This window comes from Botryllus schlosseri, chromosome 7, assembly GCF_051294905.1.
Source record: "Botryllus schlosseri isolate E-star chromosome 7, Bs_hap1, whole genome shotgun sequence".
NCBI lineage: Eukaryota > Metazoa > Chordata > Ascidiacea > Stolidobranchia > Styelidae > Botryllus > Botryllus schlosseri.
Genome location: NC_137242.1, coordinates 8,583,703 through 8,655,791, shown reverse-complemented (window position 1 = coordinate 8,655,791; position 72,089 = coordinate 8,583,703). Strand labels below are relative to the sequence as shown.

The 72,089-nt window shown below is 40.1% G+C and overlaps 4 protein-coding genes and 1 long non-coding RNA gene across 12 annotated transcripts in view; 4 read left to right on the top strand and 1 right to left on the bottom strand.

The window, feature by feature from the left end:
* Positions 1–4,240, top strand: part of LOC145443142 (uncharacterized) — a 12,339-nt gene extending 8,099 nt beyond the window's left edge. For both annotated transcript variants that reach the window (XM_080321137.1, XM_080321136.1), the window contains 3 exons: positions 60–411; positions 3,723–3,799; positions 3,873–4,240. In XM_080321137.1, the coding sequence (XP_080177263.1) occupies positions 60–411; positions 3,723–3,799; positions 3,873–4,157 (714 nt within the window). In that variant the 3' untranslated portion in view covers positions 4,158–4,240. The remainder of the gene's footprint in view (positions 1–59; positions 412–3,722; positions 3,800–3,872) is intronic.
* A 13,387-nt stretch (positions 4,241–17,627) lies between these two features.
* On the top strand, positions 17,628–37,258 carry LOC145442332 (protocadherin beta-16-like). Of its 5 annotated transcripts, none has more exons than XM_080320226.1 (19): positions 17,635–21,847; positions 23,124–23,365; positions 23,686–23,863; positions 27,159–27,272; positions 27,716–27,849; positions 29,802–30,010; positions 30,628–30,773; positions 30,839–30,973; positions 31,084–31,213; positions 32,567–32,744; positions 32,817–32,963; positions 33,789–33,959; positions 34,024–34,185; positions 34,312–34,530; positions 35,241–35,320; positions 35,379–35,448; positions 35,506–35,614; positions 35,926–36,018; positions 36,338–37,258. In XM_080320226.1, the coding sequence occupies exons 1-19, from the start codon at positions 21,730–21,732 to the stop codon at positions 36,751–36,753; spliced, it is 3,051 nt and encodes a 1,016-aa protein (XP_080176352.1). In that variant the 5' UTR covers positions 17,635–21,729; the 3' UTR covers positions 36,754–37,258. The 5 variants fall into 5 exon arrangements, with proteins under 5 accessions (XP_080176355.1, XP_080176352.1, XP_080176351.1 ...); XM_080320225.1 differs by having other exon boundaries at positions 35,370–35,448; XM_080320227.1 differs by having other exon boundaries at positions 17,638–21,847; positions 35,370–35,448; positions 35,926–35,988.
* A 169-nt stretch (positions 37,259–37,427) lies between these two features.
* LOC145442350 (uncharacterized) lies at positions 37,428–44,127 on the bottom strand. Of its 2 annotated transcripts, none has more exons than XM_080320253.1 (4): positions 43,839–44,127; positions 43,629–43,779; positions 43,407–43,504; positions 37,428–37,843 (listed from the first exon to the last, which is right to left on the bottom strand). In XM_080320253.1, the coding sequence occupies exons 1-4, from the start codon at positions 43,964–43,966 to the stop codon at positions 37,687–37,689; spliced, it is 534 nt and encodes a 177-aa protein (XP_080176379.1). In that variant the 5' UTR covers positions 43,967–44,127; the 3' UTR covers positions 37,428–37,686. The 2 variants fall into 2 exon arrangements, with proteins under 2 accessions (XP_080176379.1, XP_080176380.1); XM_080320254.1 differs by having other exon boundaries at positions 43,407–43,501; positions 43,839–44,124.
* Positions 44,128–46,672: 2,545 nt separating this feature from the next.
* LOC145443170 (uncharacterized) lies at positions 46,673–58,283 on the top strand. 2 transcript variants are annotated; one of them, XM_080321162.1, is made up of 7 exons: positions 46,673–46,954; positions 50,697–50,834; positions 51,913–52,094; positions 52,367–52,484; positions 52,625–52,730; positions 52,795–53,251; positions 57,172–57,342. In XM_080321162.1, the coding sequence occupies exons 1-7, from the start codon at positions 46,881–46,883 to the stop codon at positions 57,192–57,194; spliced, it is 1,098 nt and encodes a 365-aa protein (XP_080177288.1). In that variant the 5' UTR covers positions 46,673–46,880; the 3' UTR covers positions 57,195–57,342. The 2 variants fall into 2 exon arrangements, with proteins under 2 accessions (XP_080177288.1, XP_080177287.1); XM_080321161.1 differs by having other exon boundaries at positions 46,674–46,954; positions 57,141–58,283.
* A 4,973-nt stretch (positions 58,284–63,256) lies between these two features.
* Positions 63,257–64,663, top strand: LOC145443337 (uncharacterized). The gene is made up of 5 exons (XR_013916401.1): positions 63,257–63,529; positions 63,592–63,661; positions 63,949–64,122; positions 64,216–64,321; positions 64,418–64,663. It is a non-coding gene; the product is annotated as an uncharacterized LOC145443337 (long non-coding RNA).
* Positions 64,664–72,089: the final 7,426 nt, after the last annotated feature.

Below are 72,089 nucleotides of genomic sequence, written 5' to 3'. Positions count from 1 at the left end.
TAAGCGCTTAATGTTGGTCCTCATGTTCACAGGAAATACAAAGATATTCCTATATTTAGACACTGATGACAACAACTGTAGAACCTCAAAGGACTGAAAAGCCAAATTTACTTCAAAGACTTCCCATCGCTTTTCGCAAAAATTTCCTTCCAAGCTTCTCGAACAGTACCGCGCCATCCGACGACGTCCTCACTGTGTCATCGAGCCAACCCCGTCCAAAAGCCAGTGACGAATCCAGCAACTCCGCATGGGCAAATAGAGTAGATAGAAAATCGACAGAAATAGCGTGCGAAAGCGGAGCAGCATCCGAGACAGTACCTGGAAGAAATCAGCGCGTGAAGAGGTTTTTCAAGAAGTACTCGCACAAAGTGGAACCTGGCAATTCCACACAAGATATTCCACGCAATTCGGGTTAGTAACCAATTTTGCGAATCAATTAGTCGCGTCATTTCCGACAAGCGTGGTATATTTAGCTATTATAACTCGTTCACTTATTCATAGTCTTTAATTCTTTGCTTGCAATCGCCGTTATCAAAGTCAGGGCCACTGACAGGGGTTCTCAAACTTGGATATGCATGTCCCAGGTGTACGCGAGTAACTCCATTTATTGTGGAACTGTGATCATTTTCCGTTACAACGATTTTACAAGTTATGTGTCACGCGAGAAACAAGTTACAGCTAACCTAATGTAGCATTTCGTTACGGATATACAGATTTTATTAGACTTAGCAATGGCTTCCAACCGTAAAATAGACTTCACAGACAATCGTACATTGACTTTGGAGTCACATTCATTTTATGGCGTACTCCACGGCGTGCGTGCATGCATGTAAATCGAAAGGCTACACAACTACAAATGTTTTAGAACCTCTGGATAAAATGCTCTTGATGGTTTAGTTATTATGACGTCGTTGCGCATTATGTAACATCCTCTGGCTGATTTCGACTCCACGCAAATGATTTGAAAGTTGACCCGACTTATTAGTAGATACGGAGCGAAGGTTTTCTTTACGTTCTAGTTTGGCGAGTTAACCTAGATATTTTACAGGTTCGTGTTTAAACGGTTCACAGCTTTGTGAAAAAGGTAAACTTTACATAAATCTTGACATCTTTGATCAAAATCCCATGAATTTCTATTTTGTTATTACTTCTAGATGAAACCACGAATGACATTTGGATCCCTGGGCTCGGCAAACTCTCTGAGCAGCCTTAGGCTTTTGAAGGTCCAAAATTAACTGTGGAATCAATGGAAGTTGACCAATAAGCTTTTATAGCATAATGATAGGAGATTATGCCCCAGTCGAACAGTCATAAGTGACACCTTTAGGCGGCATCAAAGGTTTACTCCGATTAATCAGTACCACTACTCCGGTAATATCTTATGCAGGCACGGGCGCAGACACGAAGCATGTCACATAGCGGCATATGTTTGTCTTCACATTTGTATTCAGATTCACACGAACCTGAACATATGAGGGGTTTTCAAACCGGGGTACGTGAGCAACTTCCTTTTTCGGTTACTGTGAAAATTTTCTTCAACAGAGTTTCCAACGTTTTCGTGACAAACGAAAAATATTTAAGCTTACAAAATGTATTGTTTTAAGGCATCCTCTAAAGCTCCGCATGTTTTTACATCGCTGTGTAACTTTATTGGCCTCCTATACATTAACTGTGGTGATTTTTTTTGTCGTGTTGATGAGAGTTTATTAGTAACTTATCGTAGATCTCGGATTAGCTCTACCATAATCAGAGACATTTTCTTATAATGAAGGCTAGTAGATCGTCGTCATTTCAATCGGCAGTGTGTTGCTTGTGTACAATGATAAATAGGATATAATTTATGGGACTGCCGATGATCATTGTGAAGCCGACTTTCTGACAGACTCATTCTGCATTTCGCGAATACAGGGTCACTTTACTTTCAAAATATTTGGTCTAATATGCCTAATTCGTATCCAATAGTGTCATAAATGTGTGGAGAGTCTTTTGCTCTTTCCTGCCACCTACCGTTGTGACTTGTGAGCAAGGGTTTTCAAGCAAGCGCATGACGAAGAACAAATTTCGTGCCGGACTTCCAGCTGAACATGATTTATGCGTGTGCCTTTCCAAATGAATTCCAAGAATATATTTACCCGGGAGAAGCGTCAATGTCATCCTTCAAATGTGTGAAATGATGTTTGAGAGCGTAAATGGAGAGTTTGTTGTGTTTTATTTTTATTTTCAATTGAGTACACGTAGATTGTACTGCCATATTATTTTTAAGGGTACGCCATACATGAAAATAATTCGAAAAGGATACACGGTTAAAATCAGTTGGAGAAGCCGTTCTGTAGGGGCATTGGGGGTTCGCACCATCCCTCATTAGCTGTGGTACATACAGGGCCGTAACAGCACTTCGTCAGCCCCCCAAAAAACTTTGGTCTTGGGCCCCCAATAGGGTTATAGGTCTAACTTCTGGGGGCTTCTCCCCCCAGACCCCCCTGCGGCGATACCCTGTTTACCGCTATTTATCATATTCATTGGGAGTTTGCTTAGTGAATCAGCTGTTGTCGCCTAAGCGCGCGAGGCGCGGAAAAGTTCTAGAATTCATGATTGAATCGGTCAGTATGATCGGGAATTGCATATATATTGTTATCAATTTTTATCTTCTCTCTGCTCACGTAATCAGATTTGCCGGTAGAGCTGAGTGAGGTGTGTTTGAAAAGATAGGACCACTCAATAATAATTAAACATCTTCGGGCGTATACCCGTAGGCAGGAACGAAACAGTACCTCGTCAGGCCCCCAAAAACGTGGGTCTTGGGCTCCCATAAGGTGTAAAACGACCCCCCATCACGTTGTTGGCATTTTCACGAAATCATCTGTACTGTATTGTGAGGCAGCGCGAAGCGCGAACATTTTCGATAATTTATGATAAAATCGGTCAATCAGATCGGCGATTGCATATATATTATGCTATCAATTTATTGTCCCCTCTACTCATGTAATTAGATTTACCGGCAGAGCTGAGTGAAGTGTCTTGAAAACGGGAGGGCACGTAAATAATAATTAAACAGCTTCGGGCGGGCGGACCCGTTGATATGACTTCTTTACATTATGTTATTTCGTGACTTCCAGTCTGCTATATCAAAAAATATAGAATCGCTCAAACGTAGGCTTCTACACTAAGACACGTACACGATTTCAAATTGGTATTTCTTCACTGGCATAAAATTTTTCCCAGCGGGATGGTATTTGTCTTGTGAGGTTCAGATTGCGAAGACAGGAACATTCAGCACCAGTCATTTAGGCGCCTATGGACAACTAAACCTATATGTATTTTGTATATATAACGAAGTCTTCGGTCAGCATACGGGCATAGACCTTTTCGGCCAAGGTTTTCTCGCTGCCGATCGTTCTGGCACACTTCTTGGAGTCGCATGTTATATGGCCTAAAACTTGATTGTATGTCTTGGTGGGTCGTGGCGCGGTAATGGCCCAATACCCAATAATAAAGACAAATGGCTACTTGAATTCGCGCGCAGCGCGAAAAAATTTTGATAATATTGCAAATATTTTCAAAAATTACTCTATGATTTATGCTAATTCACGAAATAATTTTGGGCCCCCTTCGAGCTCGGGCCCCCAATTGGGGGGTTTGGGGTGCGGCAGTTACGGTGCTTGGTACATATCTGTATCATGGTGTGTGATGATGTATATTTGATTTTAATGCTGTTGTTACAGGGGAAACTGTGACGGATTCAAACCCGTATACTTCGCAACGTTACTCAAGTATAAAAAGTAGTGACGCAATCATTAAGGTGACTTTTCGATCCTGCTCAAATCTTGCAATTCTGTCACCCTCTTGGATATCACGAACCGAATTTATTGCAGGTTCCCAAACACGAATTTCAAAACGTAGGCTTTTCCGCGCAACATCAAACCAGAGTAACACCGCAGACGATTCACAGAAACAACAAGACTGATAAGACGAATGATAACAACCTGTTGATTGCGCAAGTCGATCCGTTTTCGCATACCGTGAAGTCAGAACACTCCGAAGCCCGTCTACACGGACCGGATAAAGCTAAGGAATCGCGGAGACATCGTGCTGGATTATTCGAGAAAAACAATCAATCAGATTATGCCTTCATCGATCTGAAATCAACAACACTGTGACGAATACCTTCGATATGTGAGATTGCTTTTAAAGTGATCCTGTGAAGTAGGTCGATTTGGCGAAATACACACCCTGTGTTGTCGTTCATATGCTCGTTTTAGCCTCAGAAGCAGTTGGTAGACTAGATCTGAAAGGTGAGAATATACGCGGAAAGCAGTTTCCGTATTTATTTCCAGTGTCCATCTGCGACTGCGAAGGCTGATTACAGGAACCCTCATACACGATATATATTCCACGTTCTGAAATTCCATACGGATTACATCTTTAAGCACCCTGCTGTCAATCTTTCCTGGAATTACCACCTGTCCTTCATAATTTGAGACGGTATTCTACTATGGTAGTCAACCACAACTGCAGGACCTTCACATAAATTTGAGACTGTACGTACAAGTGTATTCGAAACCCAACCGTGAATTAGAATAAAAGATATACATCATTCGGTCAGACTTCACAAAATTCACATTGGTCCTGGCGTTAACGCTGTAGATTATGGATTTTTTTTGCATTCTGTCAGAAACTTTGGTGGTATCAGGTTACAAATTGCTTACCGACAATTGGTAATACTGGTATAAGTAGGCTATATGTGACGGTATGAATTGAATATTAAAATGAAATCAATAGTTCGCGCATTACGCGCTCTAATTCGATGGATAACACGAAGATGAAGAGATTCGCACGGGGATATTTAGTGTTATCGATATTGATATTTCTGAACGTAAGAGAATTCTTGAAGGGTATAGTAGATAGACAGCTCAAGTAATGGAGAGAACAGCAAAATCCAAGCATGTCGCATATTTACTGCTGATACATGCAAAATTTAAGTCGCCAGCAACAGTTTGAGGGATGATATAGACCGGGGGTCGGCAACCTTTTGTATGCAGCATGCTAAAATGTCAACAAATGTCAACTATTACTAACTGGGGTGCCAGACATTTTTAATTTTGTCATATTTAGCGTTCCAAGCAGAGAATTCCACCGACCGCTTATCTGCAGCTGTCGACGGCATCGGTTACGACAGGGATTCATCATCATAATTTATAAAAAATATTCATCAAATCCATACACCAGAAGATTGCGATATAATGAAAATATAGGAGAGTGCCAAAACGACTTGGGGTAGTATTTTAATCAGACACCCACCTTTGCCTACAGTACGTAAAGAAGAGGCAGGCACAGTTTGCACACCTGATTTAAGAAAGGGTAACGTAAAAGGAAGCGACAAAAATGAATGCTGCATTTGTCGGTAGGCGAGGTCAATTTGTTGATTCTTGAGCTATGGGTATCAATTTCGATCGCTATACCGCACTAGATCCATCGCTTAATAATGTATGCATCATTTATTTTCAGTCGTGCTATGATCGATCTTCTGTGGCTGCTTTGATGGTAGTTCCACTCTGTTCCGCACCATAGCCAACATGCTACGTGAGAGGCCCATCAATGTTGTTACGATGATATGGCCTGATGATGAGAAATGTTCAATAATCCCGGGACATCTATAGATATCCCTGAAAAATAAAACAGTATCATGGATGTCGGTGTGATGTCACATTAAGCTTGGCCTGACACTGTCTGCAAAGCTTCAAACGTCGTGGTAAATGTTGTCGTTGCTCTAGATCAGTGGTTCTTAACCTTGTCTCCAGCGCCCCCCAAGGGGCGCTGGCGATTTTGAAGGGGACGAAAATGGTAAGGGGGCGATATGGGGGGCGCTGGAGAAAAATGGCTTCGCAGTAGATGATGTGGTAGTAGGACATATCCTTAATGAGTATTCAGAGCAAATTAACACCGAAAACTTCGTTATATAAAGCCTACAAAAGACATATAGGTTTACTTGTCCACATGCGCCTAAATGACTGGCACCGAATGTTTCTGTCTAGGCAATCTGAACCTCAGAAGACGAATTCCATCTGGCAGGGAAAAAATTATATGCCAGTGAAGAAGTACCAATTTGAAATCGTGTGCTTCTTTTAGTTTAGTACGATTGGGCGATAGGGATATCTAGAACTAGATATCTCTGTTGGGCGATTCTATATTTTTTGATATAGCAGGCAGGAGGTCACGAAATAACATCATGCAACGAAGTCAAACCAACGGGTCCGCCCGCTCGAATATGTTTAATTAATGGTTACGGGCCCTACAGTTTCCAAGACACCTCACAATGTTCCCTCTACGTTTTGACGAGTCTGCGCACACTCACCAACTCACTGCGCAGACCCTTGGACAACAATGCGTAACGACTAAAAAAGGTCATAACTTCGGATTTGTTGTGCGCAACGTAGATTTTTCTGTGCGCAGAGACCGTGTCAACACTGCAATTCCCGATTTTATTGACCGATTTTATCATGAATTATCGAAAATTTTCGCGCTTCGCACTTGCTCGCTAAACAGTACAGCTGATTTCGTGGCAAAAGCGAACAACGTGATGGGATGAGGGGGGGGGGGCGGTCGGTTTATCACCCTATGGGAGCCCAAGACCCAAGTTTTTTCGGGAGGGGGGGCTGACGAAGTGCCGTTTCGTTCCTGCCAACGGGTATACGCCCGAAGATGTATAATTATTATTGAGGGGTCCTACCTTTTCAATCACACATCACTCAGCTCTACCGGTAAATCTCTTTATGTGAGCAGAGAGAGGATAAAAATTGATATCAGTATATATGCAATTCCCGATCATATTGAACAATTCAATCATTAATTGTTGACATTTTTCGCGCTCAGCGCGTCTAGGCGAGAATAGCTGGCTCAGTAAATGGACACCGAATGTAGATGACCAGTATCAGCAAATAGCGGATAGTTGAAGAGGGGTCTGGGGGCGAAGCCACTGGAAGTTTGGTTCATCACCCTAAGGGGGGCCCAAGACCAACGCTTTTGGAGGGGGGTGACGAAGTGCTGTTACGGCCCTGGTAACGAATTAATTGTACCTACGGGCATACCCGAATATGTTTAATTATTAATTGCGTGTTCTTTATTTTCCAATACAACAGCTCACTCAGCGCTACTGGTAAATCTGATTGCGTGGGCTGTGAGGATAAAACGTTTATAGCGACATATATATGTAATTACCGCCTATTGATTCATGCATTATAGAAAATTTTGGCAGCTAGGGCGATCAGGCCACACAAACTTTGCTGACCATCGAAATCATGCTACGGGGTTATTGGGGGCGAAGCCCTCAGAAGTTTGGTTTATCACGCTATGGGTGCGCAAAGTAATCGTTTTTATGGGGGTTGATGAAGTGCTGTTACTACATTCCTCACAATATGATGTTGGGGGACGCTGGAGCACGATAATTTTTGAAAGGCGGCGCTGGAGGAAAAAAGGTTAAGAACCACTGCTCTAGATGTATTAGAATCGCTTTCACTTAGCCTACCAGACGAAACTAAATAAATAGATCCCTTCGTGGGACGAACACGATTCGATATTGACGGGTCTCATTTGATACATGCGGTTCAAGCTGCGAGCACTGCGCGGGACTATTCGGGACTGGTCATTTCGGCGACTTGACAGTGGACATATCAATGCCAAACGTTTAGGTCAACATGCGGCCGTTATTTTATTTCAAGGTCTTATCGCCGACAGTCATTTTGCCAACGTACTCACCGCACATAGTCGCATGGGCGCATGTTGTCCGAAACGTTACGTCTGCGTCGCGTTTGCTAGCGTGAAAATGCCCAGCGCGAAAATGCCGGTTCATATGTATAGTAGTCGAACTTGCTCAGGCTGCACATAGCAAACTCCTAGCTAGACTAAAGCATCCAAACGGTTTCATATGATATTGCCGGTGGGACTCATTTCTGGCATATTTTTAAAAATATTTTCGATATGTATTGAGGTTTCCCACATTATAATCAATAAATCAGGCACGTAAAATGTTTTCAAGGTCAATGAAATCTGTCCCAAAAGACACTATTTTATGCTGATTTACGAAGCAAATTACGGTCGCATGGATATAATAGGTCGTGTGCGTCAAATCCTTCAGCGTGCCATGAAAAATCATCTCGCATGCCACAAATTGCACGCGTACCGGGGGTTGCCGATCCCTGATATAGACTCAAATAGAGAATAGATATGGTATGTTTATCTCATTATTGTAAGTAAATGATGTTCATTGCATTTAAATGAGGGGGATATCTCATGTGATCCGAGAGCCATATTCCGATTGATGCCGTTATACACACATATGGGCCAATAATGGATCGATGGGGTCGTTGATATGGTGAAAAGCATCAGATCCTCCATGCAAGAGTGACAAGGTGACAAGAGATTGGCGCTATCCTTCCAATGTCTTGCGTTCTTTGTGTACCATTGAATGCATCTAATTGCTTCTTTAACACGTTATTACCCAAATAATAAACCCTAATCGACTCCGCGATTATCTCGCCCACTGGTTCCGAACTTTTTGTCTGTCATTTTCACCCCCTCCACCCACGCTAAATATTATGGCTGAGTAAAAGAAATGGCTCAATGTGATATCTTGGTAGCAAGTAACACTTACCAAACCTTTGCGACGCGGAATCAGAGCAAATGAACAACGTAACTCTTCAACTTACTCATTTTACTGTGCTTCCTCAGTCTAAACATTAACGCGTTCAAAATAATACAACTTTATAAAATAATAGGTGAACGAAACAAGTAAGGTCCTGAGAGTCTGGCTTGAAACACGTTTGAAACAGTTAGCATTAAACTTGCAAGCTTCTCGCATTTCACCTACATCGGGTTCATTTGGATAAATCAGTCGCTCAACTAGCATCCAAATGCTCAACTGAACTGTAGAAGTTATTGAGCGGTATTTCGAGAGATAGTGCACCTATATCCTCCATTATTTAGATATGAACCTCGGTGATGCTCAAATACAATGGGCATTTCTAAATCACCATTTACAATTTTACATTATACTATAAATAAGCAGTCTCTGGTTATGTATTTAATGTTTTCACCGGCATGATGTCGTCATTCGAATCAACGACTAGAGAGCCGTGTTAGAATTAAAACACAAGAATTGCGCGTGTATGCAATTGCGAGTAAAGAAATGGTCGTAAGTCTGTATAGAGGTTGCGATTGCAAAAAAAGCGAGTGAAGGATATCTGTCAAGTTATTCAGTAATAACTCCACGACAACACCCTGCTTTAATCGCAATGCCATTATTTGCTATTGCTTACGCGTTGACATGTCGCGGGATCAAAACAGAACGGCGAGTTAATTTTTGAGCACGCATCAATATTAATCACATGACATCTGTCCGCATCGAAGGAGCTGCGATGCACGGAATTTAAAGTCCTTGGCAACATTGGCGCCATGCATGCATGTAGAGCCATCCCATATGTCATCAGCTCGATTTACTACGTACACTTCCAATGTCTTCAAACTAATATTCGTTTACCGCCTCCCGATTTAAATGCGTAGGTGTTTTCCCTCTACAGTCAAAGGTCCAGTATGTATGTATGTACGTATGTATGTATGTATGTATAATGTGTATTGTATATTGTGTATGCTATGTGTAGCATATGATGGTGTGCGCAAAACGGTGATCTAACGACATCCTATATATGTGCCGCAGCTCGCTATTCCCATCGAAGCAGTCTGGATGACAGAAATAAAAATACATTAGGGATTGCATGTTAATGCGTTACTCACTAATATGATTATTAATTAAGGCATAAGATAATCCAGGCCAATTTTATAATCTATATATGGGAGATTAAGTAGGGTCGGGAAATTCGAGTATACCTGGGCTATATTTTGTGGGTCACAAGGGAGTTATTGCCAGTCACACGTTATCCGAAATAAATTGGTATTTGCGGATCATGGCGAATTCGTAGCTTTTTGTGACCATTGAGAACGTATAGATAGACTTGACACAAATGTGGTTTCATAAATATTCGTAGCCTTGTGTGACAAGTTTTGCGGTGCTGTAATACGGTCAAATAGGGTCCCGACGCTTCAGCGGATGTAAAAAAGAGTTGAAATAATATTTTCGATGAATATTACTCTGTAGGTGGGAATGCGCGTATATTTGGTACTCTGCACGTCGACTCTCACTATCCGATTTGAATCAATACAGTTGATACTTTATACTCGGAGTAGAGTGCTCATCTCTGGCAATGTAACACTTACATGTAATGTAGTTACTTAGGAGTAACAGTCTTGCGAATTAGCATCGCGCATATGTCAAATAACTGTCTGTGCTGTAAACTATGAATCACGTAAAATGAAATAATATGAGTGGCATCTGAAAATCAGGCGACCCGTGCATTTGGACTCTGGATTAGGGCTGTTCAAAATTGACTTTTTTATAATTGTACTGGCTACTTGATAAAATTGTTAGGTTACCTAAAACAACGCTGCACACAAATTTTCGCTCTAGTCAAAACTATAGTGGGATTACTGTAAGAGAAAGGGTTTTGGATTTATTTAATAAACCCCACGAAAGCGTCAGATTGGTTGAAAAACGATGCACAACAAATTTGACTCAATTGAAACCCGTAGAAACGAAGTTATTGATGTTCAAAGTTTGAGATTTTAAATGATAGTATAGTTACGGTAGGCATACCTATTAAATTATTAATGAATTTGCCACCGTAAATACTATATTTTCCAAATCAAAAATTTTGTACTTCAACAACTTTGCTTGTACTAGTTGGAATTTCGTCAAATATATTGTGCATCGTTTTTTATATTTATTTTTAATAAATAAATCGAATACTTTTTCTCTTATAGCAAGGCCTCTATAGGTTGTAAGTGCCCAAAATTGGTGTGCAGCCGTTAGTTAGACCAGTGCTCTTCAACCTTTTTCGTCGTGGTACACCCTTTTAAGGTTTACTTGAAACTGGTACACCCCTGACCGGATAACTCATTGATTCCGTATAGTAAGCCTAGACCGGGGGTGTTCAACCTCTTTGTTATTCACGACCGTGCTTCGATTCCTTACATAGCATACTACCGCATTCCGGCGTAGAGTCGTAATAGCCCATCTAGACATCATATAATCAGGAATCTAACTGCCGCACCCCAAACCCGTCGATTGGGGGGGGGGCGAGCTCAAAGGAGTCCCAAAATTATTTCTTGAATAAACCTAAATTATCGGGTATGTTTTTAAAAAAAAATTCAACTTCATTCAATTTTTTTCGCCCTACGCTCGATTTAATGTCAAATTTCTTGCTTATTGGGTAGCCTTCCCCAAGAAAAAATATGCAAGATTAATAGCAATGGGCATTTCGCTGTCGGCCATTACCGCGCCACGACGCTCCAAGACATATGAAGTTTTAGGCCATGTAACAAAATGCGATCCTAGAAGTGTGCCAGAATGATCGGCAGCGAGAAAACATTGGTCAAAAAGGACCGCCCTTATGCTGACTGAAAACCATGAGGGGACCAAGGGGCCCGCCTGAAATATTTTTATTTACGGCCCTACATTTTCCTAAACATTTCATTTTGATTGTAAATCTTAAAGTAAATCTGATTACCTGGGCAGAGGAAGAGAATAAAAAAATATATAACAATATGTATGCAATTTCTGATGTTATTGACGGATTCAATCACAAATTATAGAAAATTTCACACCACTCGCGATCTTACGCTATAAACTAGCCCACTAACGTGTATAACAAATTTCGCTGACCAAGTAGCGGTTAAAACGTAGACCGTGATGAGGGGTCTACTGTTTGGTTCATGACGCTATGGGGGCCCAAGACCAACGTTTTTTTAGGGGGGCTGACGAAGTGCTGTTTCGGCCCTGCATATACTCATGTTAAATTGGCTACTGGCAACTTCACACCGCGGAGAGCGCTTGTAGTTTCCTGCACCATGACTGATTGCTTGAGGTATTACTTGCGTATTCTAACAGTAGTCGCGCGGACGCTAAAAACTTTTACATGTGTAAAATTTATTTCGTCTATATTATGGGTAGTTTGATCTATTACTGTTAACTATTTGTCCATTCTTGGCACACGTTAATGATTAAGCGATGGAGCTGATGGAGGGGGTGTAGGCATACACGCATGCGAATCCGTCTTGGTATTTCTTTCTGGTATTTCTTTACGGTTTGCATTTGTTTGGTGGGACTCAGATTACACTATATATAAAATACGTAAAATCCTGGTCCCCTGAATCGCGCAAGCGTGAATAAAATTTTAAAGTTTAAAATGTCTCAAAGATTTGAGAACCTATTCGTTAATTCAAATTTCATATTAACGGACGCCAAAACACGCTCTAATTTAATTAATATGTTTTCCGTAAATATTTTTAACGGCTGCATGCGACCGTATGTCTGCAAATAAGGATGAACAATGCTGCAACGTATTTGAAATGGTTTGTTTGTTTGTTTTGGGGTATTCATGGTGTTTGTCGACTATTCTGGTCATTTACACCAGGCCGATATTCTTCTTACTTCCCGTAACTGCCGACTTATAGCACGGCCCACCTCTAGGCTTTTGTAAGACACCGCTGACACGGATGAGGTGGCGAGGAGGAGCCTAGGTAAACCTCCAACACTTAGGGATCGGAATTCGGAAGTCGACCTCGGTCGGACTTGAACCCGCACCCATTGGTGTTGCAGCCGCGGATTATACCACTGCGCTATCTCGCCACAATTTGAAATGGTAAATACTAATCAGGGCTCCAGGATCCTGACCACCAGCTAGCACAGTGATTCTCAAACTTGACCCCCTCAAGGGCCTCAAGACACCCTGGCTACGCCCCTGTAACGATGTACTCTGCGCTATTTATAAGGTGCTCACAGAAAGTACAAATTCAATATTTCTGAACCGTCGCAGTGGTTTCCTCAAGCATTATTATAGACTGATATTGCAAGCGGAACACATGTCATCGCCATCCTTTTCTACTCCAAGAGGAATCAAAAAGTCCATACCAACATTTAAGTGATGTGCACACTGCACAAACATAAGCTGATGACACACCAAAAGGAATATAGCTTACAAGCTCGTTCAGCTGATATGAACATATTTTACGATAATGCACGCCCGGTCAACATAACGATGTTCTGAAGCATACAATTGCCGGTTTGTTGTGATAGCTATATAGTCATCGGTCTATTTTAATTCGGATCTGGTACACCCCTGTACACCCCATGTGAGTGGTACACCCTTTTAAAATTTTGGTACACCCTAGGGTGTACGAAAACCCCGGTTGAAGAGCACCGAGTTAGACAACCTAACAATTATATCAAGTACCAGTACAACTTGAGCAAAAATGTTGGTGGTTATAGCCTACCTTTTCTTTAACAATTAAGCCGGCATAGGAAAGTACATCAACCGTGACTTTGCTGGCTGTAACATTATTGTCGGTGGGAAAGAAATATCATCAAGCTCGTATTTATCTCTGCGCGCAATTATATCCAATTATTGTACCATATAGAGCAGTGGTTCCCACATTCATTGGCATCTGGGCGGAATTTTAAACTTCACGGTACGTATGGAGCTGCATGAAAATCATCATGTATATTTATGAAGATTTTAAATCATGAACATACATAACTTAGGTCACAGTGCTCTTCAACCTTTTTCGACGTGGTACACCCTTTTAACGTTTGCTCAAAACTCGTACACCCTTGTTCATTAGGGGTCTTCAAAAATGACTTTTTTCTCAAATTGTACTGGCTACTTGATAAAATTGTTAGGTTACCTAACTTAAGCCTACACACCAAATTTGGTTCAATTCCAACCAGTAGCCGCATTGCTACGGGAGAGGAAAGTTTCTTTTTAATATATAAAAATAAATACCGAAAGATTTGGAATTTTTCTGTTCACGCCATGAAAGCATTAGGTTGTCCATAAAAATGATGTTCTTCAAATTTGGTTCAATTCCAACCAGTAGAAGCGGAGTTATTGCCGTCAAATAATTTGGATTGGAAGAAAATAGTATTTGGTCACAGAGTCTATTTGCAGCCAGTTAGGCCGCCCACCACGCAAATTGGAATTTATTTCGTGTCAGCCAAAAAACAGCATGACATTACGAACGATAATCAACCTAAATGTAACAGTATTGGGGAGAGAGTAGGTAAAGCTACTGCTGCAGAAGCGGTAATTCAGATCAGCGATGATAGCAGGCGCACCAGCCTACTGCGTATCAGTCCTGCCCAACATCACACACAGTCGATAGTAGCACATGGGCTGCAAGAGATGTCAGTAACCTCAGATCGTATGCCGGTATACACAGTCTATTGTCGCTAATTTGCATCACTAATAACAAAATACTAAATTGCAAATGTATGGCGAAATATTGGACATAAAATCGGCATTTTAAAACAAAAGGGTTTCGATTTACAGGGAAGCTGTTTCGACCCTGGCTGGCTACGTCACTTCATTTATGTGCATTGCGGTATTTATTAACGTCGGGTAGGAAGTACCGATTTAAGAAGTCTGAGCTATCGCGGCGGTTTCCTCAAAAATCACTAAAAGACAAATGACTAGCTGAACACATGTTTGTTAACTGCATAATTTCCAACACCAAACGGAACCATTGGTCTATTGCCGACGGCTAAATGAATAGAAGAAATATTTGCTTATGATATCACAATCAAGCGGTGTACAGTATTACACTTGAGATAACACCGTACCATATTGCTCATTAACCTGTGCGTCAACCTGTACTGACCCATAAACCTGCCTTTGTGATAGTTAGCCATCGGCTCATTGTAATGCGGATCTGGTACACCCCTGTACACCCCATCCGAGTGGTACACCCTTTGCAAATTCCAGTACACCCTAGGGTGTACGACAACCCCGTTTGAAGAGCACTGCCTTAGGATACCTCCACTCTACTAATTCAATGGCATGTACATTGCAAATAGATTTCTATAGATCCTAAATCGGTTACTTTATCACTGATAAACGCATATTGACGAGCGCTTATCATTTAAGCAAACTGCAAACACATGTCATCACTGCAACGTACGGTATCTGTCGTTATGTGGCAGCTAGGGCAAGGTTTTGCAACTTTGTTTACAGCTTCCGGCAGCTTCCTAGATACTCAGAATCTATGTACCATGATGTTTCAAGCTTTTTGGAGGGATTTTATGGTGAAACTTTTTGCAACTTTTCTCTATTTTTCATGCCAATTTTTACTGCAATTTTTATAAAATATTGCCTAAAAATGTAGAAGGGTTATTAAAAAACATGTTATAAATAAACTATTTCTAGTTTGGTTCTATTCTCTTTGATTTGCATAACGAAGAGCTGTATGATGGGTTAGCTGCATCTCATTGTTGTATATGTGACACGATGGCAAGCAAGCAAGAAGTCCAACTACTCCTGCCAAGCATGACCGTGCCCGAACAATATGTAAATAGATCGTTTTATTAATTCTGTCGTATAAATTTGAGATAGATTCACGAACGCCCAGGCGAGACCGCCTAAAATAACATTTTCAGTGGGTCACCTTTTTCAGGCTATTGATTTTGTTAAAGTCGCCAAGAGTGATTTTTTCTGCAATGCATTGGGTCAAGTCTGCATACCTAGGGGGTTTGGGGTGTGGTATTTCACTTGTTTTATGTGGAGGGGAGGATGGGTTATCGCTATACATGCTGTTTGGCTTTTTTGGGGGGAAATTATTTCCCATTGCGTCATCTTCTTGCTGTGTACCGGGAAAAATGTAGTTTTTGGCGGTTTCGCCAGAACGTCCGTGAAATGGGAAAGTAACAAATTTGACAACTCTGCGGGAGCTAGGTTATGCAACGGAACCTTTAAAGTATCTCATACTCTCATAATTTAACAAAAATTATAAATGCAACTTTTTACTGCAACTTTTGTTAAAATTAAGAGCAACTTTCTCGCGATTTTAGTGCAACAAAACTTGCCCTAGTGATAGCTCTTCATACACATTTATGTACAAGTTTGCAAGGGGATATTACGCGGAGTAATATTGGACTAATTTCGTTTTATACTTCACAGAAACTATCTTTAAAGGTCGATGTCTACTGTAGTACTTATAAATATCCCGTTTTGTGAAGGGCTGGGTAGACTATTCGTCCATACCTTTGACCCTAGTACGGTAGCTTGCAGGAATTCTCTTCCTAGTTTTCAGAAGTGGCCTTTAGGGGCTAGGCTACCCCTCAAATCGAAAAATCAGTTAAACGCCTATAACTTGAATACTAATGGAGCAATCTTTTTGAAATTCAGACAAAAGGTGCTTTGGTGGACATTCTAAATTTGATAAAAATTTGGTGTGATATAATCAAGGATTTTTTGGTTTTTATCAAATTTTGTTACTTTTCAGACTAATTTCCAGGAAAAATTTTCACACCAAACTTTTTCACTGAATTTGTTTCTCGATGCTTTTTATGGATTAAAATAGATCTAATGCACACAATAAAAGATTTTTTTAGGCCCAACAAAGGGTAACATGCAAAAAAAAATCGTGTTTTTTGGAAAAATTCTGAAAAACGGTATTTTTTGACTTTCACAGGCAAATACGGATTGACCCCTTACCAATACCCCAAAATAAAATTTTTTATTGTGTTCAGCATCCCAATATATGTCAATCTTCAAATTTTCAAGTTGATTGGATGATTTTTTCTGCCTCAAAAATGGTTACTAGTACTCATACTTACGCAAAATCAAAATTTCGAGAAAAAGTCATTTTAATTTCGCAACACATAAATGCAACAGTTATACTATGAAAACTTCAATTCTAACATAGTTGGTACAATGAAACGCCCCAGGAGTATATGATTTCCTTCAGCATTTTAATGTTTTATGGTTTTTGATAGCGTTATTCATTGTTGCAGTGATCTGAGCGAGTTGATTTCCATTCTTTAAAATCGATTTTCCCTCATGATTCCACACGATTTGCTATAGTTGCTCCGGTAGTCGACAATGAAACGAGAGTGGCTAGTACCAAAACCCCAATGCCATACTTGCTTCTTGCTTGTATGTATTCCGTCATGTCATGCCCCATAGCATAGATTGAGACTGTGATATATGTAAAGGTCTAATCCAGAGTCTCACAGTCTTCAATCTTATCATTTTATCGTCGAAAACCAGCCACCAAACCCGGTTTCTAAGCACACACGAACCACAAACTACAAGCGCCGAGCTCCGCATATGGTTTGTTTACATCCGTGTAACGCATCATTGATCAAACCATAGATATCTCAAATAACACTAGAATATCGTAATGATCAAGCCTTGCGATCAGGGTCTCGGGATATTGGTTGTTGTTGCGCGGTGAGTTGATAATTAGGGGGTGCGGTCACTGGATAGGATCATAAAATGTTAAATTTGACACACTTAGGCTTATCCAATCATTACGAAACTTGCGTAGATGAAAGATAACATCTAATAGTACAAATATCACCAAAAATATTTTTTTTCATTTTTTTTCATTTTCAGGGGTAGCCTAGCCCCTTTAGCGGCTAATTGTTTTTGTTACAGCTGTCTCTGATATTGTCGTGGAATTTTCAGGGGTGTGCACAGTAGCCTACATGTGCACTGTGCAGTAATGAATGGTTGAAGTAAATCGTCGTGTTTATGCACATATACGTGACAGATCTCGTTGCGAGAGCTCAAACTATGTAATTATATTCGCTATTCTTGACCACAGCAAACTCGACAAAGAAAAAATGAAATCCCGAAGGAGTCATATATATATCCCAATAGCTGCCAAAGCGTTAATGGAAAACCCGGTGACAGGCTCATTATCTGTCGCGAGACGACAGGAAAAGTAAAAATGTCAATTCATTTACGTCTGTCATTCAAGTACAGACTTGGTATGAATAAGTAATGGTGAAATGCCGTGGCACTCTTATCCTATTTTGGGAAAGTGTTTAGTCACTACAGGTCAAGCAAGCCATCGAAGTCACATGAAGTGAAATTCGCACGGACGTCAGTGAATATGAGTGATAATGATTGTAGATATACCTAGAGACATCGTCATGAGTACTGACGGACAGCAGACAATTGGTTAGAAATGATAGAATGCAAGCCATGTCTTCAATACGTTGTTCGAGCTCAATAGCAATTTGCATAAATGTTTGCAGTAGCCTATCGTTTAATACAAGTGGCTAAGCTACATATTCCTATGGCTGAAAAATAAATTTAGCAAGTTTCATTTCGGATTACTCCCGCCAGAATACACCTACAGTGAATTAAACCATGGATCCCGAGCCATTATGGCGATTAAACCTCATCAGCAATGTCTTGGCCAAGTGAACAACTCATATAATGCATGCACCTGGCTGGTGGTATATCTTAAGTGCGAGTTTGGTAACTGCCAAGCGTTCCGGGCAGGTGGGTTATCCGCTTTTCTGCTGGTTCACAATTTGGAATTGAAACATTCACTGATATGCTGGGGCCTAAGTGTCGAGACGCGAGTAATTCGAAACAGTCTTTTCTCAGCATTGCGACGTACACCGTAACATGCTGGAAAACATTTATACTTCATGCGATATTTTAACCCTTTAACTGTACGATTTTGAAACTTAATTTTGAGTGATCCCAGGTCATCATATTCCGGGTCCAACATATATCTTGAAACTAGCAACATTTAATTTGATCTCAACTTTTCAGTTCCATTTTGATGTAGTACACATGAATGTCAACAGTAGGGTTACCATACGTCCTCTTTTAAGAGGATTTGCCCTCTTTTTTGACTTTTTTGAAAGTGTCCTCGGAGGACGCCCTTTTGTCCTCTTTTTTGTGATTTTGTCCTCTTTTTTGAAAATTTAGGTCATATTTAGAGCAAAATGCGAGTGATATGCCGTAAATTAGCACAGAAGTGACGCTCCAGCTGGGCGAAAAGTTGACCTTTTTTTAGTCAACCATCCGTCAATGTGGAGGAAGAACTTTAAGCACTTTAACCTCACATTCTTAATATTTAATATGCGCGGTCAAATCATCACGATTATCAATAGACACAAAGCATAATTTGCATGTATAGCCAATGCCACCGTTCCTGATATAGTACGCTGTGAGCGGTGGGCAAATGGGCATGGCTCAGCCCATAATACTAGGGCTGGGCAATATCTCAACTGATTCGATTCTGAATCACGCAAAATGCTTCGAGTCGAGCCGAGTAATCGAGCATCACTCATTATGACGTCATAACAGAATGTACTATACCAAAGTTCAAATACGTACTTTCGATGCGACCATAAAGAATAAAATGAATATTATCCATCACATTGAAAATACTTTTGTATTTTTTCGACCACACCGATTTCATTGCACTTTGTGACAATGTTGTGGGATGATCATGACTTCGGAAATGTGCTATTTCCTGTACCTTTCGTAGCTTTGTACTACATGTTTCGTATGCTACGATACGGCCAATAAAGGTTTCAAGGCCTCAACGGTGAAAATTAGTATCGAAACTATAATTCTCGTTGATAAATTAAGTTTCGGTGGCAAGGAGCGTAAAATTTCAGTACTCGAGAAAATCGTATTTTACTACTCGACTCGAATCATTAAAATTAATACTCGATTCAGATTCGCGTACTCGAATCATTGTGCCCAGCCCTACATAATACTGTCCTATACCAGGGTTGTAACCAAGTCACATGGTTACGAGTCACAAGTCAATCTCACTTGACTCGAGTCAAGTCGAGTCATTTTCACTTCATCACCAAGTCAAGTCCGTGTCCAAGTCATCGAGCAGTTGGGTCGAGTCCGACTCATAGTATTATGACTCGAGTCCGAGTTCAAGTCATTGTGTTGACTGCTCAGTTTCCAGTTAAACCCACTTTTTATAACTTTGTTTGGTGATATCGAATGGTTCGAATTTATAATATACTAATTTCCCTCACTTTTAGCAGCTTCTGGTCGCATTTTCAAGGACCAGTACCGATAGACAAAATCACGTAAGAGTGGTTACTTTACTTCTCTTCGAAATTACAATGAAATGTCGGTCTTGGCCGTCTGATTCTCGAATCATATGACTTGTTTCTGTTCGTGCGCAATGACTCGAGTCCAAGTCGAGTCCATACGTAGATTGACTCGAGTCGAGTCATTTCCGTATTCTGAGAAAATGACTCGAGTGAACTCGAGTCATCAGAAAATCTTTACTCGAATCGGACTCGAGTCGAGTCATCACTCGAGTCGAGTCATCCTGTCCCCTACCATATGCACAGCAATGAATGTAGCGAAATTGCGTCGAAAATCGGGGTATTATTCGTGTTTTCACTTGTATCCTAGCCGAGGCACACATTTCCCTGTCCATCTATTCTCAATGCGAACATTAGGCGCACTTTCTAAGCCCGCACCAAAGAAAGCAAATTATCTAGGTCACATTTCCGCTTATCAATAGAAGGGCTCGCATTGAAAATAGTGAGTGTCATGATGGCGAGGTTGCCAAAGTAACTCCAGTTAACATAAACAGTAACCATCAATAAAGCTGACACCAACTGCAATACAAGTTATCATACCCAAACTAACACCGGAGATAACTCTTCATCTGTGTATTTCGATCATTATTTCGAATGCTTCGCCAATTTGAATGTCTCCCTATTATGGCTCTCGCTGTTTTGACTTTCGTTACTTTACCCGGTTGCCCGAAAACATTACGAATTCGCTCTTGGGATATATTGGTGCGACATTCCATAATACAATGAAGAAAATACAGAATATCGGTGCACCTTAAACAGTATTGGACCCATAAAACAGTTGTAATCTATCTCAGGAATGAATAGATTTCTTTCTTGATAGTGAATCGATATTGTACCTTCTGTAACCAGCACCGTTAAATTTCATAATCGTGTATCAAATTTGTGCGAGTGCTGCTCTGGACTGAGACGTGCAATATTTTTTATGCGTTTCGAAGTAAAAGAGCTAAAATTCCCAAAGCCAATCTCGAAAATGGATCTTTGAATAATGATTTAAGTTCAGTCTGACTAGCATGTTTTTACTAGGGAAACTATTTTAACGCTTCATAATCGATACTTTGTACAACCCCATTTGTTACGGGCGCAAGTCAATTTCGCCCCTTTCTTGCCAGACGATCAATATTCTTACATCCCATTAGGGGAGAGTTCTGGTGAATGTTCATCATTAGACACACGTGCTCGATGTCATGCCGCGTAATAGACAGGCTTGTAAGGGAAGTGAGCCAATGACATTCAGCAAGTTCGTGATGAATGCGCAATGTAAATTGTGAATGATAGTAAGAAAGATCAAAGAGTATTTTATCGACTGCATCATGCATTAAACCGTTCGTGAATATAAGTTTTTTAGTTGACCGACATTAAATCAATACAAAAAGTACGTATACGTAGATTCTACTTGGGCAGAGGACCTGCTATTGACTACATGTTTGTAACTTGATCACATGTCTAGATTCTGGAGGAGATGGTCGTATAATAGTCCAAGATCAGTTGAGGGTGTTGTTGGATAAATCGTTGTCGTTAAAACAGGAACGGTCCACTTGCATATTGATTTGGATAAATATACGTATGTAGCCTATTGAGCGTATAATACCCTCTTCATAGCTAATGTTTATTGCCATAATATATTTTTATTGTTTCTATTGAAAATACTTCAGTTGCGCTACACATGTGCGATGACTAGTTACGGTACGCCATTCTTTATGCAATAATACTAACTGTTTTGAACTATATTTGAGATAAATATCATGCGTAGAGCTCGTGGAAATTCGGTTTTGCATTTCTTGGTATTCGTCTCGTATAACTACGTTGTAAGTTCTACCATACCACTTCACAAGGTAACGGCAGTTGAAGAGCTAGAAGCTGGTGAGTATAGACATTAATCGGATTTTCGAAGACACTGAGTTAGAATTATTTGCTCATTATTATTAGATGGTTTTAGCGCGTGAAGATGTCTGACATAGAGGGATTACAGATGTCAATCAGATATGTTTCAATAGTCATATAATTCCATGCATAGCATAGCCTATACCCAGCATTAACGCGGGCCTGGGCAATGTGCAGCCTGCGCCGCAAATGAGACCCGCGACGCGAATTTTAGCGGCCTGCGAAAAGTTACCTGGAATTAAAAAACTAAAACCTACTTCTGAATGTCCGTGGACTACAATCATAGGCTATATATTATCTGAACTCGGCATTCGCTCTCTATGAACCCTGTTTATTTATGTACCGCAATTGCATAGCCTACGTACGTCATACGAGTAATTCATATTATAATACAGCCAATATAGCAAAATGTGCCGCTACAATTACAGTCACAAAAAAGTCAATATTTCCATATCGTTTCGGTCAAACCACATTTGCAAGCTCCCTACTTCAAGTCTGTAATTCGTAAATCAAGCCAATCAGTGCTCGCGATAAAAGGATGAACGGACGGGCATGTCAAAAAAAGGTGGGCGCTACCGGCTGAAATTCCAAAACGATTCGGAGCACTAAAAATTTGTTTACAGGAGTTAGGGTTGAACCCCTCCTTTTAGTTTGTGACGAGCAGGTCGTCGTGGAGCATAATTTAAGTCGGCATAATGGAAATACACGCATACAGACACTCAAATTTGGAAGGGCGAATTTAGGAAGCTCTGCTAGTTTCCATCAACAACGATAGCTATATCACCAACCTGCACACTGCTCTCGAGGCAGCGACCAAGACAAGCTTTCTAGTACCCAAAATAAATTTTTAACGTCTTATTAAAGCGTGTCTGTGGGCTGTAAAAGAGTTTAAAATGAATCATGATTTCTCTTGTTTTGAATTATGACGGCGAATATTTTTTTTGTTAATTAACCGTCACTTTCTCATTGCCTAATACCAATACAGCCACTGAGCAGCATTGATGGCTCAAATTTAGAAACACAATTAATACGCCGCCGGATAGAGTTCAGAATTATTTTTGACTCGCCCGGACAACGTAACAACGTATATTTTCTGTTTTTCATTAGACATAAGCCGTCTTTGAATGCGAATTGTACACATCTGCTATCCCATGACCGAGACAACGTTGCGACTCCGTCGCTATTGTCAATCATTTCGTGGTTTGCTTCACGAATACGTAAATTAAAAGTCAACGTATCGTAACATAATTTACAGGAACAGTGATAGCAGATGCTTCGGAATTTTTAGCTCAAGAATCGCGAAGTAACCGTGGCGAATTCAAGTTGTTTTCGCAAGGGTTGGAAAGCGCTATTGGCCAGGAAGTAAAATTGAAGGAATCCCGGGGGAACGGAGCTTGGCTGGAAGTTGATTCTGGAACCGGATTAATTCGTCTATCAAAGAAAATCGACAGGGACGACATTTGTCAAAAAGCAAGAGTCTGCAAGATAACGGCGAGCGTGAGACACACTTCTTGTTCCGCTTTATTACACACACTGACAGTGCAAGCTCTTGATTTGAGCGCGGGTTTGCTGTAGTATGCACAAAATGAATATGGGTGGCTGAGGAAAATAATTTCATCTATGGTTTTGAAACTCATCATCAAATTTCAATTCCTTTTCATATTCTAGATGTTAATTAGGTCAGGACACTGCTGAATCCGAAACTACAGTGCTTCTTTATTTGGATATGATTTAGAGCTGGACGACGGTGTCAAAGCCAGAAAAGAACATCATTATGATAATAATAATCCTCTCACCTCAATTTTCCACGTTAACAGGTCGCATTTACCGTCGGGGAAATCACTTCGCTTGCAGATCTTGAACTTACCATTGAAGACTTGAACGATAATCCACCGATATTTCCCACAACTATTCACAAAATAAATGTGTCGGAGAATTGGCCGCTGAGAGATTCTATAAATATCGACGAGCTCCAAGCTACAGATAGAGATTCAGGTAAGTAAATCAGTGCTGCAGTTCGAGCCCGTAATCACAACACGAAGTCTATCACCATAAATGTGTACTCAGATACCATTACGTGTCGGAAAGTAAGGCGCCTTCATACCGAATCCAAAAGATTACACTGGTCAACACAGATTTTTAGGCAGACAAATTAAGAGTGGTGTTGGGGGTTCTGAAGGGCACTGATTCCGAATACGACCTTAGTTTTTCAAATTGGCTCTTGTTGTGGAGATAACCCATGGGGCTATTTTGACCAGAATCTCCTATTTTCACGGTAATGACTAGATATAAAATCGGCCCAGTATAGTACTATGAAGGTTAGAAAATCAACCTACCTGTTATTTTTACACACAGAAGACTCTTTTAAATCAAAATACAGCAACAGCACTATATTTAGGGGTAATAGATTGATCATAGTTACAGATTCTCACGGATATCATGTGCATAAATAAACTCCAGTCATGTACATTGTACATAAGTATTTTCCTAGATACTAGATACGTCAACCACCTCGTCAACCACCTATTGTAAATTTGAAATAATCAGTTGGGATATAATATTATTGATATATTTTAAATCACAATTGTTTTTTTGTAAGATTGTCGCCTGTAAGCTATTCAGTGCAGTTTCCTGAAAGCTTCCGGCAATGGTCTGACATAATATGTTCAATTGTCCATCTCATCTGTCCTGATATCTTTCTTCTGTTGTTCTGATGTCTTGGTAGAGCCTCTTCCCTTGCTAATCAACAAGATGATCGGAAAATATATCTAGATTTCTGAACAGGAAGTGAACTTTTATGATCATGTTTGTGCTCAAGTGTTCGATATGCAGATACCAATTTTCGGATCAACTGTTTGTGGTTGGGTGCTTTATGATCATCCAAAAAGTTTTATTTACTACATCTTAGGAGAAATTACATGCAGTGAGCTCCTTCCTAATGTGAAATTGGAATCTTTCATCGGTATTCGAATATACCAGATAACAGACTTAAGCTTCTCGTTAGATTGGGTTACTAGGTATACCCACTTTGTTGACTCATCGGAAAATTATCCATTTACAAGTCGAAAGAAAGAAGACGCATATGAGTATTGTAGTTGAATCTTCCAAGGACAAATTTTATAGTTTCATACTCCTCTTTAGTCTTGGTAGAATGACCAATTGATACAGGAGAATATGTATTTCCATTGTGCAAAAGTACAATTTTCAGGCTTGACCAACTGCTTTTTTGACATACAAATATTTCGCATCATGTCATAATAATATTGATAGAATGACTGAGAATGACATGAGGATTCTTCATAGTCAATTAGTTATTTAAGCGCAGAATAAAATTAGAAAAAAAGCTACGATTTTCTTTTTACCAAGTGAAATATTAAAGGGTAAATAGAGTAATTTTGGGCTTTTTAGGGGCATAAATATCTTCTGACAAAGAGCCAATCTGAGAAAACTAATGCGATATTCGTAATCAGCAACCTCAAAAACCCCACAAACGGCTCTCAGATGTTCTGCCTAAAAGTAATTTTCATTTTGTTGACCAGTGTTATCATGACGATACTTGATGCTGGTACGTCCTGGTCAATAAAAGGGAAAGAAACCGAAAAGTTTGCAAGACTAAACCGTGATTATTCTTAAACATGTCTTACAATAGCCTTGGATTATAGTGATTGTGGAAAAACATGACTCAGTATGGAGAAAAATTATTACATAAATTGAAATAACACACCATCTAATTCGGCTGTTTTGTCGGAAATGTGGTTAACGCAGTCAAACTGTAACAACCGGAGTCAATGCAATGCAATATAGCATATATGATTATGATATGATATAAACGTCATTCTTCAGTAGGGTCTTTCGGTGTTTCCCGGCCTTATTCGAGACACATTTCAATGTTTATTAACAGATGCAACGTCTTGATTCATAATTCACACTGGACACCGAAATCTGTGTCTTACTGAATTGTACTTATATATCGAGTAAGGTAGATATATTGGATGTGGGTGTGGTTTGCGTTGAGGGGTAGCCTACGCATTTTGTGTTGCATTATCACTTGTATCAGATGATATTATTATTTTTCGCGTAGAAGGTTGTAACTAGTAAGCAGCAAGTATATAATTATTAGAACCTTCTGTGGTGATATAAATTTGTGCTAGGGATTCTGAGACTGAGATAAAATGTAGCTCTGTCAATATTCAGCCTCCACAACAAAGCTAATAATGCATTGATGAGGATTACAGTACATCAATATTTTATTTCGTAAACATAGAATAAGCCAACCGAACATAATTTGCATGAGGTACGACGGTGCGTGTATATGAAAAGCATACATACAAAACGTACTGCTAATTTGGATAATCCAAACTTCACTTCGCTCTGTTCATTCTGTTTGTACTTCAGTTGCGTTCGTCTGTATGCGTGGAAGTGCATGTTTTAGTTCCACGTAGATTGTAGCCGAATTTCAGTTAATAAAAACCTAGAAAGCTCTATAAAGCAGATTCGTATTCGACTACGCCGGGGGTTTCAAACTAAAATGTGCGTACGGGCCAATTTCGTGGTTTTTACTGACGCCGCGGACCGCAGCACCAACGATAGTGGTATTCAATGTTTTTCCAAGTACGCCTTATTTGACGGAATCTTGTAGACTTGCATTCCACACACACTGTGAAAATGTGATTTACTATTGTGAATTCACACCCGGCACGAAAACAATCGCATATTTTAAATATTTCGATAAAATTTTTGTTGTTCTTGGCATAGTTTGTCAAAGTATTTTTTATAGACACCATGCATCAACACCAACTTGACTATATAATGATTGATGTAATCGCTGGTCTTTCACTATCCTACTCGACACCATTAATTGGCAATAATAACATGGATAGAGACACAAGATGACGCAGGTTGTAACTAACAATACACCTAGGGGGCAACAAATTGCTAATGGTTGCCATTGTCATACCGACCTGCTTAGATAGCTAAATATGCTAGTCATATTCATATAATCCACATTTGCGGTGTCTTACAAAAGCCAACAACGAAAGTCGGCCGCGCTCAGGAATGATCAATAAGAAGATCGGCGTGGTGTATAATAACCAGATGCCGAAACACCGTAAATCCCAAAACATCAATAGATAAATGTACAATCGCATATAACCTATTCCATGCTAATAGGAAGATCCTGGCAGAAAAAATGTTCAACTACATATAGAGAAACCTAAATAAATTGATATACCTACGACTTGTTAAAATTTCATATATTAGAAAGCGGCGAGATTCTCACATATATGTTTAGGAACAAATGGGCGACTGGAATATAAAATATCGCACAACCACAATTTCCGTATACGGCAATATCTAGATACAAGGAATTTCACATGCTTACGAATCTTTCTTCAAAGACCACTAGGTGAGTACGGCTCAATGCAATCTATAGAACTGGAATTCGTCGCGTACAACAATGTGAAATTTCCATTACCCGACAACAGTTGGGCACCGGTTCATTAGATATTCCATGCGTGAATATTACCAGAAGGTATTCTCCTAATTTTCAAGTTTGGGTCCATATAATTGAAATTCGGGTTTATTTCACCTAATCTCTTCAATCCATGATTGTTGGCCTGATTCCCGAGATGGGATGTCTTTTTACAATATATAATATAATATAATATCGCATTATATCACATCATGCCAGGGAACTTCTGTATTAACCTAGTTCGGAAAAATATCAGAGAATATAATAAAATATACCGAAAATCACTATAGTAGTTTAATGTTTTGCAGGCATTAATGTGCCAGTATATGTATCACCCAGTAGCAACAGTTTTTATTTATATTTATTTTTATTTCCAGACTACGAAGAAACGGAGAATTTCGAACTTCAAATCAATGTTTCGGATAAAGGACTCCCGGCACGTTCGGATTCCATGCGTCTATATATTCACGTCGTGGACGAAAACGATCACTATCCCATTTTCAAACGACAAGTACAAACGATTTTACAATCTTTGGAATCTGTAGCCTTCTGCAATAGAACAATTCCGTTAGGACACGTTATTAATATGAAGTCGATGTCATCCGTCCCGAATCATAGGTTGTATCGGACATTCAAATCAAGAGATTGCAGTAGTGCGTTATTTCACAATTTACCACGATTTAAGATATATATATGTTTGTATATGTAGGCTATATATATGTAATATGTAGTATGTAATGTATTTTGAATAAAGTGTACTTGAAGAATAAAATGCAGGAATTTCATACTCGACTTAACTACAAATTTTAAGGTTACGTTCATGCATCACAGGATGCTTCGACATTATATTGCCTGGTTTTACATTCATGTTGATTAAGTATTTGAACACTGCTGCACTTCATGTATTAGGTCAAATACACGTTAGTTGGTGCATTCAAACCGTTCGGATAATTTGCCGCTCCTGGTTCGGAGTAAAAGCCTATACGAAGCCATGTTATCTTTAACATCATTCTGAAACGGTCCTAATACGTGACGACCGCACTATAATTGACACGTAGGTGCGGTTAAAATGATGAGACATGTCCCGCATTAGCAATAGAACGAGCTAAAATGAGATAAAGGTACTGTTGAGACTTCGATATCCCCTTCCCAAGGGGAAAATCACATCGTCTTTATCATCGGACAAAATCAATAAAGCGGGACTATGGAGGTGAATATAATCCGTAATTCTCGGAAAAGGGTCTCTAAACTTTGAATAAAAAAATACTTCAAATTCAACCGATTAACTGTTTATGATCTTATTTGACCTCAAGGCCCGGACACTATCACATTGTTTATTCGTTCTCGGACTCTGTTCCGTTCGGGCAACAATGACTGTTTAAAGAAATATGGATACAAAGTCATACACATATACTTCAATGGTTCTTACCCGGTGCTCCATGGAACCTACGGGTTCCCCGATTCTGTCTCACTGGTTCTATGGAGGTCACGACACACTCAACTTTTATACATGGTTTGTGATGACGCGCCCGTCTTGGTCATGATTGGTTTCAAGAAATCAAGCAGTCATGTGCAGTAGCATACGCAGCGAGGTTGGGGCTGGAATTGGAATTCCCAACTTTCTGAAATGCCAATTATAGCTTCAAAATTTATAAGTTCATTTGCAATTCGATACTTGGTATCACGCTGTTGCGTTTTGACGGAACAATATGATAACACTTTTCTAGGTGAAGCCTCATGTTTCTGAACTGGCATCCGAAAAGGATCAGCAGATACCGCAGCGATTTGCTAGAAACATTCATCATAATGTTTTCTTTTTTGTGTGAAAATAATATTTTAATGGTTATGTTGTTTTAAGACTATATTTATGCACCGTTCATTTTGTGCGCCAGTTATCTATCGTAATGTTTAAACGTGTATTGCGGTACATTTTTGATTTTATGATCAGCGAAAATTTGGGATTCCGGAAGGCTTGTAGATTACCGTAAATGTTCCCCGTGTAACAAAGGCTAAGCAGCATTTATATAGTTGCTGGCATGACATTTGTGCCGTTGCTAGAAGTCTGGGAAATTTTCACATCCAAATAGAAGCCTCCGGGTGAATTAATTTATCACATATGCCCCTTTCAACCAAAAAATCGATTATAACGAGACACCTTTTCACGCTTCATTAAATTTTCTGCTACGTCAAAACATTATCCTGGGCACATAATCACGGATTCTATAGACTTTGTATGTAATACACTCTACGGGAAATATATTTATTTTCAGTGAATCCATTCAAGTTCGCACACGGCCTAAAAATGTTTTCATTTGTAGTGTGAGCCTCGGAATTACTCAGAGCGTATATTCGAACAACGCGCATAGACAGAACTGGATTGATTTGATTGCTATCACTGTTATGTCTTTCCTATTCCTGTTGACCCATGGTGAATTAGTTGATAGTGTAACCATTCTTTTTCAGAATCCAACTGCGAAGCTGAAGGAGAGTTCACTTCCTGGTACAATAATAACTAGAGTCGAGGCTATTGACGCTGATCATGGTGATTACGGCAGAGTGCATTACTTCATATCTCCGAGAAACATGGGTTCAATTTCCAAAATAATAAGTGTTAATACTTTGGACGGGCGGGTTACTCTGAGACGCCAAATATCTTGGAACAAGTTTCCAATGTGAGTATATATGAATAGGTGTACAATGTACAGCAATAGCACAATATAAGATTCGTTGGTCTGATATTTCAGTCATTTCAGAGATTTGAAAACGATACTGAGAAGTCGTTCAACTCAGTGGAATCGTTTTATATTACTCATCTAAGCTTTGTATATCGTAACTTTGCAGTCAAGTATACCTTATTTTGCCTCTTTAGTCTCGATGGTGATCCTAACTTTGAGATCATTCCCGAATTCGATCGGTGAATAGGTTTTGCAGCAATCTCAACTTTCAATCTTAAAAAAGATTTTAAATGGCAACAAATGAGCGGACAGCGGCATAGTTTTAAGGGTGTAACCAATCGGCTATATTCAGTTTATTGAGTTGAAACTGAATTAATTACACTGCCTTTATCGCATTACTATTCTCTGTTCCTTCGTTTGCTATTGTGTTTTATCAGTTCAAAACAACGCAAGCTCGCATCAGGACGAAAAGATGAGTTCGGATATATTGAGTGGACGCTGGCTCTCCCTAATCACTATTCAGTGAAATAAAACGACAATATTTATATAAATAGCGAAATATGGTCTCTTTATCCATTTCAAGCACCCTAACCCTATTTAGAGTTTATTTTCAGCATAAAGGTTCTCATAACTGCAAGTGATTCCGACAAATCAAACCCTAAAACAACCGACACCCTCCTAACTATAATTACGGAGGATGTCAACGATAACGCGCCTACAATATCGGTTTACTTCATCACAAAGCACTCAAGAAATACAAGTAATAAATTACTTTATGAGCGAAATAGGGGTGTTGCGATGTAAACAAATGTGATTCGTGCACAGTTTATTTACGCGAAACGACTCCCGTGCATTCATACGTAGCGAAACTATCCATTCAGGATGCTGACCAAGGAAAAAACGGGGAAATTGTAGATATCAGGATAGAAACGAATCACAGGAAAGCGGTGTCAAGATCAGGTAATTCAAGCCTTTTCCGATTCGCGTTTTTAAAGAACACGCTTTATTCCTCAATGTAATCAAGCCCGAGAATAATTTATGAGCTTGAAACGTTCCTCGTTACTTTGCAGAGCGTAACAAAGGTGAAATTTTCGGCATGACAAGCGGCGGATACATGGAAACTCTACGGAAACTAGATAGGGCGGTCGATGATCGATACAACGTTACCGTTACAGCTTGTGACGGAGGATTTACGCCAAGGTATAACGAAGCGCGGTCGCAAAATGTATCTATTCTATCAAGTTATCATGCAATATGGTGTTCGACGTCTTAAACCTTCGGACTCATTTTCAAATGGCAAAAGTATTCGCGGACTGTTAAATATTATATAGTAGTCAACTATATTATAGGGATTTTTGATCAACCTGATTCACAAAATGTTTAGTTAGGATGTTGGTGTCTCCGGCCCAGTAATTTGCCTAAACGCCTTATCGGTAATTACAGGCTCGTGGAATTTGATGATATATTGGATTTAGATAAAATGTGGGTGTCTCCGGCCCAGTACTATTGCTAGACGACTTATCTGTAATGTGATGTACTGACATCGACAATCGGCCGAACCACAAAATGGAGTAGAGGAGTCTGTCAAAAAAAGTCTAAATTTCGTCATAATTGTAGCGTTAGGTCAAAAAATTGTCAAAATTGTTTTCAAAGTCAAAATTACTTTGCAACCTGCATTTCATTCGTATCGTCGATGTTTGCACTGTTGGTGAACATATCATTTGACATTTTCCAACTTGTAGCCTCGGCTTACTTTATAGGCCTACTGATGCAGAAGGCCCATCGTCTACATTGTGGATCATAAACAGTCAAATGAAACAAATAGGTTGAAACAAGACTGCATGAGTATATTGGTTCTTATATCCAGAAGAGCGTGGTGTACAATTGTGATGTGGAGAACATTGTCAAAATGAAGCAACACGGTGTGCCACCAGCAGGGTACGCACAACTTTAGTGTTCCCAGCCAACAACTGCTGCTTTCTTATTCCATTCTCGGCTATCTACTTAGCAAGAACAGACACTCTCCACCCGAGAATGCAGGAAAGTACCCTTCGTTGTACTACAATTTTAAAAAAAAATATTTCTGACATATAATGAGTTACAGAAAACCCAAATCCTTCATAGGACCAGATTTCGTTAAAATAAAGTTTTTCATGTAAAAATATGTCAATTTTTAAGTCAAAAAAGATTTTACAGGCCAAACTACATTGTAGGACATACAGTTCCAACCATAAATGAAGATAAGTAGTACAATTCTAACATTATGCGCGAAAACACCTTATTTACATACATGAGAGCAAAATATTGTCAAAATTAAGTTCTGAAGGTGAAAAATGTCAAAATTTTGATTTTTTATGTCAAAATATTCCGTTTTCAGGTAGAAAAATCGCTCTACTGAATATATAAAACTCGACGAAAGTTACCTATACGGATTTAACGACTAAAACATGCAATGTGATGTTGTCAGATACTAATTGCAGTGCACAAATTAGGACTTGAAAAACAATGGATTTCAAGATAATCTTTACAAAGTAACGCTCTTCGCATTTGCAGATGCGGCAAACATTCGTTAAATATCCTAGTGTTGGACGTGAATAACTTCGCTCCGAGAATATTCGCGAAATCTCAACGCATTTCCTTACCCGAAAACGCGGCCGTCGGACGAATAGTTGCTAATGCTTCGGCATATGACGAAGATGCATCCCAAGGAAAAGGTTGGACCATTGATGAGGTATTTATTTGCGCAAAGATGAGTAATCTTATTGTAAACTTTGGGTCTGAGTGAAAGTCTATTTTTTTCAAGAACGGAACGGTAGTGCTGTCGCGTAACGGGGACGTAATCTACGAGTTGTTTTCGGATAAAAACGACGGAACTTTTACAATTCAAAAACGAACGGGGATTGTCAGACTCGCGAAACGATTGGACAGAGAGACGAAGGAAAGATGGAAGGTTCAATAATTCGCTTTTTTATGCTTCAATATGCAGTCTCATACTTTGATCTGTGCCGACGAAATTCCGGCTCATCATATACACAATTCGGTAATCTTATACAAAATGGCTAAGGCAAGACTGAATTTCAGATAGAGAGTAAACATTTATGAATAAAATTATTTATCGAACTAAATACATCGCAATAGCATGGAGCACGAACTTTTTCTGGATCAAGTATCGTAGGCCCCGGGTCATCGAATAAATTTCGTCAAAAAATCATGCACGCAAAATCAGCAGATGCGCATTTCGTTGATAGTTAGGCTCTTCTTTTGGCTCCTGTGAGGTTACCTAAAACAGTCGCAAGCTTAATTAGAAACTTACATTTCTCGGGCCGCTAACTATTTAAAAGTGCCACTTTTCTGCGGGCCGCAATAAACCCAGGGTTGCGTAATGCATACCCCTGTTTTACAGTATCAATATGATCTTTCTAATTTCGACAAAACGAAGTAATATCGCAGAATCACCTTTTCAGACCGTCGATCACACAAATTTTAGGCAATAGTTTAAACTTGAATTGCTCATTACTCTAAAATCAATTCACAGCCAAACTATGCAGATCCCATAGTCGGTACATATTTTCTTTATAGGACTACTAGCGACCCGAGAGGCAGTTCATTTTATAATAAAAGATACCTAGTCATCCAGAAATTACATAAATCAATACCATCCTTATAGCATGCCAGCAATATTCCTTCATTGAGTTCCTATCATCATATCTACGCCAACAACGAGTCATGGTACAATATTTTTTATTTACATCGACAGTATCAGCTCTCTCACTAGATCAAAGTTATCGCGACAGATGAGGGATTTCCAAAGAAATCGGACGTGGGCTATATCGACGTGACCGTGTTGGACTGCAACGACAACCCGCCGGTGTTTCAGCGTCCTTCCGTTAACGGATCACTGATCACCGCCAGTTTGTCAGGCCCTAATCCAATCGCTCAAATATACGTGAGTAATTTGGGGAATTGACTCCAGAAATTGCAATTAAAGAAGACAGTAAATGTTGCTGCAGGCGGTTGACCGCGACACAGGTTCCAACGGAGAAATTACATATTCCTTTGTCGGCCGAGAGTACCCGACATTTGCTCTCAATCCTAAATCTGGTAAATTGATGATAAATTATACTGCGACCAACACAACAGAGCTATTAGGAAGACACGATCTGACAATCCAGGTGAATGTTATGTATTATTAACACAAGTTATGCAGGTCTCGTTTAATCAGCAGGTAAAGCATGTGATATAAGTTAGGTATAGGTATACGCCTACACCTACCTTACGGCATATCGTTTGTATCACAGGCCACCGACAGCGGCCAACCGGTGCGAAAAAGTACCTTGGAGATACGTTTAGACGTAGTGGAAATCCTACAGTCCAATCGAAGACCAGGCAGCATCGATTCGAGCACAAGGTTCGCGAAAATCTCCAAAGTATTCGCTATTTCGATGGGAAGTGTATGTGGAATTTTGCTGGTCGTGCTAGCCCTGATAGTTATCATTACAAAGAGACTTTCACGACAGGTAAGAAAAGCAGTTCGTTCGCGATGAGCTATGCAGAAAATAGTGCTTTTGCGTCTATACTATATTCAACATATTTCGAACCTATCCGTTAATGTCACTGTTCAATGCATACCGCTGCTGGTCCGACCACAGATTACCTCACAATTGCCTCACTCGTACATATTAGGGCTGGGCGGATCGACAAATTCTATGGTCCTACTCCAATCCTGTTTTTTTAAAAGCTCTGGTCCGACTCCTAGGCCGGATTCTAGAAATGACCGTGATCCGGTCCGAAAAACTACTATAATAATTATCTACTCACAGGATGGTATTGGATATTGATTGAAACAAAGCAAACAGGAAATTAAAAACTCAAAGATCGAGCCCAACCCTTATCTGAAGTAATTATGCCAACTTAGACTTGACTGAGCAATTGAGCATGTTGGTTATTTCCATGAACGTTCAACTTTAACTATTGATCCGAGGGTGAAAGAGGGTAAGGCTGTCCTCTTCTTCGTCAAAAGTACTGATCCGGCTCCGGTCCATGTCCAGCTCTTGTACGTATAAGCAGAAAAGGATTAGGGAAATTAAAATTCGGAAGAGTCAGTCGATATTTCTACGAAAGATTATAATATCGAGATAAGACAGCATCGATAGAAGATAGACGCTTTTAGCCTCATCCCAATTAAGGTTTTAAAATCCGTCGCTAAGAGCTACACCATATGTTTCAGAAAGCGATATCTTCAACAACCTTCGACGAAATCAAGAGTATCCGTGATAGCCAAGTTACCGCATTCAATAAAGTGAACAGGTACAATTCCAATACTCCTTCCGTATAGCTAATAGGGATCTATTTATAGCCGCTACAGAGTCACCGAGTGTGAAGTCCGTGACAAGCTACTGGATGGCGATCGAGCACAGAGGCCGTTAGTAGTTTTGGTATGTTGGCACTGGTTTGCTATGTTTTGTCACGCGGTCATTTATTTTGTGTTTCAGCCGAGACGCATTGACCTTACATGTTCTCCATACTCCGACACCGATAGTGGGCGTGGAGACAGCGATGTTGACGGAGCGTGCAGCATTGCGGCGACGCAACATTTAAAAGGTAGACGCAACCTCGCGAGAATCATTAGTCAACCGAATAGTGGAATTAGAAAGACAGCTTCAGGCGGCTATACATTAATCTGACATTCATTTGTAGTAATCCATGTTCCTGAATGATTACGCTCTATGAATAAGTGATGCCGCGATACCAAAGTGTATGCTAGGCAAGTTCTTTATAGGGATACAAATATAGGCTACATAACTCACCGTCCCGAATTTCGAATCCTATGATATTGCATTTACATTTCGGTGCATTAAAGCAGCTTAGCAAATAGCACTGTTAAGTTTTTTAACTATTAGCTCATACTTAAGGGAATCTTCAACGGATTACCGTGGCGGCGGACACCAGACGACGACCGGCTAGTTATTCACAAGGTCAACAAACTGCATGTTTAAGTGTCGAACGTACGAAACCGAATGTCGACGAGAAATCTTCCTACAGTTGTCACACAATAATTACATTAGCATTAACCTACAAGATTTCTCAATATAAACCTCCTCTAAGACGCATGACTATATTGGATATGAAATCGTTCGCCATCATTTGAATAATATCTTTTGTGTTGAAAGAGAACAATGTCTCATTTCTGTTGTTAGACTCCGTTAGAATATGTTCTCTGCTGCGTATAGACAAGACGGAGTACAGTAGTACACTACGTCTTAGGAGCCATCGGCAAATACTTCTCGCAAGTTCAATGCTAACAGTTTTTCTCTGTCTTCACAGAGCCGAAACTCCACGCAACCATCCAAGTTTGCAAACCGCAGAGACCATCGTCTCTCTGTGCCGGTACTGGCTACACACTGCGTCCCTCGTACGACCGACATATCACTCATCTCCTGCGTGCTTCTGATACAACGTACGACTCCGACAAAACAACCAACGAAAACAAAATAACATGCAACATGGATGATGTGAATCATCAATATTTGACTCTATCCAGACAAGGCCTACCAGGTCGACGGTATGTCAGGAGTACATCGATGGAGAAAGCTCTTGGAATATACAGCAACGTCACTGCTAATAATATCAGTACCGGTAGTCCTGGTTCTCAAAGTAGCGCTACATCATCATGCAATACCTCGGAACATGAAGAAGACAAAGATTATAGCTCATGCGAGGGATTTCATCTGCGGATTTGACCGAGGAAATTTGGGAACATGAACGTAGACATATTGTCAAAATTACCATTTCCGCAGGACCTCGTGATGTATACAGCTCCGTGAGGAAAACCACTGTTCTATCGAGTATGGTTTAGCAGACATTTATTGATTAAATGAAAGGGGAAGGGACTAGGGACGTGTCGCAGCATCATCAACTAGCCACGCCTCACTGTGCAAGTGTGCACTGGACAGGATCTTCAAATTCTCTGCAGTTTCCTAATCATTTATAGCCATGCTCTAACAAAATCGGCGACCCTACCTCGCTACGTCACGTGTCGCATAAATATCCGTCCCTCATCAACTGCCTGTAGGATTCGTACTGCTTCAACGACTTGTAGGGCATGATTATACAACGGAACTCATATAACTTGAGTAGGGTCTTAATGTCAACGAATTTTGAGTTTCTGCATTATAAAAAAAATACCATTCAACATTTTCGTTGAGGGTGTTGATGGCAATGTCAATAATAAATCACAAGCGGGTGCATCTAAAAGCGGTAAAGGTTGCTTCAGCTACAATGCTATTGAGCTGGCATGATTTCGACTTGGTATTACGTTATCGATGTTGAGACGTATGCATAATACACCTGTAGTTATGACGACACAGTTGAGCTCCAGTAAATCAACCCGCGATATCCAAATAACCACGCCAACTAGCGGAAACAGTTTGGAAGTACTGTATATACTATATAGTATTGAGGAAACTACATGTCAGCAGAGTAATGATTAAAATGTAAAGTGAAGTAATTAAATCAAGAGCTTGTATTACGAAGAGAAAGAAAATGTGATGTGTAGTATAATTTGGCAGGAATCAGACAGACGCTGCAGAATATTGCCATCAGGAAAGATGGCTTCAAAGTACGCCGCATCGATCGCACACCGAAAGACATTACGGCCAGCCAGAAATGTTGCGCTAAACGTTGGCATTGATAGTTCGCTTGAGGAGAATCTTGACACTTTTCTTTTTGAAATATTTCTGAGAGTGCTCGTCGTTCATAGCGTCGTAAACTGGAATGACTGGCCGTCGCTTTGACTTCAATGTGTCGGTTCTTACGCAGTCGACGACAAATCTACGAAACGGATTATGGTTAACTGAAGATTAATAAAATATAATATATTTATTAACACGTGTCATGCTTGTGTTAATTGGTCATTCAGAGTAGGCTTATAAACTTTATTCAGGTAGCAACTTAATATATCGTGCGACGATATTGAAGACCTCACAGACACAAATATAAGTACAGGCAGTGGTTAGCAACCAGGGATCGTTAGCAAATTTTAGGGATTTTGCGAGTCATGATGCAGTACTTCGCACTCATATATCACAGGCAAATGTACTCAGACTCATATTGACGACATTACTCCTAACTCTACTTGAGTATCAACTCTGACTACTTTCAACACTTCTGCCTGCAAGTTATAAGTATGGCGAATTTTTTGACATGTCAAAAAGAGTCAAAGTAGGTCGAAATTGTAGCGTTAGGTAAAAAATGTCAAAATTGTTTACAAAATTTAAACTTTTTTGCAACCTGCATTTCGTTTGTATCGTGGATTTTGCACTGTCAACTTATCATTTGACATTTTACAGCTTGTACCCACTTTAAAGGCTTAGGGTCGTAGACGGCCCATTGTCTGCTCATTTTGAATCATAAACATTCAAATAGCGGCGAGACAGCGCAGTGGTATAATCCGCGGCTGCAACACCAATGGGTTGCGAGCTCGAGCCCGATCGAGGTCGACTTCAGAATTCCTATACCTAAGTGATGGAGGTTTATCTAGGCTCCTCCTCGCCACCTCATCCGCGTAAGCGGTGTCTCACAAAAAGACTGGTGTAAAAGACCATAATAGTCGACAAACACCATGAATACCTCAAAACGAACAAACAAACATTCAAATTAAACAAACAGATTTACATGGTGTTATGTTCAATGTACCGCAATATCCCAACTAAAAGCAAGACGGCGTGGGCACTGGGCATTAAATGATTCTTATATCAAGAAGCACATGATGAAAACTAGTGATGAAGACACCATTGTCAGAATGAAGCAACACGGTTTGTCACTATAGCAGTATACGCACAACTTCAGTGTTGTCAAAATCTTCCGTTTTTTAGGTCAAAAAATTGCCCTAGCTATAAGCAATAGATCAATGTTCCGAGTCTAGCATTCGAAGATTATACATCTCTGATTCTCTATACCAGGGAGACATATCTGACTCTGTTGGGGATTAGATCAGTGGTTCTTAACATTTTTTCCTCCAGCGCACCGTTTAAAAAAACATCGTGCTCCAGCGCCCCCCACCCCAAATTGGAATGACTGTAATATAGACCATAGGTAAGAGGGAGGGCCGTAACGACACTTCGTCAGCCCCCTTAAAAACGACTGTGTTGCGCACCCATAGCGTGATAAACCAAACATCTGGGTCTTCAGCTCCAAGAACTCCGTCGCGTGATTTCGATGGTCACTAAAGTTTTGTTTAATGCATGAATGAATAGGTGGTAATTGCAAATATATGTCGCTATAAATTTTTTATCCTTTCAGCCCACGCAATCAGATTTACCAGTAGCGCTAAGTGAGGTGTTGTCTTGGAAAATGAAGGCCACGTAATTATTAATTAAACATATTCGGGCGTGCCCGTTGTTACAATTACTTCGTTACATGTTGTTATTTTGTTACCTCTTGACCGCTATGATCAAAAGATATTGAAACTCAAGTAAGCACACGATTTAAAATTGGTATTTCTTCACTGGCAAATACTTTTTCTCTGATGGATGTTATTTGTCCTGTGGAGTGCAGATTGCGGCGACATGATAATTCGGCACGAGCGATTTAAGTACCTATGAACAATTAGACTTATCTACATCGACGTTTACGGTCGGCACAAGGGCAATCCTTTTCGGCTAAGGTTTTCTCTCTGAAGATCTTTTTGGAACACTTCTAGGAGTCCCATATTGGGGGGGGGGTGCTGGGGGCAAGGTTAAGAACTACTGAATTGGATGTAGCTCTTTGCCAAACATTTATTTTTGTACAGAATTGATCAATGTTGTAGCAACCTGTTAGTACATTCTCATCACGACCAGAACAATTATTCTCTTGGCCGTCTAAATATGTAAACATGTGTCTGAGAGGTAAAGACAATGGCGTCTTCAGGGTTAGGGGCTCGGACCCCCATTCTCAAAATCCCCAAATTTAAGTTACTGTCGCGCTGGCGACCAATATCACACTCGAATTCGATGTACCCGACTCGAAATCTTGGATTGCACGATACGCTGAAGCGATACGTGCGCATATACGAAGCCGATACGAAGCGATACGATACGATACGAAGCCCATATGACAACGCAGTTATCACCTACACCTCGTCGTCCTGATCTACGGCGCGAAATAAACAGCCGTGGAAGTGACATTCACAATTACAAACTCGAAGTAGCTTTGTAGCACCGGTGACACAAAATGTAGGCGTGTAGCGCAATGTTGGGAAGTCGATCAGTTTTTAGATTTTCGGAATCACATGCGACAGTTACATTCGAATAATAGCATTTATTGTGAATTCTAAGCTATATACGATAAATTGCGGTATCAATGGCGAGGCTTGGGCCATCTGTGCCTTACCTCTCGTTTCGGGCTTTATGAACATCCATAGAAAATACTAATAATAATGGAAGGTATCATAATTTTCATTCACTCATGCTGGCGACAGGTGAGGCATTGCCTCACTTGCCTTCCCTGACCCCACGTCACTGATGTAGCAAACCTTGCATTGGGTATATATTGCTGTGGTGACCACGTTTGCCTCCACTTACGCACGTGATCATGGGTTATCTCGTTTAAAAGGAGCATCGCGACGAAGCTACGTTTTCGAAACCCAAGTTTCTCATGTTCGAATCAGGTTGCCAGCATGATTAGTACGAGTCTTTACACAGAAAAAATGAGGCGCACGAATCCCATGTTGTGAGTCTGAATAAGTGCCACCACGACGTCACGAATTTTCAATTGTGACATAACAGTTGATTGACTTCTATGGCTCTTTGGGAGTGAAAATGGAAAAAATTTGCACCAATATGGCTCTTCGGACGAAAAAGGTTTCCGACCCCTGCGCGGCCTGTACTATCATGCTGATCACGACAATAGCGGACATCTGTTTAACCCTGATTACTAGCAGGGCTTTGGAGCAGCCGTAAATTTAAATTGCTCCAGCTCCGGCGCTTTCTTCTATCATACATTAGCTCCGGCTCCAGCTCTGGAGCCGCATTATTACCACTGCTCCGACTCCGGCTCTAAAATTATCGAATGGGCCTGTCTATATCAGAGATGGCCAACCCGCGGGCCACGTTATTGCATTATCGAAAATGAACTTCTCAGATTGTGAACTTGCATTGCCAACCAAAAATTACAAGTCTGGCCGCGACACTTGGGATGTTGATGACTAAAATATCAGTTCCGAGGCATTGGCAGGTCCAGGGTTCAGTCAAATTTTCAGTAAATCGTCGTATATTAAAATAAACTAAAATAGTAGTGAAATTTTTCTTCACGCTTCGCGTGTTTAATTGTCACACGATTCCTTGCTTCGTAGCCTACCCCCTACTGCAAATGAAAAAAGCGCCTAATTTACCCGATTGAGTCTCACTGTATTCGCGAATACGGGAGAAAGTCTTTTCGCGTTTGCGCTCGCATAAAGATCGTCGACAGTGAAATGTAGGCACAAAATGATTGTCGCAAATTATCGGAGACCTTCGATATCGATGTGACCAGACGCCGAATAGTCGTGACCTTGCAAACTGAGCCTAGCAGGTGGTATAGGCTACTATACAGTAGACCCGCAATATACTCAAGTAATAATATTATTGACCTAGTTTATGTATAAATTTTGTAAATTTTTCCCGCTTGGCGCAGCGCACTCGTTCGTCAATTGCATGTGCCCCTTTAGCCGAAAAGCTTGACCCTCCCTGGTCCATGTAGATTACTAATCTACCCATAGGTTGGTTATCTATAGCAATCTATAGTCAGTCAGCCGTCAGTAACATCCGATGTAGCAACGAAGACATAGGAGCCGCTGTGCCGGCTTGTGAAATCATAATGAATACTTGTCAATTGTCGATAACATCATAGTTGCACTATAGTTGCACTGGAACGCACTTTACTCCATGCCATTGCTGTGCACAGCATTAAAATTCAGGCCTGCTGTTCAATTATGATAAATCAGCAGATGTGGTTGTTGCATATAAAATAGCATCTTATGAAATACGTCGGAGCCGGAGCTACCACTCAAATAACGGGCTCCAGCTCCGGCTCCGGCTTCGGCTGAATTTTATGTAGAGCTCCGGCTCCGGCTCCAGCTCCGGTGAAAATGCACGGCTCCGGGGCTCCGGCTCTGGGCTCCGGCTCCGGCTCCAAAGCCCTGATTACTAGGGCAAGTTTTTGCAACTTTTGCAACTTTCTTTTACATCTTCCGACAGCTTAGTAGATACTCAGAATCTACGTACTATGATGTTTCATGCTGTTTGAAGGGCTTTTATAGTGCTACTTTTTGCAACTTTTCTCAATTTTTCATGCCCAATTTTTACTGCAACTTTTATCAAATATTGCGTAAAAATGTAAAGAAATGATTCAAAAACAGGCTGTAAAGATAAACTATTTCTAGTATGGTTCTATTCTCTTTGATTTGCATAACAAAGAGGTATATGGTGGGTTAGCTGCATCTCACTATCTATGACACAATGGTTTGCAAGCAAAAAGTTCAACTATCCCTGCCAAGCACGACCGTATCCGAACAATATGTTAATAGATTGCGTTATTAATTCCGTCGTTTAAATTTGAGATAGCTTCCCATTTCACGAACGCCCAGGCGAGATCACCTAAAATATCATTTTCACTGGGTCACCTTTCTAAGGCTATTGATGTCGCCAAGTGTGAGTTTTTCTGGAACGCCTTGCGTCAAGTTTGCAGACCAAGGGGGTTTGGGGTGCGTTACTTGACTTGTCTTAGTAGGAGGGGTTATCGCTATGCTGTTTGGCTTTTTGGGAAAAATTATTCCCGCATTGTGTAATTTTCGTGTTGTGCACCGGGGAAAATGTAATTTTTAGGCGGTTCCGCCAGAATGTCCGTGAGATGGCTAAGTTAGAAATTTGACAGCTCTGCAGAAACTAAGGTAAACAACGAAACCTTTCAGGTATCCCTTACCCTACTAATTGAACAAAAATTATAAATGCAATTTTTTTCAAAATTTAATACAACTTTCTCGCATCTTTAGTGCAAAAAAACTTGCCCTACTGATTACTGATACCGATATCTATATAAAAGTGTGATGTCGAACGGATATTATCTGCGGACCGAACCGGTCTGCTCTAGTATACACGATTCATTATATTCTTGCAACAGTCTGTCTTTAAGCAGGGGGAGTGGTAGAAACAAGGTCGGGAAGTACTGGTACCGAGTATAGGGTAATCGCAACTATGCTAGCGTGCATGGTACATAACAAATACCAATACTAGTAATCCAGCATCTCTTCTTCTCGGTTTAAATAGGTCAGTATTAATTCAGGAACAGGATGAGTGTTATCGAAAAAATGCTGTCACAAAGTACAACGTTCAGAAATCTAGCCCATCAATCTTAATTGCGAACGCCCGTAGCATACCGTTCTTCCTTGCTGGTAATATCTTCCTTGTATGGAGTGTGCGGTATCCGCCTACGCGTCGATAATTTGAAGTCCATAACTTTGACTGAAGGATCCTTCTGAACGGAACACACCAATTGTACATCATGGCAAACGCGTGGCATTCGCACATTAATACCAATAAACTATATCTCGAACAGACGGTATGCTTTTCAATTTAAAATAAACATTTTTACATATTACCTTTCCCATCTCCTCAATTTTGTTCAGCATTGCTTGCACCCTCGGCGAGCGGAAGTAAACTTGAGCGTGTCGATCGTTGAACGCGTTATAAGAAGGTATTACCGACGAGTGCTTTGTATTCTCGCGAACACCGTCCAACACAAACGCGCTCCTGCATGACATTGGTTTAATGCAGTTAGATCGTCCCATGTACTACTTGAGTTCCAATACCTCTCCATTCGACGTTCCTTGCGTGCTGCTCTGAATATATCATCTCTGGAAGGCTTTAACGGGGAGCTGGTTGCGTAGTGAGCATACCGCTTCTTGCGGGTGAACTCAGGCATCCTGCTGGTTGCCATTGTTATTCCGTATTTATTTAGGCCTATTATCAAACTATAAAACAAATACTAATAAGGAGTGCCGTCAGAACGGTACATGCAGTGTGCAGGCCTACGATTGCACGTGCAATCGATTGTGACGAACCACTTAGCAGACGTTTCATTGAGGACCTCAAACCTGCACCTCAAACTCCATTAGGAGCCAAATAGATTTTGGAAATCAACATAAAGTAGATACATTTCGGAGCAGATATATTCGACTTGAAATTTTTCATCACACTTCCCATACCACACAATAAAGAATAAGAAACAAAAAAATAAAATATATTTCACAGACATTAATGGCGCAGCTTTTTAGACTGTTGGAGACCGTGCTTTCAGTCCATAGCTAGTGTTATGCAACATGCTTGTGTAGGACTATTAGGCACCATTATTTCGTTGCCGGTCATTTCCGCTCAGGGATTTTGGCCAACATACGACTCCATGAAATTTGCCGCCGAAAGATCGTCGGGGAATACATATTGGCATAAAAAGAACACCGGTCGTTGGCCAAAATTGAGATGTCGATGTTGATGTGCTCCGACGCAGAAATGGCAGGGGTGGGAAATTCTTATCCGTTTGAGCTCGGGCGGTATAAACGAGACCAGTAGACGCAAATAATGCACCCCGTAAAGAAATGACAAATTAGCTACACCTGCGTCTCGCGATGTGAGTTAGTTTGGTCAGGTACATGCGACCGACACCCATTAACATTTGAGTCGCGAAGATACTTACTAAATACCAGGAAACAAAAACATGCATCCACAAATTTATGAAAACCAACCGAACTGCTTGAAGATAATCCACGAGACACTAATGAATAGTCTTCTCCGTGTGTACAATGTACATGTACATGTATAATGAGCTTAGTGGATCCCCCACCTACCAATGAATCCCCCATACACCGCTGACGCGGATGATGTGGCGAGGAGGAGCCTAGATAAACCTCCAACACTCAGGTCAGGGAATTCGGAAGTCGACCTCGGTCGGACTCGAGCCCGCAACGCATTGGTGTTGCAGCCGCGGATTATACCACTGCGCTATTTCGCCACACCACACCACGCCACAACAGGTATTGGTATTGAATACTGATTGAAACAAAGCAAAAATAAAATTAAAAACTCAAAGATCGAGCTCAACGCTTATCTGAAGTAATTATGTCAACTTAAACTTAGTATAAGGGTTGAAGAGAACAAGGTTGTCCAGTTCTTTGTAAAAAAATTAGGGATCCGATGTCCAATCCGACATAGTCGATGCCCCGATCTAGTAATTAAGGTGTGCTGCAGTTCGGAGTATAGTAACATAACCTCTCCTTTGCGAAAGTAAACATGGGATGTTTCCACACCAAAATGGTAAATTCTACGTCAGATAATTACATGCTGATAATGTCTCATCTCTCAGTCCAGTCTGATTTCTACAATAGGCCAAATACGGAGTCGAGCTGCTGACGGATACACCTGACGAGAGACAGTCGAAAATATTCGGGTTTATTTCAATATGAATATATTATTGAATTGCATACTGAAGCTCTGTGCTTCCTTTTCTCAAACAGCACATTAGTTTTAACACAAAACAAAAATACGGTGGCTATCTGATGAGGCGAACTTTGGTTTCGAACTGCTATATCGTCACTGATATTTGATTGCGACGTAGCAATTGATTGAAATCGCTGTATGGCTCTTTGTGAATAACAATAAAAATATAGGATTATATGGCTCTTTTGACGAAGAAGGTTCCCGACCCTGTCCTACAGGGATGCATGATGACCCAGTTACGAGAAAATTCTTTTAAACATTTGGGATCTTGTGGAGATGAAAACATACTATTAACATTTAACCCAAGTATACTTGGCCATATATGACCATTTTACTGGCACAGATCTTTACATTTTCTTGAATTGTTTCAATAGTTGATGATTTTTGTTATTTATATTTTATCTCAAAATAATTCATAGACCCATACGACGGGTTTGACTATATTTCATTGCAGCATATCAAGTCCAATTCGAGGCATAGGGATGTGCTACATATCTACGGTGAATAACAAGATCTAGCCTTTTATTAAAGAACAATCTAATCGTATTGGCGATGGTAATTAGATTGTATTCACTCCCCGCTCTACAATAACTAATACACCTCAAACGTACAATTACTCCTAGATGCTTTCAAACCTTGAAATACATTCCCATTCTTTTACTCTAAACTGGAAATTTCTAATCTAATTTCCGACATCCGAACCTCTGAAGCTCCGCGACTAAGAATATTCGTTTCCATTGGAGACACAAATCGTGAGATAAGCTGAAGTAATGAGCATTGCGGAATCAATGCGTTTTGTTTAGGCTGACGCTGTAACAATGGGTCGCGCTATAAAATATCAATAGGCTCGCAAAACAACAAATGGGATGTTTTACAGAAATATGACACCAGACACCTCGCCTTAAACGGGACATTTTGCGCTTTAAACGTTAGAAACACGCATATTCTAGGTGTAGGTCATATTGTACAAGGTTATAGTAAGTAGCTTTACAGTTCAAACTCGTGAATCAACGATATACTATGTCCCATAGCAGTTAACTTTGTCGCGATACTAACTATGTGAACCTCGATACATTTTCCTTTCGCTAGTATCAAATTACACTCAACCATGATTAATTCTTTTTGAAGAATACGTACCGCGTCCTTTAAATGAATAGCAATAGCATAAGAACCATCCTTTGTGAGACAGTGTTATCAGCCATAACATCGCCATAATGGATTGTAGGTGTTTTAGTGACAGGCCTCTAAGTTATAGGAATGAAAAGATTTCGATATAGGTCGCAGAAAACATGATTATTACAATAGATCTCTTGTAGTGACTACCAATATTATATAAAAGAAGTATAAACATAAAGTAAGAAATGTATCCACTGCATAAATACCTTCCAACGCCGTTTGGGACGTACCTACTCTACATCGACAACGGGCCGACAAGGTGAGTTCGTTCGTGTTATGTTTGTTTTGCCAACTTCGAGGGTTGTTGCGTGGAGATGTAAGCATGTGATAAATACCAATACAATACATTACCTGTCAACCTCATCTTATCTACACCATATGTAGCCTACCCACACTCTCACAGCTTTGAGATACGAAATGCAGCCTACCTGCATATCACAGCTTCGCCTGTACGCCTGCTGTTAGCCATACATCTAAAATATTCATTTTAATATCTGATTAGATCAGTCTTTCATTTCGGGGCAATTTGCGAAAGGAAATCAAACGCTCAACAATCTTTTAAAATTAAATATGGGCATAGGCAATGTCATCGTGAGTTACGTACTGCAATGCCACACAGTGTCTTACAGTGTACACCAGTGGTTCTTAACCTTTTTTCGCCCAGCGCCCCCTTTCAAAAATTATCGTGCTCCTGCGCCCCCCACCTCATATTGTAAGGACTGCAATAAAAACAATGGGCAAGAAGGAGGGCCGTAACAGTACTTCGTCAGCCCTCCCTAAAAAAACGATTGTCTTGCGCACCCATAGCGTGATAAACCAAACTTCTGAGGGCTTCGCCCCCAAGAACCCCGTCGCGTGATTTCGATGGTCAGCAAAGTTTGTGTGGCCTGGTCGCCCGAGGCGCCAAAATTTCCTGTAATGCATGAATGAATAGGTGGTAATTGCATATATATGTCGCTATAAACTTTTTCTCCTCTCCGCGCACGTAATCAGATTTACCAGTAGCGCTGAGTGAGCTGCTGTATTGGAAAATAAAGGCCACGTAATTAATATTGAACATATTCGGGGGTGCCCGTACAATTAATTCGTTACATGTTGTCATTTTGTTACCTCTTGTCCGCTATATAGTCAGAAGATATGAAACTCATAAAAGTTTTAAACTAAAATAATCACACGATTCAAAATTATTATTTCTTCACTGGCAAATAATTTTCTCTGATGGATGTTATTTGTCCTGTGGGGTTGGCAATACGGGGAAATTAATGGTATTGGATTTTTATCTTATTGCTTTGTGTAACTCTAAGTAAGTCTACTGAGAATAGGATGCATGAATGTCTGCTCACATTGAATTTAGTACTGTACCCAGTTAGTAATTTTAACACGAATGTAGGCTATTCCAAACAAAGTAAACTCATTAGGGATTGTGTGAACGTGAGGTTCACGTTCGCGTTCTGTCTGTGAATCTCAGAAATTTAGAGGTTCACATTCACAAACGAACCTTGGTAGGTTCTGCAATGTGAACCTTTTTCATACATTACAATTTTCACTTCATTATAACATCTTTGGTTGAAATTTATTGCATTTCAACTGCGGGCCACTATATGCATGGCCCTGGCAGCATTAAAAAAAAAACACAACACTAAACGAGCATGCACCTTGACAATCTCATAAATTTTACTTCTTTTGTCACAAAGGTTTGCTCGAATATTTAGTGACTCGCAATCACACAACATCGAGAACGAAATACACTATACAAGTAGGTAGTCAGCGTATGATGCTTATTCAACCAATCAATGAAATTGGTATCATTCTTTGATGTAAAAAATCTAGCAGGCGTACGGGGACAATCTTCATTTCATATGTTTATGGTATCATAAAAACAATATCCGTGCGTTTGCGGTGTGGGCTACTACTGTATAACTTGATAAATGGGGTATTATCGGTAGCAAGTATAGAAACCCGTTTTACACTCTACTCAATATTAACGTAGCAATACTCTGACGCCGAATACATTGTCCGGTCTGGCCTAGACTGTTACGGCGTAAGCTTATATTCCTTTGCAAGTCCTCGTCGAAATTGTTGGCAAAGCGACGGAAGATATTGATTTTGGGATTATTTGATTGCCCCAGTTGATACATTTGACGACGGTTAAAACGTCAATATGTACTTCAGCATTGTGACATTATGTAGCCCGAGTCGTCGCTAGGTATAGTGTAGAATAGGCTATCTCTTCACTGAAATGTAGGGTTGGAATTAGCAATATGACGTCACGTGGTTCACGTTCACGTGTGGTCATGAGGTTCACGTTCGCGTTCACACAGAACCTTAACCTTTCAGAGGTTCACACCATCCCTAACAACTCATATTATATAACGTTCATGTGAGGTTGTGAACCACAACACTGGATAGTATCATCCTTTATGATATGATGAAGAAATATTCTGACAATTTCATTATGTAGATCTCAAATAGAAGTATATTTAGTTATTCATTTCGTGCACAAAGCTTCAAAACGTATTTTATGTACAAGGGGCTCTCACTCTCAATAGTGATATACAGTGCCTCCTTCCTCGATTTTGAAACGCTGTGCGCTGCGGGATATAATACCTAATTCGAAACATGTTGTTGAAAATAACCCTAGCAAGCATGACGGCAGTGTTTCAACGGGAAATTGGCGATCTAAAAGTACGCGCAATTCGTTTTACATGAATGATAATAACCCCCTACATTTATGAAAACATAGCAAACATCGTCGTGTAGCGAGACCAACAATTTCGGGATTTGACATGTTTTGTGGAATGTTCATTTGCTCTGAATACTCATTAAGGATATTTCCTACTACCCCATCATCTGCTGCGAAGCCATTTTTCTTCAGCGCCCCCCCATATCGCCCCCTTTACGTTTCCGCCCCCTTCAAAATCGTCAGCGCCCCTTGGGGGGCGCTGGAGGCAAGGTTAAGAACCACTGGTGTACACTGTACATCAATCATTGTGGAATAAACGATACATAATCGTAATCGTGAGTTACAGACCACCATCGGGCACAAGGATTGTGCATAGTTTATTCTCCTATTACCAATTTGATGTACATTGTACAGTACATACTGCAATAAGCGTTTCAATGGACTCATCGATGACTAGTCAATATGTCGCCTGGACTGGTTACAGGATACGGGCGTTGGTCTTTTGATGTGATTGTTATGGATGTAATGGTGTTTCGACATTAATGGATATCTTTCATGATATATGAGCTAACGACGTATACCACGGTCCACGTCTGTTCCAAGCTTTTGTTAGATACCGTACATACACGGGTCGAATGGCCACAAGCAGCCTAGATGAATCTCAAACATTTAGGTAGTGATGGTGGAGTCGACCTCGGTCAGACTCGAATCCCCGACTAATTGGTGTTGCAGTCGTAAAAACATGTCTACGCAGCTCGCTACCACATTGATCTTTTGAAATATTCTGAAAAAATACTCTGGCTTGACTCACTTGAAATGCACATTGGTGTTTCTTGTTATTTGGCCATTTATTCGCCACGATCCCCAAAAGAGCTATTTTTAGGATAGGATTGCTGTTTTAATAATAGACTCCACATTTTATCAAGTCGTTTTCACTCATTCGTATCTTTTCCCTCCATCTCGACTGCTTTGGTATCATCTTATAGTGACAGACAATAGGCCTATTGATGAGCGAGCTCAATAACCAGCTGCTTTTCGTAGTAATCCTCCCCATTGCACTAAATGTTTCGGATATAAACTAGTCCTGTGTTTTGTGATTAAAACGATGCATCATGCTGATATCTTATATCCTCGGCACATAGAAATCACAGAACGTTTAGATTCTAGTAGAAAGGTGAAGACGGTTAACCGATCGGTGAGTTTTTGTCTGCCCGTTTTGCATCCCAAAAGTTTCGTTTCATATATATTTGGTTGATCTCACTATCGCTATAGACAGGTAACTACATTCCATATCATAAATCATGTGATTCTTCTGCAGAGTAAAAGTCCACAAGGAACACGCCCAACTACCATCCTACCAGACCGTTAAGGAATATGGGCGAAGAGGGAATTTTCAGAATACACAGCTCGGTACCAAATACCAAGCATTTCCGAAACCGATCGATACCTCAAAAAGGTGAGGAAAAATGCAGTTGTCAATTATATATAGGATAGATATGGTGAACTTTCACAGGACCTGATGATCGCGTTCCCCTAATTTTACTGATTAGGCCTACAATTTAACTGAACTATATGGATGGTATTATATATTAAGTTACCATCCATGCACTCAGTACCGTACGCAACACCATTATCTTTCCTGGATAATATGCCAATTTCTCACAAACGCTTTACCAGTCGTGCTACTATGAATAATGCCTATTATTGCAACATAAGACATTAAAAACTTTAAATTTTAGAGTTTACATCACATCATATACGGTAGTTGCGAGCATACATGACGATGCACAGCAACAGCACGTGGGATTATACACTAATATTTGTGCACGGATTACCGATAAAAGGTCACTAATCCCGATAACGAACCTCAACTGTAAATGTACGTGACATTTTAGGTAATGCAATGACACTTCTTAACGTTTATTATGTAGGAAGGAATAATTAAATCAAGTTCCTAGATTAAACACAATGAGAAAGTACTACAGAATAGTGTTCATTAATTGAAACTGCTGTGACAGATGGTTTATATTTATCACTTGAACAATGAAAATACCTGTGATATTACACACCATCCTATTCATATTCACAGGCGCGAGTCAGATATTGGAATTCGACACACTCATCCTCTAGTGGAAATACAGTATTTCGCTTATTCTGAAGCTGCTTTTAAAAAAATAACAGAGCTGATTGGTTCAATGTATACACCCGTTACTTTAGAGGTGATGAATGTATTCATTTATGTACAAGTACACTTTCAGTAGGCCTATACAACTTCGTTGTCGTGGTGCACAATGCCTAAATGGATAGGCGATAAGCGCTTATGATACATATGAATAAATTATGGAAAAATTATAGACACACGAATCAAATTAGCATAAGAATACTACACTGGCAATACCACGAAGTCCTGATATTGTGCAATTAATTCCATATATACAGAGGGATGTGCCGCAATGTCTTATGGACGCTACCATACGAGATATTGAATTACCATCAGCAACATTCTCCCAAGTCTTTTTATGATGCTTCTTTAGAGCTCCATCGAAACCAGTTACTGCGCCAGTGGCGAAGCATCAACTGAATCACAATCAAAGAAAGAATGATACGTTCACGCCATCAAGCACAATGCCGCATTCGATATGGAGTCCGAAAGTAAAGCGCATGCATCTGTCATACAACATGAGACAGTTACGACATACAGGACAACCCATGAAAGGTATTGCTATGTCTCATTGGATAAGATGGAGACACTATAGGTGCATCGTGATAGAACATAATAACATTTACAAGAAACACATATCCCATATCTATTCCATTTGGTAATATGATGACAGTGCGCTAGCGTATAAAAATTTCATGGAAATGGTATAAGCATATCTAATATCATAATCCAGTTTGAAAATAAAATCTATAGTTTTTAAAACTGATGTGCTATTGCATGGTTATACATATGGGAAGTATTACTTAAGTTTCGATATAATTCTGCAGATCCGCCATCAAAAATCGTTCCAATTGATGCAGTAACGGGAGCAGAGCTGAAACAAAATGCTCATTGGTACAAATGCAGATCGTCGACAGAACACGAGGGTATAAATACGTCTCCGAAGTAAGATTCCCAGAAGTATATATAAATGAATGAATGAAATAGCTACAGCGAATCTCATCGAGCCCATTCACGGCCATGTATTTGTATTGTAAATCGTAATGAGAATCCATACTCGTCGGTTATATAAATCTGCATTGCAGTTTTGTGCCGCGATCAGCTGTCACAGATCGTAACCGGCAATCGAGCGATTACACCAGAAACATCAAGGTTGATACACAAGCAGAAAACGTTATTCTATCTGGAAAGGTTTGGTATATCCGAATTAGTAACAACATATTGCCAATCCATGTCTCATGAACTCATATTACAGTCACGCAGGCCGCTGGTTCCTCCGAACACGGCATCGAACTCCCCAGTTGTGAGCGAGGCGTACAAGCGCCAAGCCAGTCAGCTAAGGAACGACATGATACCGAAACGACAAAAACGCTCGTCGAGATCAGGAAAAAGTCATTCGTACGGCGACCACGCCCGGCAAGTACACAGAGAGACCCAGACGACGCCCCACCGCTTCGCAAAGTCGAGCATGGAATGTTCCGACATCACCACCACCCCTTTGACCCGTGCAGCGTCTAACGAAAGGAGCACGTCGGTACCTCTCGGGACTCCGGGCGGCCTTCGAACGAAGGAATGCATGGAAATGACCGGCCTGCCGCCTATTTTGGAGACGGATATTCCGAAAGCGAGGGAACAGCCGGCGCCGCGACCTGCTGTCACCGTGGAATCCGACGGTTGGGGACCGAGGGTACGACGAGTGCAAGAATTTCGAAGTGAGTAAGGCTGTCGGTACCGTTTAAGGTGGGCCGTGCTCCGAGTCAGCAGCTATGGAATAAAAATGTAGAAAACTGGTTTGGTGTAAATTACCATAGTAGTCGACATGCACCATGAATACCCCAAACAACAACAACAAAATTCGCAAAAACTTGAAACTCAATTCAATTACGCATTAGAAAGGAATAGAACAAACATCAAGTTCCGTTCATATGAAATCGGAGTATAATCTCATAAGCATGGTAAAGGCAAATGTTTGTACACCAAGTTTGGCTCGTTTCACATTATTCATGCATGGCTCCATGGCAGAAAATTCTTTGCGACAGAGCTGATGTTGCAGTCATTCCTAAGAGTTCTCGAGCAGCAGCCTTGAAATGAGAAAATATATTTTTATTATTTCCAATAACTCAAAACAGCACAGTCAAGAAGTTATATTATAATTAAACTTGAAGCATAGAAACATTTAGGAAATCAGATTAAAATTTGAATAACGGCATTTTGCTCTAATTAGTAGGGATGGTGTGAACGCGAGGTTCACGTTCGTGTTCTGTGTGTGAACCTCAGTAATTTGGAGGTTCACGTTCACAAACGAACCTTGGAGGTTCTGCACTGTGAACCTTTTTCATCAATTACAATTTTCACTTCCTTATAACACCTTTGGTGGAAATTTGTTGCATTTTAACTGCGGGCCACCCTAAGCATAGCGCTGGCAGCATAAAAAAAATCAACATTAAACGAGCATGCCCCTTGACAATGTCAAAGATTTACTTGATTTGTTACAAAAGCTTGCTCGAAATTTCCAACTCTCCGTTTGAGAATAATAATGACCCTTAGTTGCGAGCTTGACTCGCAATCATTATCATACAACATCAAGAGCGAAACACACTACATATATGTAGTAAGCTAATGATGCTTATTCAACCAATCAATGGAATTGATTGATATCGTTGTCTGATATAAAAAAAAATCAAGCAGGCGTACCGTGTCAATCTTGATTTCATATGTTTATTGTATCATAAAAACCAAATTCGTGCGATTGGGGTGTTGGCTTGTTTCTTGTTGCTGTATAACTTATTGGTAATGGGTTAATATCGGTAGCAAGTATAGACACCCTTGCAAGTCGTCATCGAAATGGCTGGCGAAGCAACGGAAGATATTGATTTTATGGGATTATTATGTGATTTGATTGCCCCAGTTGATACATTTGGCGACGTTTAAAACGCCAATATGTACTTCAGCGTTGTGGCATTAAGGTACCCGAGTCGTCGCTAGGTATCGTGTACTAGGGGAGATGTGGTACCGATGGATCAAAAATTGGAAAATGTTCGCTGGCCCCAAAATGTTCAGCCGAAAACAGCAGATCTTTTGCTGGCTCAGCACTTTGATACAAGCTCTACCTATCGCGCACATATACATGAATATCCGTCTTTTCAAAAAATATTTATGGACGTTTAAAATTTGTTGCTCGAACGTGTCATCGGTCCCCACCGGGTGGGTCCAATGGCACACGACCCGGGGACCTATGACACATATACCCTAAAATACTCAGATGTGACAACTTTTCTTGCTCAGTATTATAATCTAAGCTACAGCAAGCCAAAGAAGAATTTTCGGTCGCAATCGTCAAAAAATAGATTAAATATTGACTCAAATGTTGTCATAAAATCACGTTTCGATTTAGGCTCGAACTTATAAATTTGAGAGTACATACATATTACCCGAAAATCGACAGTGTGACGTCCAAAGACCTCGTTATAGCGATAAAACATCATATTCAATTATTACATAAAGATTTTCTGTACGTAGTCATGTTTCATTTGTTTCATGATTAGTATGCTTGATTATTTTGCTTGATTTGGCTATTGTATCATCGGTCCCCACCCTACTAATTTTGTACATGAATCGAAAAAAATTCCACTCAAGGAAAGAACTGAAAAAAATAATAGGTTCTATTATATAGCCTGATACAAGCCCTAGACTTCACAATAAAAATGATTGCTGGTTTGTTCGTGTTGAAGGTTACAAAGAAAAATGTATATGTCGATCTAAATTTAGTTTACACCCCCCAAAACAAAAAACATCTGTGAGAGACCCAATAGTTCGCGCACGTCGAATTTTTTTGTATGTGAGGAAAGATGTTACCAGCATGCAATTGTAGAAAAGTTCACGGAGTGTAATCATGGAATTATCATAGAGAATTTTCAAAGTATTTTCGGTCCCAGTGATCCATCGGTACCACATCTCCCCTACTGTACATTAATAAAGGCTTTCAATTCACTGAAATGTGGTGTTGGAATGAACAATATGACGTGACGTGACGTCATGAGGTTCACGTTCGCGTTCACACAGAGCCTTTCAAAAAGGTTCGCGTTCACACGAACCAGAACCTTTCAGAGGTTCACACCATCCCTACTAATTAGTCTATTTTGACAACTTGTCAACATTACAAATTTACCTCAAACTATGAGTTACATAGAGGTCCAACTAAATTATCTACATATTTGGTGACGGTCTAGCAGTGTTGGGATCAAGTCACTACCTTCGAGTCACGAGTCATTTCGAGTCATTGCACATTTTGACTCGAGTCAAGTCAAATCAATCGATTTTCGAAGGTGACTCGAGTCAAGTCAAGTCACTCGATTTTTGGAGGTGACTCAAGTCAAGTCGAGTCAAGTCAAGTCAAGTCACGAGTCAAGTCACATTTCAAGTCAAGTTACCTTTTCGAAGTATGAGGTATGCTACGTCACGGCATTTTGGTAGCTGTCTGAAATACAGATTGAATGGTCATTGATTTTGAACCAATGAACGAGTCTAGAGGAAAATATACACGCGAGAAGGCGCTGTATCGCTCACATATGAGTAGAACTGCTAAACTACGTAAGTATAATTGCATAGCCTCAGTTTATAGTCACCAGTCGAAATACAGAATGAGAAACGAATTGATAAGATGCAATACATTACCCATTCACAAATTGATATGATACAATTCGAGCCTGCGCCAACGGTTGAGGACGATCTAAACCAGTGGCTCCCAACCTTTTTCGACTCATCGCCCCTTTTTCAAGATCCACATCGAGTATCGCCCCCCAAATATTGGGAACCGAAAAATGGGCATACAAACTGCAATCATTGACTAAAAAAATGTCAACTTTCCGGCTCGAAATTACACTTTTCACAGCTAAAGGCACGTTGATAAAACGGGTTAAAGGGTGAGTTGATAAAAAAAAGTTCATTTCTCCGGATTGACTCCAACATAGCCGTTTTGCCCCCTATCGCCCCCTTCGCTATCTTCGCCCCCCTAGACCGCCAAATCACCCCCTGGGGGGGCGATATCGCCCACGTTGGCAAACACTGATCCAAACTATATTTGAATTCAATTTCATTAAAACAAGAAGTTTGGTTAAGGTAACAACGGAGAACAGAAATATACATTTTGCTATAAAATTACGTTACTATACTAGTCTACGACAACGTAAGCTGTAGTCTTCGATCACTTCGCTTGCGGTCAATATATTTGTGAGAGAACAATGGAGGCTCAGTAAAACGCACGATCATTGAATGATTGGTCGCTCTCACGGTTTACAACAGCGTTTCGCGAACAATCCGAACAAATGCAAGATACAGTGATTTTTATCTAGGCCGATTAATATATTTATACTTGACGACTTGAAATTGACTCGTGAATTTTGCTCCGAGTCACGAGTCAATCCACATATCTGATGCGCCGAGTCAAGTCAAGTCATTTTAGCCTAGTGACTCGAGTCAAGTCAAGTCATACGAAAAAGGTGACTCGAGTCTGACTCGAGTCATCCTAACACTGCGGTCTAGGCTTATATTTATTGTCCACTTCAGTTTATCTGTAGATATGATATCTCAAATATACCACAGGTGCATCGCCTAAATACCCAATGCCATCCAGGCGAGAGTATTGGGAGGAGATGAACAAACAGAGGATTGCAAACCTACCGAAAAGTCACAACTTACTTCCGTTTACGTGGAAAGAACCGAAAAGATTCCGCAGCGACGAAAACAGGGCACAGCAGCGCCAAATGGAAGTGGATAAAATACTTCCAATGATATCCAGCATGACTACAGTACCACGAGTGTAAAATACCTGCGTTGATTCATTGGGGGGCGAGGAAGAGAGGACAACAACGGAATGAATGCGTGTAATTGACATGAAAATGACTGGGATTTTATTTGAGATTTGTCATGAGATGCCGACAGGAAGAAACTCGATACTTTTAAACGCACACTAGATTCCCTCAACGTTCCTACTGGCTCTGGCTTTGACTCTATTTATACTTGCATAGTTGTACGGCAGAGTAAAAAATGTACTGTATATTTTTCTACTTATTTCCACTTAATTTATGGATATGTTTGCTTATGTTTCATGATTTCATATTACATTGTACAAATGGAGCTCCCCAATCTTTGATATTGCGTGCAGTTTAATATCCATGGGATACCTGTGGGGTATTTGTAGCACGCCAATGATAAAAATAAATAAGAGAGAGAGAGAGAATTCTTTTATTCGTCAACCATGAAATATAGTAAAGGCAATGTCCACAAACATTCACGTCCAATAGTATACATTTTTTAAATTTTCCCAACTATAATTTACACGGTATAGACTGGGAGACCCGATATGACCGAAGTCTTCTAGGCCGGAGTCACCCAAAACAGCACCTGGTGAAAATACCGAACGTATGATACCTACATAAACGATACGCAATCGTGACCCTGGCCATACATTTAGTTTATAATGTAAATCTTCAAAGGCCCCCATAGATCGATATCGATACATGTATTACTTGACTATGTTCTTAATATCAGTAGTCTATACTTGGAAATTTCTTTTTATAATTGTTTTATCTCAAGAAAACCTGAAAACGGAGACGTGGTAAACGCTGCAATCAGGTTATGGTTATTCGACGTCGATAGCGCCAACAAAGTTTGTATGCACTTGCTCCCTTTATTGTCTCTATTGATAGTGGCATATTTTCTTTATGGATGAAAGAACTTTACTGACGAATGGTGTACTTGTGTACCGTAATCAAGTTTTCAATCTGCCAGATAAAAGTGTACGGCTGCTGAATCGAACATATAATGGAGGATAACTTGCTTTTCTTCGGCGATGTAGCCTATGCATCACAGAGTTGTGCGATCAGGGGAGTTGGGCAAGGCAGTGGAGACAAAAATCCATATTGGTTGTATCAAGCTATTCCCTATCTATGCGTTTCCGCTGCTACATTGCTCTTATCGAAGGGTGTAATAGATACTCGCGCTATTGATCGAACCAGGAGCGTCTTGCTCAGGGACATCTAAAGCGGATGTATATGGAGCAGATCCTATTGGAATAAAGCCACGACGAGTTAATTACCGGAATGAATACGAATTTGCCGAAATTGCTACGAATCTATTCACCTGTTGCCAGAATAGATCGTGACTCGTTGTTGTCCAGAAAGCAATTAGCTTACTGATTACTATGTTGAGTCAAGCAATTTACCGAGATCATACGTATATAGTATATAATGTTACGACATATCAATGATAACAGAATGAACAAAAAGTCAAAATCTTCCAAAACTAAGCCGGCAAAGAACAACGTGGAAGGCGAGGAACATCACGTGATGATTTGATGATGACACAGTTAAACTGCTAATATGATACAGACAGACCGTTATCTTATATATAGGCCTACACGCCAGCCATGGGGTGATTACTTCATGAATGTATATCGATTGCGGTTACGAATACTTTTGGGTCAAGCGATTACGATTACGATTATGATTACATTGGAAAAGAAATCACGATTATATTTATTTGATACTGAGAACTTATTAAAGGACAATATAACGATTGCAATGAATAGGCCTATGAGCGCAAAACTTTCTTTTTAATTGACACATCATGACGTCATTTGCTGTTTATGTCATAATATGACCATTGCATAATTTATAGAAATAGGCATTTGGGTGCCGGCCATTAAAGTGCACGTCACACCAAGACATGCAGTTTCAGACAACATGCGACTCCACGAAGTATGCTGCTAAAGAAAGACCTCGGCCAAAACTTTGTGTATGTGTCCACTGTCCATTAGGGCTCTTCAAAAATGACTTTTTTTCTCAAATCGTACTGGCTACTTGATAAAATTGTTAGGTTACCTAATTTAAGCCTACACACAAAATTTGGTTCAATTCCAGCCAGTAACCGCTTCGCTACAGGAGAAGAAAGTTTATATTTATTATATAAAAATAAACAATAAAAAATTTGAAAAATTTCTGTTCACATCATGAAAGTGTTAGACTGTCTATAGAAACGATGTCCACCAAATTTGGTTCAATTCCAGCCAGTAACCGCTTCGCTACAGGAGAAGAAAGTTTATATTTATTATATAAAAATAAACAATAAAAAATTTGAAAAATTTCTGTTCACATCATGAAAGTGTTAGACTGTCTATAGAAACGATGTCCACCAAATTTGGTTCAATTCCAACCAGTGGAAGCAGAGATATTGCCGTTGAAAAATTTGGATTTGAATAAAATAGTATTTACGGTGACCGATTCTTTGTTTATTTATTATAGTTGTGCTCACCGTAAATGCTATTTTATTCGAATCCAAATTTTTCGACGGCAATAACTCCGTATCCACTGGTTGGAATTGAACCAAATTTGGTGAGGATCGTTTCTATAGACAGCCTAACACTTTCATGGGGTGAACAGAAAATTTTCAAATTTTTCATTATTTATTTTTATATAGTAATTAGAAACTTTCTTCTCCTGTAGCAAAGCGGTTACTGGCTGGAATTGAACCAAATTTTGTGTGTAGGCTTAAATTAGGTAACCTAACAATTTTATCAAGTAGCCAGTACGATTTGAGAAAAAAAGTCATTTTTGAAGAGCCCTACTGTCCATTGTCCATAGCCACGCTGAATGGTCGCGACGGTTAGTCCTGTTCTCTCATTCCGAGCGTCACAATAGAAATTACAACCGGGGCACCTACAGAGGGGAATGATGCACCCCGTGCAGAAATTACAATTTCAGTGTGCTTCTCACGAACGTCTGTCTTTTAGTTTTCCTATAGTCCAACGTTAGGGGGACTCAAACAGCTTTTGATTAGGTAACAGGTCACGAATTAAGTCACGAAGGAAGTCGAGAATGAACAACATACAATAAAGTAACATTGACAACGGGCCCGCCCGGATATGATAATAATTATGAATAACGTGCCTCAAATTATCAAAGACATCACCTACCCAAGCTCAACCGGTAAATCTGACCATGCGGGCTGAGACTGCGCTGAGTGAGGGTAAAAAAATAGTAATTTAAGCAATTACCAATGTTATTAACGAAATTCAGTCATGAACTTGCCAATAATTAATTTGTTTCGCGCTTGGCTACGACTACACAGCGAATCCATATCGCATCAAAACGTGTCATTCAGTTGTTGCGAAAAATCCGACCGTAAAAGGGGGTCTGAGTCCGTAGTACTTCCCCCGCCAGACGTTATATTGATCACCCGACAGGGGGGCAAGACCACCGTCTGCGGGAGGGTGAAATGCTGTTTCGGTCTTGATTCTAGCTGCAATTCACGTGGTGTGTAAGCGGGTGGCAATAGTGGTAGGTTCAAATGTTGAGTAAAGAATCGCGTAATAACGATTGTTGCCGTTTTAAGTAGGGCCATATGAAAATAAGATTAAGTGAACATAAAACTCTGCCTACGATCCACTTGATACCGACATAGCGAGCTACCGTTATACGAGTAACTGCAAATAACTGATCAATTATGATTTTTATCAGCAGCCGTTGATTGGTAATTCTTCGATGTGGAAATCGGTATTTTTGATTTGACAAATACAAAATTTCAAATCTCTGTCCGGTGTACTTAAATAGGCCTACTGCTCGCCAAGCCGCAATGGTCAGACCGCGACCATGAAAGCAGCAAACTGTAAACCATGAAAACCAATACATACCAGAGTTGGATCAATTGTAATTTGTAATTGTAATTGAATGTAATTAATTACATTTTTCAATGTAATTGTGATTTAATTGTAATTGAAGCATTTTTATTTTGTGTAATTGTAATTGTAATTGTAATTTGACAAAAATTTTGCTCAATTACAATTTCAATTACATTAAATTGCTATTGAGACCTGACAAGCACAACATAAAACAATTGACTTATAATGCATTCTCTTTAAATATCGACAAGGAATTTGGTGGATCCATTCGCGGAAGCCCTTGACTGCGCCCTTGCGGGCGAAGTTTTTTTTTTATTTTTACCGCTATGCTGGCCTCGGCTGCCATTGTATACAATTTTTAGATTACTAACCAACGGATGGATTCGCAACACGTGACTCACGATTGAATACGCCGAGAAGCGAACTGCTGAGCCGGCTAAAAGCAGCAGAATTGATATTCCCATAGCTGGCGATCCAAGCGTCGAAATTTGATATGTATGGTCCTAATCGAAAGCTAGTGTCGCACTGATTCCGCAATAAAAGTATATTTCCAGGCAATGGTACCATCCCAAAATAGTCGTGAAAGTCTGGGAATCGGCATTGTTCTGAACAATCGCTGGGCGTAATTGGTAATTGTTGTGGTCATGCTGCTGCAGCGCTCTCACTTTTCAGAACAGTCGGCCTTAAACGGCTATTTTGGAGCAGTTACATTGTCCTGACGAGATTTTATTTTGTATTTTTGGAATTAGTACATCAATAGCTTACGATAAAGACCAGATGCATCAAATTTGGACGCATGGATCGCCAGCTCTAGTACTACAAAGTTTGCTGCTTTTAGCCGGCTCTGCAGTATGTTTGTCGAAGCATTCATCCGTGACTCACATCTTGCGCATCTATCAGTGGGTTGGCAGTCTACAATACGATTTCAGATCACGATGCTGCATCGTTATTTCGTCTGGCTAACTAACCAGACCACTGGATATTATAAAACGTCTTATCTGACAAAGCACGGTTTTGTTTTCACTCCTCATCCTAATTCCTACGTCCCTCGATAAAAATAATATTATTTCTTTAATTATATACTATAGACGCAAATCCAACACGTGCATATATTATAATACTTTTTCAACGACATACTGCACCCTATCCCTAATCCTAACCCATAGGAAATTAGGTAAATAACATTTTGCATTTCCAATTACGTTAGCCATATTTACCGAGCATTCAAAACACGCTTATATTACGCCACAATGACATCTCACAGAGCATACTATGTACGCACATAAACGCATTTATTACTACACAATCTGAACTAGACTTGAATTGTTGTTAAATACGACGCTACGGTTGTCAAGGAGCACGGTTGAATTTATGATTATTAAATTACATGTTCAACAGCAGCAATTGTAATTGTAATTGTAATGTAATTGAAGCATGCAAGGAGTAATTGTAATTGTAATTGTAATTGTAATTTGATATTTTTAGCATGGAGTAATTGTAATTGTAATGTAATTGAAACATTCATGAAAGTAATTGTAATTGTAATTGTAATTGAACTGAAATAATGTAATTGATCCAACTCTGATACATACGTTACTATTTGAAACCAGACAGAGGGGTGATTATTATCCTACTGTAAGGTAGTGGCGTCTGGAGTGTATTGATAGCCTGACAAGGCATGGCGGGTTTCTTACAATCACACTACTAACTACTATATGTGCATTGTGCGACTATATGTACTACGTATGGATAATAATTTGTTACGCAATGACAGGCCAAGCTAATTTTGTGACGTGATAATGAACAGTGTGTTTGAAAATCTGACGTTGCTGCTATTAAAGGTCAACTGCATCTTAAAATTGACTTTGCCTTATATCGTACGTTATGTGGTTAGGAATATGAATAAAATAATAAAAATTGAAATTACACGATAGTTTTCAAGTAATTTAAATTATAAATCAAAAAGCTGAAAAACGGATATGAAATCATTCAGCTATGAAATGACGTCATTTGAGTGACACGGCTGAAGTCCTGGTATAGCTCAGTGTGGTAAACAGATAGTTATTAGTGTTGGGGTTGATTTTGATACTGGATTTGATTCTGAATATGGAAGGTATGAAGAAGATGAGGCACGGAGGTACATCTGGTGTCGCGTATGGTTGCTCGAATACGCGATATTCGGTACCCAAAGTGTCTTTTCATCGCTGTCAAAACCCTATTGCTGGAGAGGATTATGAGGACTGTGAAAGTGATATCCAATCCCTGTCAAGTGATGATAGCTTCCACCCAACAGAGTTATAGATGGCGAGTCAGAGTGAGTACTCGAACAGTGTAATCATATTTGTACCAAGTCTTCTCCAAGATATTGATTTGCAGGCATTCAGATTCAGAGGAATGTCCGGAGAATAGCAAGACCCAGTTTGTGATTGTGGACGGAAATAAACTGGTGAGCATTTTTCAACATTGTCCAATGTGTCAATCAGAGTCGGACGTGCAAGAGTCTGGTTTAGGTAGCACACTGAGAATCAAGCAAGACTGCTCATACTCCAGATTTTGATTTACGGGTAGTGTAGATGCCGTTACATCCTTTAAAGATGAAATAGCCTTCTTGACTGTATCAAAAAGAAACAAGCTGCTCCATTCAGCATACATGATACATATAGGCCTAAATTTAAGCTACAATGAATAGCATCTTTGATTCTGTGGTTTACCATTATGACAATCCATTTTCAGATTCATTGGCATATGAAAGGATTTGCGATGTTCTCTAGTCCACGCGAATGAAAAATGACATACGCCATCTATCGCCGAATGGAAACGCTGCTGGAAGTGAATCATTCAATGCCCTCCTCAATCATTTCTGCCCAAAGTTATATCACTACAACCATATTTCAGTCAAAAAGCCAGGTAGGTACCTTGCAATAATGTCTCGGCTATTCAAAACAACCTATATAAGATTTTCGCATAATTACTAGCTTCATCAATTATGCATTTTTGTAGGATGCAGTTGGCAATCCTGCATTTCAATGAAAATTGCTCGAAAACTCAGAAAATGTCGAAAGAAGGAGCACCGCGGTCAAATACCCGAAGTACAAAAATGGGGAATGTACAGTCCACAAGATACTTGAAAATTCAACATTTGATAACTGCCGTCGATCTGACTGCATCATAAGATTTCGTCATATTGTTATGCCTGTTCTAGATTACTGCAATGAGCTTGTCGAAGAAGTTCAAGCACTCATCAGAACTGGACCAGAAACTGTTGAGTTGAGCGATTGTGCTGAGACGGTTCCACCTCCTCTGACTAGCAGCATAATCAAAATTAGCAGAGAGGAAGCTATTGCCCGACCGACATAAAATCCGATATGCTTTTCTGCCTGACACGGTAGTTATTTTGGTCGATGAGTTATATGCGTTTATTATTTGGAATACAACTGTACATTCACAATGTGGCGGTTACTGAACTGGAATCCTTTATAAGAATTTGACGTAAATTTTGTTCGGACAGCAGTAACAACGCATGCAGGCAGGATATTCCGCTGGTTTTTGCCACAGAATCTCTATACCCAGCGAACACAATTTCTGTAGGCAGTATGTTTCAACTTCCTGAAAAGTGAAAACAAGTGTATTAGTGCGAGAAAAGTATTTGGCAACCGAATCAAAGACTCATCCCATTCATGCATTGAACTCGTTGTTATTATTTTGCGGCCATATTCCTGTTGATATCCATAGTAGAACATCTCCAATACGTCAACGTTCAGACACACTGAATTGCATCCTGGCAAGTCTGTGATATACACTTTAATTCTGTCAGTAACTCTCGGAACCTCCTTACAGCAAAAACTTATCAAGATATCAGATATCAAGATACATGACTGAAACGAGCTATTACACTACGGACTATATATAAAACTGTATTTCATGTAGTCTCGACGCGTGGCTTGCGCTGAGCAAGCTAGGGTGATCATGACCCATCATATGAAGCTGCAAGGGGTTCCACTGACGTGGGATCGAGCGCATCAACACCTGAACCAATCCGGCATTTAAACGGCAATTTTGTAAGTACGTGCAAAATGATACTTACATTCGGCATCCGAGTAGTCGGACTCAGTCTCAATATCACTTGGCAAATCCGTTACAATGGAAACCTCGGCCATAACTGACTAGAATAAAAACTGCGAGAACACAAACAGCCGCTATGACCGGTGTTGATAGAATGTGTCACTCACTTGACGTCACAATGCACATTCTGCTTTTTCTGTAAACATGCCAATATTGGAACTTTCAGTTAAAATTACGGCAATTTCCGATTGAGTTGAAACACGGAAAGTCGGTAATTTCGTTATGAAAAAAAATTCTGAACATGATTCCGCAAAGTTGTCATGAAGATGCAGTTGACCTTTAATAAACTGGTATATATCGCACTCTTCATTTTTCAAGATTGTTCACTGTTCAGCGTTCAGTTTATGTCGTGGTCTTTGTACAGATAAAAAGTAATCGTTATTTCACAAAGAAATCGATTACATGTGTGAAATAGTCGATTACGATAACTTCGAATTTTTTTCGAATGTTATCGATTGCGATTACAATTACTCAGTGGCGGCTCGTGACAATATCGGGTGGTGGGGCAAGGGCTACAAGCGACTTTTTATCAAGACGACGTCACAATAGCGTTTTCCAACGCAAACAAGTAACTTAATGATGGTACGGTAACATGAATTTCCCGACAACAGTGATTTTAACGTATGTGCCACGAGAGGTCTGCCGGTGAGCTGTGACTTGAAGTGTGGTGACTGCGTAAACGGCGTACGGAACAGAGCTTCAACACGGTTCATGTTCGCACTTGACCTGACTAATTATCTGCAGAAATGGAAATGACTATAACTCGAGAGATTGCGTAAGCCTAACTGGAAAGGTCAACGAGTTCGGACACATACGCAATTGTTTTCTCATAGATTGGGCATGTCATATTGAATCCAAAACATCATACTGAAGAACTAAGAATAACAGTGTCGGAAATTCGGTATCGGTACAGCATAGGGGATTTTGGCCTTGAAACTGGAGACTGTAACACAGGGCCGGCCAACCCGTGGCCCGCGGGCCACATGCGGCCCGCGAGAACGTTTTGAGTGGCCCGCGAGGTAATTTTAGAAATTAGCAATATTACCAAATATGGATTGTCTAGATTGTGAACTTGCATGGCCAACCAAAAATTTGATTAGTCTAGCCGCACCACTTGGGATGTGACGACTAAATTATCAGTTCCGACGCATTGGCAGATCCATGGGCCAGTCAAATTTTGGCAAATCTTCGTGCATTACAATAAAGCAGAATATTCTGCGATATATTTATCCAAAGTCAAAATTTTCTTCGCGCTTCCCGCAGTATGTTGTAACTTGATTTATTGCTTTTATTATTGTTACCCCCTCCTGAAAATGAAAGAACGCCCAATGTACCAGATAAGTCTAATTATAACCGCAATTACAAGAGAAAGTGTCGTCCAACATGCGACCTTGCGTTTGCGCTCGCAGAGAGACTGTCGACTATGAAACATAGGCTGCATTAAATGACGATTAACGCATGTTGGCCGAAGCTTTCGATATCAATATGTCCAGGCGCCGAATAGTCCAGTTCTTGTAAACTGAGCCCAGCAATATACAGCAGACCCGCAATATACTCAAGTAACAAAATTATTGACCTACAAACTTTGAAAAAATGTCGCGCTTCGCGCGACTGGTGGCTCGCGCGATGGTTTGTCAATGAAATGTGGCCCTATGGCCGAAACGGTTGGCCACTCCTGCTGTAACACGACACATACGGCTTTATTACTGTCTATAGGTCTGCTGCGAAATCCCCTTTGAAAAATATATTAGCGAATAAATACGTGGATGAAAGCCGTAAACTTAGTACACTGTTACATGATATCATCGAGAAGTAGTCTCATGGCCCTTTTCGGTATGGTAGACAATCAAAATTAATACGAAAAGACCAACACCGAATTTTGCGTAAAATTTACTGAGGAATAGGCTGATCAAGTGATCAGCTGTTAGCCGCCATCGAAAACGAAATAGCTATCACGCCTGACAGAGGGTTGTAAGCAAATGGCTTGAAGGCCACAATTTCACGGTGAAATTGACATTGGAGAATATAATATAAAAGTAAATATTTGAATACCAACCGAGAATGTTAGTAAACTGTTCCATGATATCCATGATATCATCATCTCATCACCTATCTCAGTATGGAACACAGTTAACGTTAGCACAGATACACCGGCTTTTGCGTAAAATCCGCAATGCGTTGTAGGCTGAGGTGTCAGATCAGCGCACATCTCTACCATACTCGACCTTGACAACGAAATTGCTGCCCTAATCATTGAGTGTCAACCTTGAGACTTGGCACAGCATTCGATACTAAAATCAAGACATACCGTGCGAAAGCTTATGACGGATCTAGGTAAGGAGCATCGTTAAAATCAATAGAGACCAATACCTGCTTTGCGTAAAATCTGTTAGCGATAAATGACGAGTCAGCTCTCACTCGACTTAGGAAACGAAATTACCACTAACATAGTTCAGTGACAAACTTAAAACTTGGTACAGCGTTCGAAATGTCATGACCGATTTCGGTATGGAACATCGTCAAAATCAATGAATACCAATACCGGCTTTCGAGTAAAATCTGTTTGCGATACGTGACGGATCAGCACACACTCAACTTTGGAAACGGAATTACTACCCTAAACTTCAAGCAGAAACCCTGAAACTTGGGGCAGTGTTAAATACCACCATAACGACATGACATACCAAGTTTCAAGAATTATCATGGTGTGAAACATCATCAAAATCGACCTATACCAGCAAAGATCGACCAAACGCATATGACCGTAACCGAGCTCAGATATAGATACGATTGTTACATCACACCTTAGGGGCACAGACCTATTTTGCCCCACTTGCTCCGTAATTTATGAATAGGAGAGATTAAATCACCGTTTCTTTATTGTGCACGGCTTTGAGAGAATAGACAGTGAAAGCTTGTTATGAGCGCTACCGGGGCAATGGGGGCATGCCCCGGCTAGGCATTCGCAAAGCGAAAACACAGAAGAGAATTCTATTTTCGCAGAGACTTCGCTATAACGACATTTACAAGCGAAAGGACAAGAAGAATACCATTTTCGCTGTGATTTCGCTATATATAGATTGCTGTGCGTCTATAAATGGTCAATAATTGTTATTGAGCAGAATGTTAGGAGGGGCAATGCCCCAGTAGCCCTATAGGACGAGCCGCCACTGCAATTACTTGAAAATCCCGTAATCGTTGTAATCGACTACGATTACAATTACTTGAAAATCCTGTAATCGTCGTAATCGATTACGATTACTAATCACGATCACCCCATGTCTGATACACACGCCATGATTATAGCTGTATATAGCACACTTTGATAACAATTTAACATCTGTAGTTACAAATATTGATATGAAACTAACTTTCGGTTTCTATTTGTGTTAAGCTTGCAAACCCTTGGTAATTCGGAGTTTATGTTCGCAAAATAACGTTGGCGCACTCTGTACTGCAAAATGTCATAGTAATGCTAGCATATTTGGTCAAAATTTGTTAAATTTCGCCTTCAAATCCCTAACAGCTAAGAGCGCCGAAAGAAAATCAGCGCGAAATTAAAAGAATCGTGGCCCTCTGGAACAATTGAGAGGCATGCCTACAATATAACACTTTACTTTTTTAGAATGAAATTATATCTGCGGAAGTGGTCAATTGCTTTTCCAGTAAATTTTAAGGGTTCATCAACGAGGAGACACCGCCCGTGTCAGATAGATATGAAAGACGCGTCGTTCACCGATTACACGGCAAATGGGAAGTACAAGGGATACACCCCACGTAATTTACGTTTGATATCCATGTATGAAATTTTGCAAAGGCGAAAAACGTTCCGGTAGATGACGGCAATGAAGTATACACGGAGTATACTCGCTGAGTCACACATACACGCTATAATCATAAAGCATTGCCATGTTACTCTAAAAAATATACAGGGTTAGGCTATTAATTGGAAACATGTATAGATCGTGGATGGTGTTCTGTGTGAATCTTGTCAACAATTTGTTCACCATATTTTGGGGGGTCGTTTATACTTACACACTAGAAATCCGACGTTCGACATATATACCTTCATGTGATGAGTTTCAGAGACATTGAAATGACGATATCAAAATGATGTTGCTGCATATCAGTAAATTATATAATCCCTCGGTTTTTGAGGTAGGACTATGACGAGTCACTGATAATGACAAACCGTGTATATAGTCTTTATTTTGATACCGCAACGCACATTGATCTGTATTATATCAGTCATGGCAAACTCGCATCTTTATCTTATTTGAAAATAAGTATACTTTTACTATAAACAGTTGCTATCATCTTAATGACATACTGAGATAAATCCAACTAAGAAATCCAACTGGCTCACAGTCGCGGCAAAATTTATGAGATTAGAAATGGTAATGCTTTGATTAGATACATCTTTTAATGTCTTCAAGGAGTGTTGTATAGTTTGTTCAGTTTCTATTTTAATGGTGTTTGAGATATATGGTGGTGCCCATCTGATATATTGCCATCTTCAGAAGACGCATTGCCTTAAAGGGTTTTTCTGCAATGTATGCTTGCAATTCACCAATTTTGCCATATCTTAATTATGGATGTTGCGTATGGAATTCCACTATGACTGCATTGCTGTACCTGCAAATAATGATCGTTTTATGTTTTCTCGTAATAACAAAATCTGCAGAATCGGGTTTAGTGATGAATTCCATAGCATATTATGAAGTGATTGCATGGTATATCAACAAAGTAACGCATCATCGATAGAGACTAGAGCAGTGGTTCTCAACCTTTTTGTCTTCGCGGACCCCTTTTGGACCGTCACGGAGCCCCGCGGACCCCCTCAAGTTTTCGTTCAAATTTTGCTCAATTATCGTGCAACCGTAAACAGTCTTGTGCAAATAGTTAATGTAGATTGTAGACTATAATGATAAACAGCCACAAATTAACTTTACTTGAAAATAACAGCACATTATATGTAGAAATTTGGTGGATTTATATTTTTTCGAAAGGGATTCTTCAGCTGCATTTATTGTCTTGAAAATCCGCGTCTTCGATTTGATATGAATGAGTGCCGAAAATCCATTTCCACAAAGATATATTGGTGGCGAATGTAATATTAACGCGTAACGCTTCCGACGATAGCTTTTGATGTGAGTTTTTAATGAAGATATCGCGTCCATCCTAGAACCATTTCTATCTAGCATCTCATATTGAAGTTATTTAGTGGTTATATCACAGCAGAAAATAGATTTCGTGGCGAGGTTTCAATTCATTCATTTGGACAGATTCGGAAAAAAAATCAGAAATTCCTATCCCAAACGATTGCTTAGAAATTTGCCGAGACTGACAACTCCAAATCCGAAATGTTTGCCTGTTGGACCTTGCTATCTGCAACATTTCATTTTTCCATAGACCCCCAAAAAACATCTCTAAACAGCAATATGCTTGCAATAGCAGGTTATTGGCAATTTGACAATTAAAATGAGTTTGCATGGTCGGATATTTCATCTCTGACAACCATTTCAAAGACGTGAGTCCTAGAGTTTCAGCTATTATGAAGCGAAACAGGCCCATGCTTTTCCTAATTAAAAAAAAAGTTGTCAATCATTTTACAAATTTAGGGGCTTCGCGGACCCCCTGAAAAGGCTTCACGGACCCCCGGTTGAGAACCACTGGACTAGAGTGAAGCACGCGAAAATGAATTGTTCTCCATTTTGCGATTGATCGTAGCGTTCCCGATTTTAATATTCAATGAATATGTTGAATAGGTTCCAGTTAGGATTGCCCCGACGCTATTTCCCAACCTGAATCGCTGGTCTTCGTATTCTCGTATGATGCTCAGACCGAGATCTGAGCCACACTTCAAGCACCCGGTTCACCTATGCGTATAATACCGTCAGTACATTTCGCGCGTTCAATCTGCAAAAACATATATACAATTATACATACATCTCACAACCGTAAACAAGCTAAATACCGTATTGTGCGATGAGGAGAGGATTTGTCCATTTTTTTCAAGAAAACTGAAATGTCCATACGGTGGACGCCCACATTTCCGCTTTTTTTCCGCAGAACGTCTTCTTTTATTGCCGTGGGTGTTCGGCGATGACATAGAGACAACTAAAATGGTAATACCGGCAGAAAAGACACGGGGAAACTGGCTTTCCACACAATTGACGAGAAGGTTGACTAAAAGTAAAGGTAAACCACGGAAACCAGTTTTCAGGCACCGGCTCGGAAAAATGACCTGTCTTTTTTTAGTTAACCCACGACCGATCATTATTTCCGTAAAATTTTCCCGTTTCATTGTATATTAATGTCAGATGGAAAATGTGTCTGCCTTCTCGTGTCTCAAAATATGGTAACCATACGTAAAGGCGACTTACGAGTAAAGCTAGGCACAACTTATGCGCTCTCTTCCAACTCCACTTCCAGCGTCTTGCTCGGCAGTTAGCGCGTTGAATCCCGGACCAGGTAAGATCGAAGGCTTGATTGCCAGACATCGTGGCTTGCAGGGAGAGCAATATGGTGGTGCAGTAGCGACAACCTTGCTGTTGCACCGTATCGAAGTCCAAGCATATTGATCGTGCGTACAAAAATTAAATACTATATCCTGTGTCGGATATTTACTCGACTGGACATGTACAGATTGGAGGTGTCCGACAAGATTCCGCTGTCATTTTAGGCCAGGGTCATCGGTGCTGGTTATTCTGACTGCGCACTTCTCCGCGGACTGGCATGTCTGTCAAAAC

Coding starts and splice junctions, on each gene's coding strand:
- LOC145443170 (XM_080321161.1), top strand. CDS start 46,881: ATGTATCCACTGCATAAATACCTTCCAACGCCGTTTGGGACGTACCTA. Junction 52,731..52,794: donor ACGTTATTCTATCTGGAAAG/GTTTGGTATATC, acceptor CTCATATTACAG/TCACGCAGGCCGCTGGTTCC. Junction 53,252..57,140: donor ACGAGTGCAAGAATTTCGAA/GTGAGTAAGGCT, acceptor AATATACCACAG/GTGCATCGCCTAAATACCCA.
- LOC145442332 (XM_080320225.1), top strand. CDS start 21,730: ATGCGTAGAGCTCGTGGAAATTCGGTTTTGCATTTCTTGGTATTCGTC. Junction 21,848..23,123: donor AGTTGAAGAGCTAGAAGCTG/GTGAGTATAGAC, acceptor CATAATTTACAG/GAACAGTGATAGCAGATGCT. Junction 23,366..23,685: donor TCTGCAAGATAACGGCGAGC/GTGAGACACACT, acceptor CCACGTTAACAG/GTCGCATTTACCGTCGGGGA.
- LOC145442350 (XM_080320253.1), bottom strand. CDS start 43,966: ATGGCAACCAGCAGGATGCCTGAGTTCACCCGCAAGAAGCGGTATGCT. Junction 43,780..43,838: donor AAGGAACGTCGAATGGAGAG/GTATTGGAACTC, acceptor AATGTCATGCAG/GAGCGCGTTTGTGTTGGACG. Junction 37,844..43,406: donor ATTACCAGCAAGGAAGAACG/GTATGCTACGGG, acceptor TCCGTTTCGTAG/ATTTGTCGTCGACTGCGTAA.